The 72,089-nt window shown below is 40.8% G+C and overlaps 1 protein-coding gene across 1 annotated transcript; it reads right to left on the bottom strand.

The window, feature by feature from the left end:
* Positions 1-13,627: 13,627 nt before the first annotated feature.
* On the bottom strand, positions 13,628-44,734 carry LOC124593727 (odorant receptor 43a-like). The gene is made up of 5 exons (XM_047132053.1): positions 44,671-44,734; positions 23,592-23,691; positions 20,495-20,608; positions 15,948-16,103; positions 13,628-13,733 (listed from the first exon to the last, which is right to left on the bottom strand). Exons 1-5 carry the CDS (start codon positions 44,718-44,720, stop codon positions 13,674-13,676), a joined length of 480 nt encoding a protein of 159 aa, XP_046988009.1. The 5' UTR covers positions 44,721-44,734; the 3' UTR covers positions 13,628-13,673.
* Positions 44,735-72,089: the final 27,355 nt, after the last annotated feature.

The following is a 72,089-nucleotide window of genomic DNA, read 5'->3' as shown; positions in this document are numbered from 1 at the left end:
CTCATGAAGGTGTTAAGAGAACCTATATATTTTTTACTTAAAAAAATAGAAGTATTGTGCGTACATTACGTTGAATTCTTATGTTACGATGTTCAGTGTTGCTGCCACGACCTTGTGATCACTAATCTGTGTATCTCTCGCTTGCTTTCTATTATTTATTGTGAACCTTTCACACTTCGATTGGGCTCCTGAACTAATTGTTGAAAAGTAATTTCAGCATTTTCTCACAGTCGAGTGGCATCTTATTGCTCCCTGAGTTACCACCATAACGAGCTGCTTACTTACCTCCATCAGTGGCAGCAGCAGCGCTTATTTTTACTAGTACAGCTGAACCGCTGTATTTCCGTGTGCGGGTATGTGCGAGGCAGTGGGTCGGTTGCCACAGAGCAGCGAGGAAGTCTCTGTGGCGCAGGGTCAGGCTGGGGCCGCTGGCGGCGTGCATTCGCGGTCGGGTTTGTGAGGCACTAGCTGCGAGAGCTGCAAAGTTTGTCGCCCACCGAATCTGGATGCTGGAGTTGAGTAATCAGTTAACCTGTTATCAAACCTCAACTGCTGTGACATCTCTTCGTTCATTGCCAGTTGTTGCTTCCTGGGCCGTCCCCGTAAGCATCAACGTATGGTGTGCTGAAGTCAGCAAAATTTTGCAGCCGTCTTACTGTATGGTGTTTAACTATTGAATTCATTGAAACTTACTACTGAAGTGCACCAACGGTATTTTCTGCCTTGTGGTTGTTAACGTTCTGGTTACCTGCCCTCATTGTTAGCGTAGTTTTCCGGCAGTGCGTTTTCCTCGCCGTGTCGATGCTGTCCGGCACGGCATGTCGTTCGATAGCCTTGGTGTGGTTAATTTTTTTTAGTGGTTATTGTGCCTTGACTGTATTAAGACACCAATTGTCAAGACGTAGTGCTGCTGGTATCTTCATCCTCGCTTATATTATCAGTTGTCGTGCCATTGGTCGGGTGGAAGGGAGTTGATTAGGTTGTTGGTTGGTTCTTCAGCTGTCCCTAGGTCGTGTTCTCGTTCGATTATTTAGTATTATGCTTGGCTGCCTGTCTCACCTAAGCTTATGTTAGTTTACTCCCCAGGCCGACCCTTGGAACACTTCTGAGCACCACCGTTATGTTGTTTTGGATTGCGATTTTCTTTTAGTCTGAAGTCTGTGTGAGGACTAAAAGAAAATCGCAATCCAAAACAACAACAAGTACTGTGTGAGGGCTGCAAAATACTAACACGAATTCTTTACAGACGAATGGAAAAACTGGTAGAAGCCGACCTCGGCGAAGATCAGTTTGGATTCCGCAGAAATGTTGGAACACGTGAGGCAATACTGACTCTACGACTTATCTTAGAAAATAGATTGAGGAAAGGCAAACCTACATTTCTAGCATTTGTAGACTTAGAGAAAGCTTTTGACAATGTTGACTGGAATACTCTCTTTCAAATTCTAAAGGTGGCCGGGATAAAATACAAGGAGCGAAAGGCTATTTTCAATTTGTACAGAAACCAGATGGCAGTTATAAGAGTCGAGGGGTATGAAAGGGAAGCAGTGGTTGGGAAGGGGTTGTAGCCTATCCCCGATGTTATTCAATCTTTAAATTGAGCAAGCAGTGAAGGAAACAAAAGAAAAATTCGGTGTAGGTATTAAAATCCATGGAGAAGTAATAAAAACTTTGAGGTTCGACGATGACATTATAATTCTGTCAGAGACAGCAAAGGACTTCGAAGAGCAGTTGAACGGAATGGAAAGTGTCTTGATAGGAGGATATAAGATGAACATCAACAGAAGCAAAACGAGGATAATGGAATGTAGTGAAATTAAGTCGGGCGATGCTGAGGGAGTTAGATTAGGAAATGAGACACTTAATGTAGTAAAGGAGTTTTGCTATTTGGGGAGCAAAATAACTGATGATGGTCAAAGTAGAGAGGATATAAAATGTAGACTGGCAATGGGAAGGAAAACGTTTCTGAAGAAGAGAAATTTGTTAATATCGGGTATAGATTTAAGTGTCAGGAAGTCGTTTCTGAAAGTATTTGTATGGAGTGTAGCCATGTATGGAAGTGAATCATGGACGATAAATAGTTTGGACAAGAAGAGAATAGAAGCTTTCGAAATGTGGTGCTACAGAAGAATGCTGAAGATTAGATGGGTAGATCACATAACCAATGAGGAGGTATTGAATAGAATTGGGGAGAAGAGGAGTTTGTGGCACAACTTGACAAGAAGAAGGGACTGGTTGGTGGGACATGTTCTGAGGCAACAAGGGATCACAAACTTAGCATTGGAAGGCAGCGTGGAGGGTAAAAATCGTAGAGGGAGACCAAGAGATGAATACACTAAGCAGATTCAGAAGGATGTAGGTTGCAGTAAGTACTGGGAGATGAAGAAGCTTGCACAGGATAGAGTAGCATGGAGAGCAGCATCAAACCAGTCGCAGGACTGAAGACAACAACAACAACTGTGTTGGGCCTTCAGCTATGTATTAATTTAGTTTGTTTTAATGTTCGGATATGCCCTTCAGCCGAACCTTACGTGAAATATTTTAAGATAACGCCTTCAGCCATCTTAAATTACAATTTGAAAAATCATTTGAAACCTGAAAATTTTCCTCTCTGTCTTAATTTGTTATCCAGGCCTTAAGCCTTCAGTTGTTGTATGTTCAGTATATGGCCTTCACCTGAACTTTATGTGAAATATTTTAAGATAAGGCAATCAGGAGCCTTAAATTCAAATTTGAAAGGTCATTTGTTTAAAATCTTTTAACACAATGGGTGGCCTTTGAATTTGGTGTGGTACCGTAACTGGGAAGATTAGCCTGCTGATGAATGGCGTCTCATTATGATTAAAGATGAACTGCAATTCTGCACTACACCAGAAGTCCATCGTGGGCAAGTATGACGTGAGATAGCGTTATCAGCACATGACAAAGTCTGAAAGATGGCTTATTCCAGGTCTACATTTGGGGAGAGGTTCCCATGTTGCAATGCTTTGGAGAAACGAAATGGTGATACTCTTGGCAGTATTGTGTGGGGAGCCATCGGATAAGATTTAAGGCCATGGTTGATAGTGTTTGAGGGATCTCGGATGACACAGCGTTGCATCTGGGACAACTTGCATCCTGATGTGTTACATCTTATTTGAGAAGATAGTGGTTCTATCTTTCAGAAGAAAATGCTCGTCCATAGATGCTACGTGTCTCTATGATACCTGTGCATGATGCTGAGGCACACCTGTGGCCATCAAGATACCCACATTTGTCATCGATTTGAATATGTATGGGAGCAGATCGGACATCACCTCGTCCTGCACTAGTACTCAGTTTACTTCAGGGGAGGATACACCACCCTTACCAGCCGAATCTCTTCATATACATCCAGGCCAAAGGTGGAGAACCTAGTATAGACAAGTGGACTGATATTGCCAACCTCTTTGCTAACTTGACTAGTTTTTCCAATCAGTGACATAATATCGCGTACAGTCTCAGAATGTGAAGTTTCGTTTCGTTTCCCACTCCCCATGTGGGTGCTTCACTTTTCTCCCTGTCAGTGTATGTGTATTCCGACATTACCCTATAATGATTGAATGTCTCTTACAAAAACATTACTTTGGCTTTAATATCTCTAAATACACAATTTATGTCCAATTTTTATTTCTCATACATGTGCTTAAACTCCTAAGACGGACACATATGTATTGATGGATGTATTTAGCAAAGCCACGTTTGTTTGCTCATACCTTTATGAAAGTGTGTGTTTTAACATAAATACTACATATTCAGCTTATTGTAATACACATGAAATACTTATGATTGGAAAAAACACGTATTGTGTGGCAACTGTTCCAATTCGGTTGTTTAATTTCTGTAATTTACATCTAAAAGCACTTCAAACAGTACATCGACGTATCGCAGAGAAAATTTTTTACAAGAAAAAATGAAAAACAATTTAATGTGTTCATAAAAAATAGCATTCCCACGGATAATGAAAGTACAGTGGCGTTGTCTGCTTTTTTATTTATTTATTTTTAATTACTTAATTACTTTTTAATCTAAACTGTTTGAAGAATGTTTCAATAAATGTTAAGCGTTCTAGGAGATTGTATTCAATGCAATAAACGATTTATTTGTTTGAAAAAAGTGGTCCAGTGATTAAATGCAAAACTGTGCCTCAGGTCTGAGGTTCAATCTAAGGTCAGTTCCATTTGTCGTTGTTGTTGCACATACCATTAAAATGCCAAGCTGCGTCATGGTTTTTAGTTCACTTTAGACTCTATGTTCCCATATATCTGAATGGATGTGCACAGAGGTTCAAGGAAGACAAAGATATATTAAGTCAAAAAGGACTGTGCCCACTAAGTCATTGTGGTAGTCAAGCCTACATTTGGCTTGATGGCGGCTCAGCTTATGTAGACAACACAATTGTTTACCACTGCCGTTCTCTGATTCAGTAGTTTACTTAGCTTTGACTAACAATGGCTTTAAAGTCTGTGAAACTTTCATCCACACGAAAAACGCAGATTCCATGGCCAGCGATGTGTACCGTATTTGTATTCGTCATGCTCAGTAAACGCCTGACTACCTGATGCGACGATATGATCGTCTACATTTTGAAAAGTTTATTTTGCTTAGTATCGTGATCATTGTAACAGCAAATCGTTAACATCAAATACTTCATAACATACCTGTATGACTAATTTCGGTGGTAGAAGTGTGACAGCTGATATAGTGGTATTACCAAGTATGTACTAAGCTGACTGAGATCAATACTAAACCCCGTTTACTTGGTCCAAGATTAATGTCATACAGTACAGCCAATTTTTTATCTGGGTTTATTTTCTAAATGAAGATGAAGATTCTTCTCCAGAGATACAATAGGCCTTTAAGGTCTGTATACAGTCATCGTTAACACGCTTTTCCGGTACCGCTTGCGTGATGTGACAACCTTAGCTTGAAGGTGTTATTCATAGCACTACCAATGTTAAATGCCACACCAGTAAGATGTCACAATGGCAGGTGTATTTTTTATTCAATACGGTTTGGAGTATTATGTATTGTAGGCGGGGTGTTGTCGTCACAGTTTAAATTGTTATTGAAACTGACACAGGATGATGTATGCATACTTACAGTTTCTGGAATATATTTCTGTCTTTATTACGACAGTTTACTCAAGTCCATAGAAAAAACATTCTAACTCTTTATTTTTCTTGAGTATCCAAGCTTCTGGGTACAATGCAGCCGGCAACGAGTAGTATGTGGTGTAGAACTGTTAGAGATAGCGATTCACTAAGGACGATCCATTGGTCGTCCGACATAGCTCGTACAATGTATCAGGCTTAACTAGAATATACATTTCTATACTTCCGCCATCAGACATTTTGTTGTTGAAATATCAGAACTTATTTAATACTTTTAACCTCTGATTTCCTAATCTAATTTCCAAGCAATACGTGACAGAACTACACTTGTTTTGCTATTAGTGGCATTCATTCTATAACCTTCCATAGAAAAAAGTCTGTTCTTATCAACAGAGCTTCCATCTCCTTTTCTGTCTGCGAAGGAAGCACAGTGTGATGTCACATCTTACATTTCTTATTTCTTCTACATGAGCTTTCTCCCCTCTTCCAAATTTTTATTTTGGTTCCTTTATTACTTGATTTGTGTACAAGTGGATATGGTGGTGGATTCGTTGCAATCTTTCTAAATCTCTTCCTAAGTATTGCCTCATTTTCATGTCGTACAAGACTTGCAATGACAAACTAATATCTGCACAAGTTTTAGACACGTTTTCGACACCAGTATTATATCCAGGATAACTTCAGTAACTCAATAAAGTGTATGCCAAGGAACCTACTCAAAAACTTTTCCTAAAACTAAAAATACGAGTACTATAAATATGGACTTCCCTTTCTTCAATTTGTCCTCTGTGACTTGTCATAGGATTAATGTCGACTCGTATTTTCGTATATTTACCTGGAATCCAAACTGATTTTCTCTACGTTCTGCTTATTACTGGTATGTCCTTTCGTTCTGAATATGGTCCGTATTTAGCAAGGAGGGGTATTTAAGCTCATGGATGGTGTAGGGATTATAACATTCTTCTTGAACGTAGCTTCCAGTCTCCTATGCGTTTAATACTAGAAAGAAAAGTTTTGATTTGGTTGGCTCTCCTGAAGTTCTTAACAGTTCCAGAGGAAATGTTGTCTACTCCAGTTTCCAGGTGCCTTTCCGACATTAAACCTCCATTTGAAAATAATAATTATTCGTTGTTACCAGTGGCATAAATTTTAATGAACAAACCTTGTGGTGACGACCTGAAGCAGATCGTCACTAATAGATTACCAGTGAATTTTAGCATAGGAATTGTATTCGTTTGATGACAGTAACTAGAACAGGCTAAGACAAACAAGAAACGAGGACACACAGTTCAATTGTTACCCAGCATTTCTAGGATGTGGGATAAGATCTCAGTGGCAGCTTATGTTATTATGAATCTTTACTTGCTTGTTTTGTTACCATCAAACAACGAATACTAACCCATCATTGTGTAACACCACCTTAATTACTTCGTGATATCATTGACAATAATGGATAACAAATACTCCACACATGTAAGTATCAATAGCTGCCAGATGAGTAGCCAATTTAGCCCTTGGACACAAAATGAGTATGGCTTATGTTGATAGAACATGAGGTGATAAAAAAGATTTGTAGACATAATCTGCATATGATATGGACTTTATGAGTGACGATGGAGGTTTCACCGTTGTGCAGTTTCACGGCGTGCATGCAATGACATTACTTGGTCTGAGCTCAACTCTTTTGACTAATAAAATAAATAATGATATTGGGCAGAATTTCGCCTGTCTAGAAACAAATTGTGGTACACTGGCGCATTGTAGTCCGATTACATGCTGTTATAATCCCAACAACCCGCCAGGCATGTAAACCTCCATTACGTTCAATAAGATACTCAGTGCAGCATCAGGGTCCTTAGCAGTAGAGATACGTCTAAGACGGCCGTACTGACTGCTGGCCTCTGACGTTTTATCTCACAAGAAAACCCTCCCCTATATTAATTCGATACAGTGTGATATGCATCGTCCTGATCATGAATGGTGATAAAGTGAGCAACAGTCTCATGTCTTACCTTCTCTGTGTGCTGCTTCCCATCCAACAGCTTGCACAGAATCTCATAATACAGTCTTGTACCACAGAAAACATTTGAAATCACCTAGGCGGCATACACAAAATCCCTTCAAGCAGCTTCTAAGATAGTGCAACAACTGACTATAATTTGTTTCCCTCCCTTTCAACCATCATTGAACTGAAAGTCTGCATGTTTCACAAAATTTGTATTCTGCTGGAAAATGAGAGTGATAGAAATCTTGCTAGTTCTCACGTAAGTGGGAGTGAAATAGACACTACCTATGGATTTAAACTCAAGTTCTCTATTTGTATGTGTCCATCAGCTGTGTTACTTAACAACGCACGATGTACTGTATGTACCTGGTTATCCATTAGAACACAATGGAAGTACCACTAAGGCTGTCCACATCTTTTACATATTCAAAATGTGAGTAGTTCTCGCATGAAATGCGAATCACGGACATTATACTCGGAAATGTTAGACAGTTTAATGCGAAGATTTAATTAATTATTAATTAGTTTCTAACAATGTTGTAACTTCCTTATTTGTCAAACTTACTTAACTGCTCATTAACCTACACAGGTGCATAACAACAGCTACTGCGAGCAGAATAGATGTCAGATAATACAGTGATCTATGGGTGTAAATAAATATCACCCACGCTTGGACTAAAGAAAACCATAACTGGACAAACACTGCCCTTTATGCAGTATATCGATCGTATTTGTCAAAAAGTACGCCTGAGCAGAAGTGAGTTGCAATACAACCAGCAACCGGCATGCAAGAGTGTTAAGCATTTCGAGGCGAAACACGGCTGACAGGCGTTGTGAAGCAGAGCCAGTTGGGCTCGGCATTGCAACAGCTGGCGCTGCAGCATGCTGGTGGAAGGGTGGATGCCTTTCTTCGCTTGCCACCACAGAAGTGTTCCGAGCATGTACATTAAGCCTAAACGAACATAGTCCGGAGCGTATAAGTACTGAGCCATTTGCATACCAAAACATTCTCGTCTTAATAACACAGCCTACACCATGGATCTGTGACACCTGGAGCGACGTCTCAGGATGCATTATAGGATCCGCTATTCGACCACAGTATGGTGCAGCCTGGCCTGAGTCACGAGAGCTGCTGCTGGAGCAGAGAGCCGCCTGCTCCCTGGAGGGAGGTCATGGCAGCCTCTGCAGTATCGTCAGCTGCCCTGCCACGCTGTCACTACGGTCACAGCTGGTGACGTCGCTAACAGCATCATTCGAATGACGCCACAGTTAGCCCCCTCATTGCGCTGTCAGCAATGCCGGATGTCTATTTCTTTGCATGAGAGCCGGCAGTTGTGGCCAGCGGTTCTAGGCGCTTCAGTCCGGAAACGCGCGACCGCTACAGTCGCAGGTTCGAATCCTGCCTCGGGCATGGATGTGTGCGATGTCCTTAGGTTGGTTAGGTTTAAGTAGTTCTAAGTTCTAGGGGACTGATGACCTCAGATGTTAAGTTCCATAGTGCTCAGATCCATTTGAACCAATTTGCATGAGAGGCTACTAGACGCCTTCAGCAAGCTGTTCGTGATGTACCACAGCCAAGGGCCAGAATAAAGAAGTTAATTAAACAAACCTACCGTCGTCCTGACATCTGATTTCACTCTCCACAGGTGACAATCTTTAGGTCATCTGGCCATCATAGCATTGACATTGCTTCATAGAGCAATGTCCGAACCTACAGCCCATGGTACAATGAGTCCAAAATATTTTGATTGTATTTTGGTAATGGAGAAAAGGTTTGACTATCATGCATTTTGTAAAGCAGATTTTATTGTGAGTAAAGAACCAGTGGATATGTCTAGTTTTAGAGAAAATGGAAGTCACGACTGGTTAGTACGTATTATGTATGAATAGTGTAACCTTGAGGGACACTCAGCGTGATGTATGGCACCTGTTCCAGTGAAATCTTATACAAGCAAAGCTGAGGTCATATTGCTAGGCAATATGGGGAGTCGAGCTGGCCCATAATTAGCCGTAAGAATTGAGTTAATATATTTTGTTTCCTTAGCTTGTGAACGTTAGTCCTCAAAATAAGTGTTGGTAAGGATAAAGCTTCGACAGAATCAGAGTCAGAAGCAGTACACATATTGTTAGAAAAGGTAGCACAGTTAACAGTCAATAATACAGAACTGCGTGGGCTAGTAGAATCGAAGTCATTACGGTGGAATAAAGATTTCTCAGTCACGAGTTTAATTGCTCCTTTTTCTGGTAAGGCAAATTAGGATGTGCAGACCTTTGTGGGAGACCTTGGAAATCTGGCTGAGATTGAAGTGTCTGGTCCGATTGGAAAACTCAGGCAAGCAGCGGAAGCTGAAACTTATATAGAGTGTCCAGAAGCTCTTAAGGGAGCTACAACATTCGAAGAATGTAAAGAATTGTTAGTGCAGAGATATACGGAATGAAGTAGTGCCAGAAACTGTTGTACTGGACAAGAAGCCTAGTAATGGAATATGTTTGAGTAAAGAAGCAGAGCAAGGGGTCCTATAAAAAGATGCAAGATTGGGTGCTAGGGTTAAGGAAACCAACTGTTAGCATAAGTCTCAAGAGGCGAAACAGGGCCTGAAGTGTAAGTCCTCAGGAACTGTAGCGTAAGGGATAACCTAGTTAGGTCGACTTGAGGGACCAGGTCTTGATAAAAAGGAGTGCAGTGTGTTGTATCGACCATACTAAGTCAAAAAGTACATCAGAGCAGAAGTGAGATGCAACAGAGCCAGCCACAGAAAGAAAAAGTGTTATGCTTTGTGAAGCAAAACACTACTACGAGTAACTAGCCTTGCGAAGCAGAGCCAGCTTGGTGGAGTAAAGCAACAGCTGACGCTGCAGTGCGCTCAGGAAGGACGGAAGTTTTCCTCAATTGCCACCAAGGAAGTGTTTCGAGCACATGCCTTAAGCTCTAAACAAAAATAGACAGGAGCATGTAAATGCTGAGCCATTTGTGTATTAAAATATTCTCGTCTCAAAATAACAGCCAGAAGCACGAGCCTCTGACACCCAGAGTGAAATCCCGGGATGCAGAACGGGGTCTGCTGTTCGACCACAGGACGGGGCAGCTTGCCCTGAGACAAGAGAGCAGCTGCTGCTGGGGCACGGAGCCCTCCGCTGACTGGAGGCATGTGACGGCCGCCTCCGTGGTATCAGCTGGGCTGCCGCACTGTCGTCATGGTTACAGCTAGAGACTTTGCTGACTATGGCTTTCGGCTGACTCGTACTGTACTGCCACCATTAACAATACACCAATAGCTGCAGACCATTACTCAGTCGGCCTTCTGATATTTTAAAGAACCTTCCTGCACAATATCTGGCAGATACCAATTTACAAGTTTTGTCTCAAGTACAGATAGTGTTGAGGATCAGTGGACAAAGTTCAAAACCATCGTACAATATGCGTTAGATGAGTATGTGCCAAGCAAGGTCGTAATAGGTGGAAAAGAGCCACCGTGGTACGACAATGGAGTTAGAAAGCTGCTGCGGAAGCAAAGGGAACTTCACAGCAAACATAAATATAGCCAAAGCCTTGCAGTCAAACAAAAATTACGCGAAGCGAAATGTAGTGTGAGGAGGGCTATGCGAGAGGCGTTCAATGAATTCGAAAGTAAAGTTCTATGTACTGACTTGGCAGAAAATCCTAAGAAATTTTGGTCTTATGTCAAAGCGGTAGGTGGATCAAAACAAAATGTCCAGACCCTCTGTGACCAAAATGATACTGAAACATAGGATGACAGACTAAAGGCCGAATTACTAAATGTCTTTTTCCAAAGCTGTTTCACAGGGGAAGACTGCACTGTAGTTCCTTCTCTAGATTGTCGCACAGATGACAAAATGGTAGGTATCGAAATAGACGACAGTGGCATAGAGAAACAATTAAAATCGCTCCAAAGAGGAAAGGCCGCTGGACCTGATGGGATACCAGTTCGATTTTGCACAGAGTACGCGAAGGAACTTGCCCCCCTTCTTGCAGCGGTGTACCGTAGGTCTCTAGAAGAGCGTAGCGTTCCAAGTTTTCAAGAAGGGACGTCGAACAGATGTTCAGAACTATAGACCTATATCTCTAACGTCGATCAGTTGTAGAATTTTGGAACACGTATTATGTTCGAGTATAATGACTTTTCTGGAGACTAGAAATCTACTCTGTAGGAATCAGCATGGGTTTCGAAAAAGACGGTCGTGTGAAACCCAGCTCGCGCTATTCGTCCACGAGACTTAGACACGGGTTCACAGGTAGATGCCGTGTTTCTTGACTTCCGCGAGGCGTTCGATACAGTTCCCCACAGTCGTTTAATGAACAAAGTAAGAGCATATGGACTATCAGACAAATTGTGTGATTGGATTGAGGAGTTCCTAGATAACAGAACGCAGCATGTCATTCTCAATGGATAGAAGTCTTCCGAAGTAAGAGTGATTTCAGGTGTGCCGCAGGGGAGTGTCATAGGACCGTTGCTATTCACAATATACGAGGGGCGTTCAGAAAGTAAGCTCCGATCGGTCGCGAAATGGAAACAACTATGAAAATCCGATAAAGCTTTGCACAGATGTGTTGGGTAGTGTCTCTAGTATAACTTCAGTTAGCATCACGTCGCTCTTCTCATTTCTGAGCTCGCAGTGAGTGCGTAAAGATGTCTAGAAAATAGTGTCTGCCGCCAAGTACGAGGGCCTGGTGAGAAATTTCGCCTGAAGCTATGCAGCTAACATTACATAACTGTCGTGCTGTTTCGTCTTCACGACAATTCTCAGCCGCATTCTGCAGGGGCAATGAAGATAATCCTGCATCGTTTTCAAATGGGAATGTTAGATTACCCACAATACAGTCCGCAATTGTCTCCCCCTGAGTTTCATCTCTGGTCACATGAACCGCTGTCTTTGAAGACAACATTTTGACACAGACAACGAGGTGTAGGCCAGCGTAGAGAATTGGCGGAAAGCACTGGCGGCTGCCTTCTGTGATGAGGCTATTGAAAAGTTGGTACAACGCTATGACAAAAGTCTAAGTCAGAACGGCGACTACGTAGAGAAGTAGCTGAAAGGTGTAGCTAATTGTTACAAGTAAAACATTTCTGATGTTCACTGTGGTTTCAATTTGGCAATCAATCGGAGCTTACTTTCTGAACAGGCCTCGTACATAAATGACCTTGTGGATGACATCGGAAGTTCACTGAGGCTTTTTGCAGATGATGCTGTGGTGTATCGAGAGGTTGTAACAATGGAGAATTGTAGTGAAATGCAGGAGGAACTGCAGCGAATTGACGCATGGTGCAGGGAATGGCAATTGAATCTCAATGTAGACAAGTGTAATGTGCTGCGAATACATAGAAAGATAGATCCCTTATCATTTAGCTACAAAATAGCAGGTCAGCAAATGGAAGCAGTTAATTCCATAAATTTTCTGGGAGTACGCATTAGGAGTGATTTGAAATGGAATGATCATATAAAGTTGATCGTCGGTAAAGCAGATGCCAGATTGAGATTCATTGGAAGAATCCTATGGGAATGCAATCCGAAAACAAAGGAAGTAGGTTACAGTACGCTTGTTCGCCCACTGCTTGAATACTGCTCAGCAGTGTGGGATCCGTACCAGATAGGGTTGATAGAAGAGATAGAGAAGATCCAACGGAGAGCAGCGCGCTTCGTTACAGGATCATTTAGTAATCGCGAAAGCGTTACGGAGATGATAGATAAACTCCAGTGGAAGACTCTGCAGGAGAGACGCTCAGTAGCTCGGTACGGGCTTTTGTTAAAGTTTCGAGAACATACCTTCTCCGAAGAGTCAAGCAGTATATTGCTACCTCCTACGTATATCTCGCGAAGAGACCATGAGGATAAAATCAGAGAGATTAGAGCCTACACAGAAGCATACCGACAACCCTTTTTTCCGCGAACAATACGAGACTGGAATAGAAGGGAGAACCGGTAGAGGTAATCAGGGTACCCTCCGCCACACACCGTCAGGTGGCTTGCGGAGTATGGATGTAGATGTAGATAGACAACGAAAGTCTACTATACGGGATTGAATGAATGGACAACTATTGGTGACTTATAAGATATGTAAAAGTTCATACTTTTATAGTTCAGTATTATTTCTCTCAATGAATGATAAAAATTGTTCTGCTACAACAAGTCAATAAGATATTTTCATAATTCACTAGGTGTAATGTACCACTTATATCGGTTCGTATAAGCCCATACAAATTATCTAATATTTTTTCAGTTTCTTGTTTCATTTCTCGGTAATCTATTTTAATGATTTATTCTAAAGGCGAAATATATACAGCGAAATATAAAATAGTAGTCTTCTGAGTTTTGGTGAAGTTTATTCGTGAATCAAAAAGCCTTTTATTATCATGAAGTTACTTTATTATTCTAAAGTGTGTGCTAGATTTGGTTCAACAAATCTATCATGGATTGCGCACGTAGTCATAATGAAACGATTTTCTAATCAGCAAAAATATTATATTAGTAAATAAACTCTGGTCTGTGTTTGCTTTTACATTATGTGTAGTAACAAGTTACTCAGTGCTTTGAAAGTGATAGAGCAAATTCAGCAGTCCATATGATCCATTCAGCACCTGCAGACATAAAAATATTTTAAGCCACTTACAGATATTTACCTTACAATTAGACTCAAAGCTATTATTGTATATTTTGTTTTTATATTAAAACTAGAATTACAAAAAGTACGAATAGTACTCTGATATAAAATACTTTGTTTTTGAAAATAAATAATTGTGAATCTCCACAATGAATACAAATTTGAGAAAATTTTACGGATATATTTTCACAGAAGAGACGAATATCTTCTAGGGTGATTTTTAAAGTGCACAGATAAAATCCATCCCACTTTGTGAGAGAAATCCTTGAACGTTTACTGCAGCTCACTGTCCAACATGTCTACAGACTCAGTGAAATGGTGAATGATAAGATTGATATGAACGCAGATGATTCCGTCCAAGAGACCAAAGCAACTGCTAAGTGTCCCCATATCATGGTCCAAGTTCATTGTATTGAGATGATTGAGATGATGACACATCTTGACACAATGTTCAAAGTGACAGCATTGTAACATGCACGATAAAATATGTTAAGTGCGACAACATCAAAATGGTAGTAATCCCGGTTCAGGGAATGAAATTGATTTCTACATTTGTTGTGAAGCGAAGGAAGCTTGACAAGCAGGTACCCGTTCAGACGAATAAGCAATAAGTTTTGAGGAATAGTGCGTGTGATGATAGGATGCAATGTGAATTTTATTGGAAAAGAAATTTATCACATCAGTAACAATTAGATGTAGACTATTACTAAAGGGTGTAACTGCACCATACACAGACAATATACAGATAGTAACGTACTAAAAGAAATTGCGCTAGTAGAAATAACTGACTCAACGTCAGAGATAATCAAACATTTCTTTGCAGAATAAGTCGTATTGCGTAGTGAAGAAGTCGGCCATAACATTAGTGCTACAGTGTTTCCGATGCATGTACTAGTAGTACACCAAAGAAATTGTTATGTAGGTGTGGGAGCAGGAATTTACAGGGAAGGTAGAAGATGGTGTTTAAGATAACTCGCTCCAGTGAGAACTTTACGGCGCAGTGTGGGTATGAGAAGAAAGAGGATTTTTTGGAGGGTTTTTTAAAAAAAGTAACTGTTCCATAATCATGATATGTAAGTCTGCAAGTTTTGCATTGAAAGTAGTCCTGTAGGTTGTTAGCCACATCATTGTCCTCTTCTATTCCTGCTTAAATTGTCGACATTTCGTCCCCTCGGGTTACTGTGGTATTCCCGAGAAGCTGAACACTGTCAAATATGAATGTGGCAGTCATTTATATTAATAAATGTGGCACATTGTCTTCGACAATTTTCAGCTAACTAGGAACACTAGAAGATCCATATAAGAGCGATCGCTACACTGGTCTTTGACAGTGTACAGTTAATAGGGAACACATGAAGATCCTGAAGATGATGCCAGAAGAGGAGTCGAAACTTCGATTGTGTGAGACGAAACTGAAGTGGAACACGACGCAGTCTAAGAACCTAGAAAATTTTACCTCAACATCGACATAAATGTTAAGAGTAGCTGAAATGTTCTTTTAAATATAACATAGAGTAAACAATGCCTACATTTTTTGCAATTTAAAATATAAATCAGTAATACATTTATTAATACGTCTAGTAGCAAAGGAGGAACACATTATAACTGACTACCAGTTTGGAAACGGAAAAAGTAGGTACCACTGTGCGTACCTTTTCATGCGAAAATTACAGATTTACATCTCAAAAGGGAAATATTTTCTCTGGTAAGAAATAGATCAAAATAGTCTGTGCGAGATTCATGGATCATGACAGTAGTTTCCTTATAAAACCAGAGATGAAATACCAACATGAACTTTCAAGTCATGTCAAGCGTTTGACGCTGTTAGGAAATCATGTTGGTAGTGACGTTAGAAATGGGATTTTTTTATGTTGGTAAACTCTCAGTGTCAGTCAGATTGTGCATATAGTTTTCCATAAACTTCACACTGTATTTAATGGCATTAAGATAACGACAGTAAGACAGCTCCATAGCCGCGGTCTCTGAATTCCGACTATATTACCAGAAGAAAATAATTCTCACTATTGGACAGGGGACGTGTTGAAAATTTATGGTGTATACTTGTTGATCTCCTTGCTGTGTACTCTGTCCTATACTCTGTGTACTCTGTCATTGTATCACACTAAGGGGTAACTCATTGAATGGAGGCTACAACGCTATATTTGGTGAACTGAGAGTCTTGTCAACTGACCTGCACAAACATTTGCTTAGATAACTTGCTCATCTTGCCCACCGTGATTTCCAAAGGCTTGCTAGTGGATATGAGGAAAACCAGGAAATCACGCTTGAATCGCTCATTGCAGTCGACCCATCCACAGCTGATGGCAGAGTCGGACAGTTTTTCACTCTGAAACACAAATCAATAACCGTCTTAAAGGCAAGTCTGGAAATATTCGTAGTGTTAGCTAGCATTTACAGTTTCTTCCCTTTAATATTGCTGTATCGTACCCCAATAAAGTCCAAATCCGAGAGCAGGCTCGTTAATGAAGTACAAGGCACGTTTACTATCAACAGCAACGTACTGCCAGAAAGTAACTCAACTCTTGGAGAGGGATAGTGCTGCTACTTATACGATCATCAGGTATTCTAAAAGATACAAAGATTACAAACACCAAGAATTACGAGTACGAGAACTTACCAGAAATGGTAAATACTAAATAGCAAACCATTGCTGGTGGTGGAGTTTTAACAAGTAACCGGCAGCACGCTATCCACTGACGCAACCCGTTTCTCCATACTGCATGCAGTACACATCGCCGTAATATTTTATTAGTTCATAATTACTTCTGCACTACAATTGTACGCCTCTTTGTTTGAACCACCGAGTGCTTATAATTAGTGCAGCTCCTCATGGAGGTCCAATGTAGGCTGTATTTATTGTAGAGCAGGGAAACTTGGTATTTATCCTAATGCGCTACAGCGGGACTGATTTACACTGAAAAGAAATTACTTCCAATTTTGGCCACTAGATGTGGAATTGGTTCTGTAAATGCAAGAACGAGGTACAGAAATGTTTTTGCATAACGAAGTACGAAAGGGGCGTGGGCACAATAGGTCAAAGAAGTGAGGAAATCATAATGATTTTGTTATTAAACATCTCGCATGGAAACAGTGGTGGCCACACAGCTGCGCTCCTCCGAAGCAGGTATCACATGCTGTACAAGGAGTGGTCATTAACGTGCTGACCTCACTGTATACCTGACAGGCCATTGGCTGTATTCTCTTCAAAGACTTCGCGACCGAGAATAAAGGTGCTTCTGAATCCACAGCACACAACCACAAACGGCGAGTGCAATTACTCTCCGCATACAACACAGTGCTCGACAGTACCCCGAATTCGGCAGTTCTTTGTATTTGCTGCACACCATTCTGTAAAATGTGCCTTGTCAATCCACAGAATAATGCACGGGCATGAGGTTTCAGCTGCTGTACCGCCGAGACCTTGTACGGGTACGGGTGTAAAATAGATACCAAAATTTTCCGTACTGTTGGCTTTGGGATGGACAATTCTCGTGACACTGCATGAGCACCAGTACTACCCTGGGGCACGTGGTGCATGGTCAGTTGCTGCAACAGCACCTCGTCAACAACTTTCACGGGGATAGGACGCCTTCCTCTAGCAGTAACCATACCCAGCTGACTCGTGTTTCAGAGTTTCCTTATTGTCTTCTTTAAACCATTCAAAGACATCAGACCTCTCCTCAGACATTACAGTCGGCGATACTCTCTCGAAGCAGCTCTGAATTTCCTGGGGTTCAAATAAAACGGTTTTACTAACAGCACGGTCTCTTGTCTCGATAGTCATGCTGCTCATTCGCGTCACGGTTGTCAAATGACAGGTTGGATGTCGTAACGTCATACAAACAGAGTATTCAAAGGGGTCAAATGGCTCTGAGCACTATGTGACTCAACATGAGAGGTCATCAGTCGCCTAGAACTTAGAACTACTTAAACCTAACTAACCTAAGGACATCACACACATCCATGCCCGAAGCAGGATTCGAACCTGCGACCGTAGCAGTGGCATGGTTCCGGAGTGAAGAGCCTAGCACCGCTCGACTAAAACGGATGGCCAAACAGAGTACATCAGCAGATTTCCACCCGGTAATTTTTGCACCTGGTAATTTTTTCCAGCGCAAATCGGTTTCGCATTTAGCATATCTAACAAGTATCGCTGCCATACGATAATTCCAGCCCGAACTGGACCTCCGTAAGAAGCTGCACTTTAATTAGAAGCAATGAGCTCTTCTTTACTTGTGGGCTATCTGTACAGAAAATATCTTTGTTCGAAAAATTTCTAGAAGGTTACGAAGCCTTTAATCAACTATTCACAGAACTACCAGATAACTAGTCGTCATTTATAGAAAAATTCATCTGCATCTATGTTTGTATTTACAGCTGCGCAACAGTAGTAAAAAGAGGACGATCAAGAGTAGTGTAGGCAGTCTCTTTAGTAGAACTGTTTCATTTTCTGAGTGTTATGCCAGTAAAATGCAGCCTTTGGTTTGCCTTCCCCAATTTTTCCATGAGTTGATTAATATAAGAAAGTAGATGGAAACCCACATAGATGGATGTGGAATTTTTGAAATGTGAGATTGGTGAAAACTGCATCGTGATCCGAACTTGGGATCACGAGATATGTTTCTGGATTGTGCATAATGATTAGAAATGATGGTACCTGGCATCAGCCATGAGATTCCGTTGTCGCGCAGTAGGGAGAAAGAGTGGAAAAAACGCGAGCCATCGTGGCGAGAGTTCCCGACTGGAGAGTTCGCGCAAGAATACCAGCAGGGGCATAATAATTGATATTACGTAGTGTGTAGGGGAGGATACCCTCCCAGTTACGACCATGTGGAACAGTCCAAGGCAGTGCAGCACAGAAACGAAGAATAATCCATCATAACATTACGTATTGCCCTAGTTAGTAGGTAGGGGAAATTATTTCACGTGGAGTTCTGGGAGTGACTCCTCTGGTGTAATTGAGTTAGGGCATTATATTATGAGAAGGACTGATATTCATAAAGTGTAATGTATGGCGACACTGCAACCAGGAAAGTTAATAGTAGCGATGACGAGCCACTGTTCAAAAAAATCGTGCCGGCTGCTGTACCAGGTCGTACGTGCATCGAATCGCAGCACCACTTCAGTGGCATAGTAAGTTTCGTTTCTTCCTTTGTCGAGCTACCAACACCTAATCAAGTAGAGTCACCAAGGCAGTTGGTTTCGATAAAATATATTTTGACTGTGACATTCTTCACAGACTTACGCAATGATCGACAATGAGCAAAGCTTACGTGGTGTACTATATCATCACTCCACCACACGCCAGTAAGTGGGGCGATATGGATTATATAGTTGTTTACTATCTCAGTATTGTGACCTTGTTGTCACTGATGACCCTCTTGTTCACGACAGAGGGTTTAAATCAGTTCGTGTCATGGAGAATATCATATTACTTGTTGCCAATAGATTCAAAAGTGGCCTTTCGTTGCGGTTTTAAGTCTCACGTGGCACAAAACATATTTCGCATACCTCACAGTATAGCAGTGTTGTGGAAGTTTGCAACTGTACATTCACACGCGGGCAATTGTTTCGTTTGTGGTGTCATGGTGATTGTGGCTTATTGAACAGAGCTAGTTTCGCTCCTGTGAGCTATGTGAATACCTGTTACCGCACTAGAACTTTGGGTAAGTGCTATAATGAATTTACACCTACCAACTTGGAGGTCACTGGGTCACAACAATATACCACGATTTTATCATATTTGTTTGCTCTTCGTCTGCTGTTTTATCAACCTTGCTTAGAGTGTTGCTGTGTTCTGACAAATCGGCATCGGTTATCACTTCTTGTGGAGCAGCTTATTCACAAATGCAATACAGATAAATGCAGGTAAGGTTAACAGGTCGAGTATGTGCTGATGGACTTCGAGGATGCAGTACCAGAAGGTAGATCTGTGTTACACCTCTGTCACCCACTGCTGCTAAGCGTCTACTTCCTAGTGATGACAGTTTGTTCCGTAGTAATTTGTCACTTAGAGTTTTCTAATTATTTTGTCTCTGATCAAATCAATGCATTTCGTTCCAATTAGCACCAAAAGGGAAAATTAATTCTAATACATGAGCATTTAACATGTTTCCAAGTTCCTAATTTTTTTCTTTTGGAATCACGCATTTCATGAACGATGATGGAGGAAAACAAACTTCCAGCAACAGCTCATACGTATTTTATGAACCGCTATGATGGTCTTCTCTGTCATATCACAAAGAACTCTTAATACTATAGTAAAACTAAGTATAACTGTAACATAACTATTCCTAAGAACTTGATCAACTGTGGCAGTATCTATTTCACGGCCGAAAGCTCTCATTAATGTATCTAACACAAATCATATTTGCTGTTGACATAAGTGCAACAAAATGTGTAGCAGGTGTTTGAAAATTGTTCCTCTTTTATAAGATCCAAGCACCACATTGTGCTGCGTAGTTATCATTAGTAAGACTGACACCTTTCAATCATTTGCAGACTGATCAGTAGCACTTTTGTTGAGTAATAATTACTTCTTTTCTAAGTAAGTTTCATGTTTCTTAAGTCATCACATATTCTCGTTTTGTTGTTTCTGCTATGAAGCAAAAACATCTGATCCACGAATGTGTTTGAGCCAATATAGCTATGTATGTTAAAGCAAACTATCATGGACCTTGCTTCGATTTAATACATGATAATTAAATGTAAACTTACCTGATCAGTAAGGATTTGACCGAAGATACAGTAGATGCCTGTTTCGAACAAGAGAGGAGGTATCACCGACAGTGTCTTCAGCGCCTTTGTCACGTTCCCGTCTCTCTGCAACAGCTACACAGTTCATGATATTCGTGTATCTCCCCAGGAACGTCTTCATATCATAAAAATACAGAAAAGAAAAGCGATAGTATATTGTGCAAATGATTAATTGTTCCTATTCAAGTGAATCAGTCCTGAATTCCACAAAAATAGGATGCTGGTAAAAAATTTCTTATGAGACCTCAGATAACAAACACTGTTGTCACATAGGTGAGACTGAAAAATTTCGAGGGGAAGGGCACGGAGAAAAGATAAATTTATCAAGAAAGTCTGAGCGTCCGTAAATTGAAAAGAAATTTGTTCGCTCCAGTTGATAGTTAAAAGGAAATTATTATGTTAAGCGTAATGAGGCGTGATGAAAATTGTTTCATTAAATTTCTGAGACTGGTTTCAAAAGTGAAAACTTCGAGCCTATACTGTACACCTACAAGCCCCAGGGAATTAACAGGAATTTCGTTAACAGGTAGCTGCATTGTTACATTGTATTACATTACCCGTATAGCAATAACGGCAAGAAAAAACATATCTAAAGAATACCCAGTAGAAATTTTATTTGAGTGTTAGATAGTCTTTCCTGATGGTACTTTTCTGTAGTGTGCCTTGTACGTAAGTGAAATTTGAACGATTAGCAGTTCAGAAAAAACGGAACAGAGGCTTGTGAAATGTGGTGTACATAAGAATGCTGACAATGAGACGGGTTGATGCCGTCACTGATGAGGAATCGGTAAATAGAACTGCGGAGGAAAGAAATTTGTGGTAAACTTGTCTAAAGGAAGGGATGGGTTGGTCGGACACATTCTGAGACACCAAGAAATCAAGAAACACTATTGGATTTAAATGTGTGTGTGTGGGGGGGGGGGGGGGGGAGAACTGTAGTGTGAGTCCAAGAGAGAAATAGAGTAAGAAGGTATGAATGGGTGTCGGACCCAGCAGATACGTGGAGATTTATAGGTTTTCATTGGATAGAGTGGTATGGAGCACTGTGCAGAACCAGTCTTCAGACGAAGATCACAACAACACAACAGAGTCATTCACTGTAGGAAACTGTTCAAGATTTATATTTTGTTTCACTGGAATGCAGTGAAACGACAAGACTACATTGTTCTACAGTGCTAATGTTGATACTAAAATAATGTAAAGCACTTTTTGCAGTTAAAGTGAAAAAACTTTAGGCAGTGAATTACGCCTTAGACCATGGTCTTACACAGATAAAACGAATGTCAAAGAAATATCTCTCGTAATACTATGGGAACAACAAGATGACATGTTTTACTTGTTTCTGATTCTGATAAGGTGAAAATCATTTCCTTCCTATTCTATACTAATGTAACTTTTGTATGGATGAATCATCGTTCACACAATCAAATGCCTTAGTAAGTTACAAAATATAGCCAATGGCAGTAATCTCTGTTGTAGGACCTAATGATAACATAATCAGCTATCAGAAACATAGAGTTTAGGTTGACATTTTGGAAATATGAGATTAGTTTTCTGCACTAAATGTTTACAAGGTGTGATGTACATAAACCTGTCGAAATTTTTAGAAAGTTTCTGATAATGATGCTATGAATCAGTAAATTATTAGTAATATTATAATTACTTTTTAAGTGAATCGACAGTAATACATTTAATTATGTTACGCAAAGAACCACTGTGAGCAAATTCATCACGTGAGTAACTGAATAGAGTATAAAATTAAGTTTCGTTATTTTACTATGAACTGCGTCATATGAATAAGAATAATAACGATAAACGTTATTGATATGGTGCTTACATTGACGTATAACAGCATGATCAGTGCGAAGTTCGACGAAAGAGTAACTTGATCGCTGGAATGAGCTTTTAAATAACCTCAGCTACTAACCAAAGATACTTGCAGTTACAGTCCTGTCCAAAACCAATTCATTTCAGCGAAAGTAAGATTCAGTGACAACCACATATGTAGAAAACAACTGAAAAATAGTTTTGAGCTTGCTACAGGAATTTCACAAGCGAATATTTTCCTTTAACTTTCAACAACCCGTCCAGCTCTCATGAGTTTAGAATGAAGGAGGTTAAACAAAATCCATTACGATCACTACACAATGATTAGTTCAGGCTACCATGAGCCAGTACAAACCTTAATACAGAACGATGATGGATGTTTCCATTCATGATGCGTTGTCTTTCACTGCACGGTCAACTACACAAGAGTTGCCTATGCTGGCTCCTGTCAGATATCTGGAATGCGAATTATATTGCTAGGATTCAGTGTAAGCTATCACGCATTTGCGCATGAACTCCATTACTCAACGTTACGCTTAAGCAAATCCCCTAGTTGTCGTCGTTCCTTAATTAACACCAAACGGTGAGTAACACTTTCTGAAATCAACCTCTATCGAATGTGGCTACTTTAACAGGATGTCTTAACATTACACTACTGTGATTTGCATCATAGGAAACATTCGATTAACTGTTCTTGGAAAGTACGCCAACAGAATTTCAAAAATAGACCACAACGTAATGCACATTGCCTCCCATGTAGTGTCTGCCAGTGGTGTTGGGTAAGCATTTCGTGACGTTTCCGCGCTAAGTAAACGAACCTGTAACAGGGAGTGGTGGTTTTTGGGATATTCTGTATTTATTCTACCAAAGCTCTGTGGTAGCGGTCCTACATTGACGAGCGATACTCAAATATCGGTCGAACGAAGGTTTTATAAGCTTCCTCACTGCTAAGTTCTTACCAAACTGCTTAAGATCGAATGAAAAATCGACTAGCCATTTTATATAATCCGCTTGCACATTACTTGATGTTGTAGTCGACGAATTATAACTTTTAACTTAAGTAGATTTCTTGGAAGAGGTTAATTCATCTCGTTATTTGGTGTCCTTTCGTTGCACAATAGCGAGCAGTCAACGCGTGACGGAGATGCAGCGGAAAAGTATCGCTTAACTATATTAACAGCCACTGATGACCGAGAAATACCTAGTAACAAAAATTATGAAAGTTACTCACCACAGCACTCACAAATATGCAGGCACACAGATCAACCATATTGACGAAAAGGAGGATTGAAATTGACTCGCTCATTATGTTCTGCAAGAGGAGTACAGACCTGTAACAATATTTGAAATAGCTTCATTCTGTATTAATACAAACACAGGAGTTACATTTCTGCTACCGTCAGATGCAATGAATTTTACACACAATGAAACAAAAATGAGAGCTTGGTATGTTAGTTTCTATACATATGTGATGTGACAGTGTGCTATAAACAATGAACGTCCTACTACTAAAGGCTACAACAGTGATGGCTGCAATAGCATGTGTGCAATTTATTGACTGTCGTTTCTTCCAAACACCTCACCATCGCTCACAAGCTAAGTTAATTAAGATGTCGACATATTTCAGGCCAAACTGAAAGCTACAGTCGGAGATGAAAAAGTGCAGGATCTATAATTTCACCCACACTTATACCGAACGAATATTTCTTACGTGATATTTATTGAAACATTTAGCATTTAGCAGTGCAGGAAGGGTAAACGGAAATCGGTTTTTACATTTTGCACTTAAGAGGACGGGGTGACCACTACACTTTAGACGAAAGTTCTTACGCGTGCCGAATACTAGTCATTTGCCAGTCAAGTTAACTGCGAATATGAACCCTGACTACATTCCCTGCATGCAGTTTGTAAATGGTACAATTAAACTGCACATAAGTGTAGATTAACGTTCACAAGTTTGCATGACTTATCTTCGTACTCATAACTGTAGCTGATAACTGATTAAACAGATATTACGGAGAATATGGATGACCATAGACTATTCAAGCACCATACTCATGTTATACCGATTAAAACTACCTGATTTTGGGTAATGTGCTGTGATCCACATACCAACTTACTGAACACGCAATGGATTCATGTTTGCTAATTATCATCAGCAGCATTGCAGTGTACTATCTGGTCCACTTCTGGCTTCATATATGCATACGGTGCACGTATATTTTGGTGTACCCATGATATCACAAGTCATGCCCCATTCCGTGATGTCATCATGTCAATTCTCTCTCCAAATCCACGCCACACATAAGTCAGAGGGACCACACACACACACACACACACACACACACACACACACACACACACACACACACACACACACATTTATATCTCCCAGTCACAGCCCAGTATTTTATCAGCCTTTAAAGCAAAACAGCCAGTCAGTATTTACCCTCTGAGCTGCCATCTCAGCAACGTTCAAAAGCATCCAATCAACCTGAATTTTGTAAATTAACCCCATGCACGAAAGTATAAGAAAGGAGTGTAAGACTTTTACAAACAAATTAAAATATTGACAGTACTGGTGTAACTTACGGTTTTTTCACATGTAAAATGTCTGTATTACTTTTCAATTTGCAGTATTTTTGGCTTTAAAACGTCTGTATTATTTATCAAGTTTCATCAGCATAATGTTTAAATCAATGTTATTTCACTGTCTAACGAAAAATATGTAAGTATATTGCCAACACTTGTGTAACTAACATTATTTCGAAATTCAATATGTATGGTGAAATATAATTGTGTGATACCTCTGAAGTAACTTACAAGTTAAAGTGAACTGCAAAATGAACAAATTTTGACCTTTTTACCACACCCAGTCCACACCCAGTGCGAGGCACAATACAGCGCCAAATTAAATTTTTTCCGCTTCTGAATTATTTGTGTTATTATTCTACGACTCTAGACAACATATGTTAAATAAAATAACTGGAAAAGTGCTATTACTGTACTACTTCCAGGCTAAGCTAGACCTGGCACCTTAAACATGACAGTGGCGCCTCAAATTCTGTGCCACAATGCCTTTTTCAAGTGGAAATGTCTGTATTATTCTTTTGTAACAGTAAAGAATACACATGGCAAAAATTACATGCTAAACATGCAATGCAGTATTATTTGACAGTCACTGGTGGTACAAAAACGAACTTACCAAGAACCACTGTAGGGGACAGACAAAAATACATAAAAAACAAAATGAATATGGTTTATTGGCTTTTCTTATTAGTTTTGATCTTGAACCGACCTGTTGTCATGTTCCACTGGTGTACAAAAACATTAACTTTCAAGGAAGGCTGCAACAGCTTATCGAAACTATAGTGCCAAGCCAGTCTAAATGAGTTTACACACGTCCATAATCAACTACTGAATAATACTGCATTTACACACTGAAGTCACATTTTATGACAATTTACCGGAACAAACCGTACTAAAATTTGTGTATTATGATGATACCGTCAGTTTGTTGTATCGCTAAACTGCATATTTTTGTAGTATACAGGTTTCACTTTGAAATACATCCCATATGACACAAAAATCCTGCTTACATCAATGATAAAAAGGCAATGATGGACAATATTCCACACAGATATCTGACCACAAACGAAAATTCGATCTTTGCACCAAATTAGAGTTGTCTGTATTATTTATCAAGAATACGTAAACATTTCTTGTAAAATAGTACAAAGCGCTAGCGACACTACTGCTGTGCCTTAACCCTCCAACAGCAGGCGCGTTTTCCAGCGTCCCTGTATAAAGTCACTGACAATTTTTCTCGATACTTCTTTATAAATTACATGAAATAAATGCAAAAAAAAAAAACGGAATTCATAAGTGATTTTTAGTTGTCATTCGACATACATAATCTGAGAAATCCGATAATTTCCTTCAATGTTATAAACACAGGAGACATGTAGTGATAATTTTTTGTTGAAGTAAGATTATCGCACAAGCTCCTGAAAAACGGTTGCAACATTGTTTGGAAGTGAAGAGATATGTGTAAGAGTGTGGGCGAGACTTAAAAACATGTGAAATGTGATTCAAGATGTTCCAAAGCAACAGAAAAGATTACACAGAAAAATGGCGACTTCCCGTGTTCCAGAGCAACAGAGAAAGATTCGACGGAAAATTAGCTACTTTCACTGTACAAACAGAAAACGAACTATATCTGACATGAATACAGCAGGCACCATGGGAAACAGCGAAAAGAACTGAATGCAAATATGAACATCACCTGCAGTTGAAGGGTGATTTCTTTTATAGTTGGAAGAAAATACATAACGCTTTTATCTCCTGATCTTATTTACAGTGAAGCTGCACTTTGCACCGAGAGAATTTTGATCATAGTACTACACTTCATAGAACCCAGAAGTTGTATTATTTACAAAATACTCATGACGATGCTAATTTTATACGATAAGTGCTCTTGTCAAAGAAAATTGTTCGATCTTTGTACCATGCTTTATAAAAACCAAACATTTACTAAAATACATAATACTTTGTTCTATAAAAGTACAAACACAAGAGCAACTAGTGATCCAACTTATAGATTATGGTACACTGTCACTGTCACTGTCACACAACAGAAATTAAATGTCCTATGATGAAGTAACATAATGAACATGAATTTAATACACAATCAAACTGATGAAAAACGATTGTTGTCATTATTTCACCTAAACACTTTCTTTCAGTCTTTCAAAATGATCCAAACATTATAACAAATCCAGGCTATGGCAAATATTTTATGTTGCAGTACAGAACTTTTTCACCTTCTGCTAATGACGATAATGTGAACTGTTACAGATAAGCCTGAAACGCATTGTTATAAATGGTCGCATACAACTCCAGTTACTGATAAGGATCAAGCGAAATTATAACACATTGTTCCATACATTTCAAGTTTCAGATAAGCATCAAATGAAATTGTATCAAATTGTGTTGTGCATCTCAAATTACAGATAAGCAGCATATTCAAAAGCAATTTTTCTTAAGTTGATTGCATGATGATCTTTGATAGCATAAATGTGAATATTACTGGGACTAATAAGGGTCAGTTGACAAGGTGATTTCTATTACCTGGTCATGGTTATCACCATCCTACAAACAGATGGTGGCTACTATCAAAATCATGACATCGTGATTGCCATTACCCTAAGCCCTAGTGCATGCTATTGTTGAAATAGGTTCCAAATGATTTGATGACTGGCATTATCCCTGTCATTGTGACAATCATTAGCCAGAATGCTTAGTGGGTGCTTTTGGGGGTTTAGGGTCAGCTGACATTGTGATTTCCTCTATCCCAATAACACAATTATTAATGTAAGAACATCACAGATTCTATTGAGGGTAGTTGGGGTTAGTTGACATGGTGACTGCCATTACACTGATGATTATGATTACTATTACCCTGCATGCACCGAACGAGGTAGCGCAGTGGTTAGCAAACTAGACTCATATTTGGGAGGATGAGAATTCAAACTTGCGTCTGGCCATCGTCGTTTAGGTTTTCCGTGATTTCCTTAATTGTTTCAGCCAAATGCCAGGATGGTTTCTTTGAAAAGGCATGGCCAATTTCCTTCCCCATCCTTCCCTAATCTGCTGGGAGCAATGACCTCACTGTTTGGTCCCTGCCTCCAAACTAACCAACTCTGGACACATGGTATTATTCAACAACTGAAAAATAATGTGCTTAAACTCCTTTATAAAATACTGTCCAGTTTGATACAGTTTAGTTAGTTGCCTATGCGCAATGGAATATACAAGTTCATTGTTTGGGGCAATGTGTTACAATTTCGACTGATGTTTATCTGTAATTGGAGACATAAGGGGTAATTTCTTGCAATTTTATCTGTAACTGGTGACATATGAGGCAATTTGCTACACGTTCAGTTGATGATGATCTGTAGCTGCGGACACATGGGGCAGTTTGTTGCAGTTTAGTGGAGGTAGTTGCGACAGTGCAAAAAATGCCCCGTGTTACCGAATATGTATTGAATTTAAATGTTAAAAACTACTGTGCATGGAGCTATTTCATTGGTCAGGTAGTCTCCACTGTGTGACAGTAGAAGTTGTCACTGTCAGAAAGATAGCAAATTTTTTTCTGCAAAATAAAATTTGTACCCACTTATGCTTGGCTGATAGTAGGCAACTGAGGGTAAATGAAAGCATAGCAATTACACAAACTCTTGGAATCACTATAATGAAAAGCATTTAAAAGTGGGTAGTTGAAACTATGGCTATCCTTATTTCGTGTCTATGAAATGTGTATAAAGTTCATAATTTAAAACTGATATTAAGTAAGTTATTTCATCAATGTGGCCTGTATGACCCACTGCAAGGGGACCATGGAATTGTTCCTTTCAAAAATTGTAACTACATAAGTTAAGAAATGTAGATAACTGAGAAATTGTACTGGAAAAAGTAATGAGAATGAACTAGCTAATCTTAAGAGCATTTCACCTGTAAAGAAGCCTGTTTTTAAATAAAAACAGGCTTCTTTACAGGTTTCAGAGGTATGAGCACTGATTTTTCAACAGAATTCTGAATAAGACTGAAATAGATTTTACAGTAGAATAGACTGCCTTGTTGGAAAAAGGACTTAAACACAATGTAGTTCCTAACCTGTCAGATAAAATGTAGTAGAAAATATTATTGTAAATCTTAAAATACGCCTTGACAGCGTCAAAGTAGAGTCTTCTCGACAAACGAGAGAAGCTCATGATCTATGTAGTGCTTTTGCGAAACTTGCAGCTAATAATTCCTGCCAATGTGTTTGTGATAAGAAATTGATTAAAAAATATTAAAGTCAACCTAAAAGAAAACAATGCCTTATAACACAGTCTGATTAAGGGAATGGTGGAATCATTGCTCAAAACGAATACGTGTCTAAAACACTACAATTTTTTGAGGAGAATAATGTTTCGGAACTAGAAGAGGATCCAAAAGTCATGACACAAAAAGAAATTAGGCTAGCCGATAACTGCGCTACGCATGTGCTCAAATCATTAAAAAAAAAAAAGCAGCTTTAATATAATCCACAGACCCCTAAATTGCGTTCCTGGTTTAAAGTACATAAAAGTCATCATCCGATACGTCGAACTGTAAACAGTATGAACAGGGCATATCATAAGTTAACAAGGTTTCTTCAGGATGAAATAAAAAAATCCTTTGTTTTTCGAAATTATTGTTCTGTCATCGACAATCAAAATTTAGTCAGCAAAATCACAGATCTGTAGTGCGACCAGGATACTAAATTGTTTTCATTAGACTTCAGAAACCTATATATTAACGTACCTGTTCAAACAACCATTGACATAGTCAAAAAAACTCACCTACGTTTAAAAAAGATATTTCCGATGACCAAATAACTGACCTAATTTGTTTGCTATCAGTAGTAGTAAAATACAACTATTTTGTTGTCAGTAATTATGCCATTAGCATGACTGCCAGGCAGTGGATAACCCACTGGCTGGCATCTCGGCCGATATTTTCATTAATTCGATGGAAGAGCAATTCTTGAATAATTTTTCAGCTGCTGGTCGTGGTATTACTATTGGCAACGACAGACTTCCTTTCAGTGTTTTTCGAAACGCGACTAATACCAATCAAATTGTGACCGCTAGTTCAGAGCATCCTCATTCCCACGACAAAGCATTTTTTCTTTCAGACATTCATGGTGCAGTCTCTATACCTTTGTCACCTGACAGGCTTAATGAAGATACGAGCATAATAAAAAATATTGCAGTTAATAATGGCTATGATCCCACGTTAGAAGATCTGCAAAGTTAAAGCTGACGCTAAAGTGATCACTTTAGGCAGCAGTGCTTTTCTGTAAGCCTAACACAGGGCTCTATTGTACTTAATCTGCGTGACTACCGTGTAATTTCAGATAGACATTAAGCTTTCGTCGTATTTATTTTTTTTTAAGTTGATTATTGTTTCTTTCAATTATTTTTGTTATAATGTTTCAAATGGGCATGTGCTACTGTCCGCGGCTGATAGGCGTACGGTATTCGTGGCAGCAATGTAAGCCACTGGGCCGATAAAACTGATGTGGTTCCCAGCTGGGTGTACGTGACAAAGGCTACAACGTTTTGTTTTACTTTGGAGTTATGACTATTGCTTTTTAGCAATGTAATTTTACATAGGTAACCTTTGTGCGTCCATAAAATTGTCGTCTTCGTTAATGTGGTTTTGTCTTACCCAATTTTCTACGTATTATTTTATAGGGTTTAGCAACTGTTCATTCTGTTGAAGACACCTCTAGTAGGTGGCGAAACCTAGGTCAATGTACCTAACGTTTATGTGCAACTGGTTGGCTGTTTAATCTTATACTGAAACGAGCATACGGTTGATGAAAACAGCCATGTTCGAAATTGTATGGCGAAGTTACTATCAAATGTGTCCAGACAGAAACAAAGCGCTGTTATTCTTTCATTGGCTGACTAAGGAGCAAAATTCATGCCGCTCACAATTCGACACAAAGTACCGATCGATCTTGGAAGCTAGCCTCAACTTGAAGAGCCAAGTGGCAGACACTCGAGCACCCACCATATACACGATGTTTATTTTAACGGAAGACTTTGAAATATCTCAAATACGTTTGTCTCGGAGGGCGAAACCCAATGACACCACACTCGACCCACAATCCTACCCTGCATGTGGGTGGCGAGGGGCAACTTTGAAATCTTCAGCTGGACTCCCCGATTTTTATTGTACTTTGCGATTCGACGGCAAAATCTGCATATGTTTTGTCTGAAGCACATTTTCTTCGTCTCGCCAGAGATGACGCTGTAATAGGCGTAGAAATGTGTACACGATCGTAATTTAAAACAAGCTTTCCAATGGCCCTTGAATATCCAGTGGCACGTGTTTGACCCTACTTCCATGCTGTGAGGGTGGGACAAGCCAGTACTTCTAATTGGAAACCCCATTGGCAACGTTGTATTCTTCCAACATATCGAATAGGAGACTACACTCGATGCGCCACAGTGGTCGTGACTCGAGTCGAAGGCTACTCTACTTTTACAATCAGAGTAAATGTTCAAATGCAGCACTTCCAACCCCTTTACACTTAGATACCCGCTTTTCAAATGACCATTCACAGGACAGAAGCATATCTGCGGGAATGTCAGCACCGACGTTTATGATACGGTCGACTACGTCTTCACGGCCTGTTAGCAATTGCTGGTACACCATATCTCTTAAATATCCCCACAGGATGTAATCCAGTGATGTCAAATCCGATGACCTAGCGGCCCAATTAACAGGGCCACCTCTGCCAATCCACCGACAGTGTAAACAGGGTATAGTATCTTCCGTGCTTCAACTGCGTAATGCGCTGGGCAGCCCTCATCCTGCAGTAGTACCCGTAGTTCCTATTCCAAAAACGTTCGATATTTGAGTCCATTCAACGTACCGGCGATAACATACAACCAATGAGTTTGTTTCTCATGTGAATCGACCAAGGACGTTGATGGTCCTTGGGGATTATCTGCACTCCAATAACGAATGCTATGCCGATTACCGCTACCACGGTTTGTGAACGTAGATTAATCGGAAAACAGTTTCTCGACAAAGAACGTGCTGGTCGTCTGCATTTATTAACGTGCCCACTCAGAACACTACCTAGGTATGAAAATCGCCACCATGAAGTTCTTGATGCAGTGACACATTGTATGAATCATACTTACGACGATGCAGTATTGTGAAAATACTATCTACGGGCATACCGGAATTGTGATGTAATTCCCGGTCGCTTATCCGTGGGTTATTTCCACTGCCACTAGTACAGCTATTTCATTAGCTTATTGTGTAACACGCCTGGTTCGTTTCCTTTTGCCGGTCTGTGTGCTGCCATCAGGCATAAAGGCGTTCACAACCTTGTAGAAGAACGAAAGGGAGCGAAATTTCGCTGGAAAACGCTTGGCATACAAGGCAGTAGCAACCTTAGTATTTCTCCTACAATCTCCGTAAGTGAAGATCATTGAAAGTATTTCATCTGTTGTTGCCACATTCATCGCCCACTTGCACCTGTGTTCTCCTATTGATAGGTAGGTATGCAAGCAATAAACACTGTAACGTTTAGAGCCGCTATCTGTTCTGTCTCTCCACGATACGTGAGACCCACTTGCAGTGTACTGCCTGTTACGATACGTCGTAGTTTTCTACATGGCCTTGGTGGCACATCGAGTAGTCCCCGTGTTCGATATATCGGAGGAATACAACGATGCGGACGGGGTTTACAACTGGAAATTATGAAATACTGACATTGTTCTACCTTCGCAGCAAGGAGGTGGGGTCCCATGTGCCATTGGATGCTCAAGAGCCATTGAGTACCGTGTCGTAAAACTTGATTGTGCACCAATTTCTGTTCCTCCGGTTACAGTGCCATCTGTGACGAAACGAAGAAAATGCTTCAGACGAGATGCATATAGTTTCTGCCGTAGTATCGTAATCTGCTACAATAAAAACCGAGCGTTCCCATAATAGAATTCAAAGTTCCCCTCCACCCCACCCCACCCATCCCACGCACAGGGTAGGGTGGCGAGTCAATGTGTAACCCCCTCCGGCACAAAGAAACTGAAATTATAACTTTTTTTTAGATGTGTAGTTTTCAAGATTATCAGTGTCTTCATTTAAAGTAAACACCCTGTAGTACTGATAGCACCCCATACGAATATCACATCTTCTATGAAACTTCCTGGCAGATTAAAACTGTGTGCCCGACCGAGACTCGAACTCGGGACCTTTGCCTTTCGCGGGCAAGTGCTCCACCATCTGAGCTACCGAAGCACGACTCACGCCCGGTACTCACAGCTTTACTTCTGCCAGTACCTCGTATCCTACCTTCCAAACTTTACAGAAGCTCTCCTGCGAACCTTGCAGAACTAGCGCTCCTGAAAGAAAGGATATTGCGGAGACATGGCTTAGCCACAGCCTGGGGGATGTTTCCAGAATGAGATTTTCGCTCTGCAGCGGAGTGCGCGCTGATATGAAACTTCCGGGCAGATAAAAACTTTCTTTCAGGAGTGCTAGTTCTGCAAGGTTCGCAGGAGAGCTTCTGTAAAGTTTGGAAGGTAGGAGACGAGGTACTGGCAGAAGTAAAGCTGTGAGTACCGGGCGTGAGTCGTGCTTCGGTAGCTCAGATGGCAGAGCACTTGCCCACGAAAGGCAAAGGTCCCGAGTTCGAGTCTCGGTCGGGCACACAGTTTTAATCTGCCAGGAAGTTTCATATCAGCGCACACTCCGCTGCAGAGTGAAAATCTCATTCTGGATCACATCTTCTGTTCTTTAATAAAGGGGTTGAAGTGTTGACGATTTCTGTCGGACTACGAAATGCTACAGGCAGTTACATATTTCTTCACGCAGCTAAAACACTGTGTTTTGCCAAGCCGGTATCTTAGAGTGGTGTTTCGGTTGGATTATTGTCTCAATACTCAGGACGACTTTGTCCGGTTGGCATACCGAATAAGGAATGAATAGCCTTCAAATGCAATTTTTTTTATCAATCCTGATACGTAACAGATACTGAACATGATGTAAGAGGAAGGCAAGACAAAGAATAAAACAATGAAGCATTTAAATAAAGGAAATCAGGATTGACAGATGTGCGGGATACGCGAATGGTTCTATCTGAAGCAGATTGGAATGTAGATTTACCAACTAACGATGCAACAACGTCTAGCAAGAATAGCGAAACTCACTCCTGTATGAAAAGCAAATACAGAATTCTTCACGTATGCACCAGATGTTGCAAGAATAAGAATACTCGGTTTTACGAATATGTGCTGGCAGAATGGTTATATGCCTGAAGAATTGGATATCCCCAGATATGTTCAATTTATGAGAATGGAAACAGACATGATTATTAAACCTACAGAACTATTAGCCTTCTATACTCATGTTATAAACTAGACACTACAAATATAACAAACCGGCTGTCACCAAGCGTTAATACTACACTGACTTAGCAAATGTCATTGGATAGGCACCTAATATTGCGAGCGGCCTCTTCTGGCGATGTGATCTGCCGTGAGACGCCGTGGAAGTGAGTCTACAAGTCCCTGGTCCTCCTCTGGAAGCAGCTGACACCAAATTGCTTGCAGAACGGCAGCCGGTTCTGGTCTGTTCGTGGGCGCAGGATCCATGGCACGACTCTAGATTCCATGATATCCCATGTATGGTGGCTGGGGTTCAAATATGGGCTCCAGGGTGGCCATCTCAGTTTTTGAACCTCCCTTGCATGTTCCTGGAGCTATCCCCGGGAGACGTGGGAGCGATGGGGCGGCGCATTATTATCTGTTACACCGCTGAAATGTCAGCGTGTTGGACGGCTAAAAATGGGTGGAGATGGTTCCCGAGCAGCTCAACATACCGTGGACCATTCATAGTGGCTTCCGTAACAACTAGGGGACCCAGTCCATACCAGTAAAATGTACTTCAGACCATAACAGAGACACCACCGCCTTGGACCATAGACTGTGGCAGGTGGGATCCATCGATACATGTGGTCTGCGCCACTCACGGTGCATCTCATCGATGTGGTGCAGTTGAAATCGTTATTCGTCCGATCGTATCACTTTGTGCCATTGTTTCAGCGTCCATTCTGCTCATTGGTGACAAATCCAAGCCCGATGACCTCGCCGTGTGCGGCGCTGGCTTTCATACCACATGGAACCTACGTGTATAGCACGTCCTGTGTTAGATCGAGCCGTGATTTGTTGCATTCCCGGCCTTCTGTAACTACTGACGATCTATTTCGGATGGTGACATCGGATCACTGAAGATAGCTCGACGGCCTAGTTCGTCTGTTTTTGACTGTGACACCCTCAATCAGCCATTCACTATACACCCTGGACTTGGTTGAACATGTGAGGTCGAAATCAAAATTCCCATCCGTCGGGAACTGACGGCCTTAACCCGTTCGAACGGCATGAGTTCACGACGACGTTGCATTTTACGCAGGTCACTTGCACAACTACTTCTCCGAAGGTCTCCTACACAACTGCAGCTGGCACAGGGGGCGTGTGGTGCGCCATCTGTAGCTCTCCATTCCCTCACACTTGTGCTACACATCAGTGTACCACACTGCCAGGTAAGTAGATGGATTTCACAAAGGAAGGTCGTGTTTCGACTATATCTGCATTATGACGCTAGTAACAGAAACATTTGTGAATTCAATTTGCCATCTTTCTTGCTTTCATTGACTGCGAAAAGACATTTGATAACGCAGATCGTAACAAACTTTGAAGAATTTTAAGAAACAGAGGAAACGTATCTTCTACGAACTGAAGAGGGTTTGCTTATGAATAACAAAATACAAATATAAATACAAACAGAATTACGAAGACAAAACCAGTGGTAATTTTAGGACAACAGCTCTTGCAAGTTAAGATCTAAACTGAAAAGTAGACCATAAAACAAGTTAATACATTTAAATATATAGCGTGAGATATTATGTACTGCGCAAATTTGGAAATACAAAATAGGTTAGATCTATTTTACATCTATGTGGAAGTATCCACAGAATGTTGTGAATGAGAATCCACAGAGATACGATACTCACGTTCTACGCTGTTATCGTCAAACCTGCTCTGCTCCATGAATGTGGAAACTGGACTCTGAAGAAGAGAGATGGAAAGAGAATAGAAACATCTCAAATGAACTTCCTTAGATACGTAACTAGATACACTGTAATGGATAAAAAGATTAAAAAGAGAAAAGGTGGAAAGTGAGCTGAATATAATATTCGAAACATAACTGGCATGTTAAAACAAAATCAGTTGCACGGAAAGAACACAGTAACCGTAAGCCAGATGCAAGAATTATTAAAACAGACAATATCAACCACGAGACAAAAGACGTTTAGGAAGATAAATGAAGAAGGAGCTTGACACACTTTGAAGGAGTCTATCCCTGATGCGGCATTCCAAGCCGTGTTTTATACCGTAATGAATGAGACATGCTGTGGTAGCTTTGTGGGGCGGTAGTACCCCACTCTACAAGTGACAGGTCGTCAATCCATACGGACTGGGAGTATGGGCAAGAGATGAGAAAAGACTACTTATCCTTGACCTACAACAGAGAAGATTTGTTTCCAAAACGCATAAATTTTAGTATTAATAAGTAATGTTTTAATGATTAAGAAGCAAATCTGATACAAATAGAGATTATACGCACACTAATGTCTCTATAATTACAACCTGACTTATTAAAATTGACCTGCAAGGGTTGACTAAAGATTTAATTTATTGTTACGAATGACTGGCAGACTTAATTAGCAACCACGAAAGTAAGACACTATCTAGGGGATCTCATACTAGTCTTCTTGCAAACAACATATGTGCTCTATGAGTGGTTATTTCATTTAAGTAAAGATGACTTGTAGCTCAACTTTGTTTCATGAAACGTTTATATCCAGCCTACTACTGCCATTCCGCCAGAGAACACGTATAGGTCAATCACCTTAAGTTTAATTTTGAATTGGTCGATTACTTGAACTGAAAAAACATGGTAACAATTAACAGTGCATTGTTTTTGCGAGTGTTATGGTGCTCGAAAGACTACAGTCAGATTTGATGAACGATACTTCAATTAATGAGTACATATTGTATCTCATAAAAGGTTGATTGCAACGAAGCATTTTGATTTGGATTAATAAAGGAGGTACCACGACTTTACTGTGGAATTGTAGTAGCAAAACACACTCTTTAAATCGCATGTTTGGAGCTATGGCCTATGTAGAAGAAATAAGAACAGCTTTCGAAGAGAGGAGTTAAGCAAGCGTCCACCCGATTATGTAGGGAATAAACTAATGCATTTTCCTAGATTCTGTGTTTGTAGTTTATTTGTTGTAGTTCTCTACATTCAGGTTTGTATGCAAAGGTATAATTTTCGTTCATGATCGGAAATCTGTGAGGAATATTGTCCATAATCATTTTGAAGTAATCGTTGTTTATACATCGTATTTGCGAAATTCGAAGTTTAGCTGCATATTACGAAAGTATGGTATGTAAGTGGTACAACACATTAAAAATATCACCCAAACACTCCCTTTTTAGTACGTTTTACTGTGTTAAAGTGTCAGAAAATTTGACGTTAGTCGATGAACATGGCGTTATGTACTAGTTGGCTATGGACTTTATAAAGTTCTTTTAGAGAAACTTGGCACCGTAGCTCCAACTAGTACATGTCGCGGCCTAATCGAAAGTGTCAGCTATTACAGCAGCACCTACTTAGGGTGTTATTTGTAGCCACATGTCTTACTAGTGTTACGCCCGCAGCTCGTGGTCCCGCGGTAGCGTTCCCGCTTCCTGAGCACGGAGTCCCGGTTTCGATTCCCGGCGGGGTCAGGGATATTCACCTGGCTCAAGATGACTGGGTGTTGTTGTGTCGTCTTCATCATCATCATTCATCACCATCTCGGTCGGAGGAAGGCAATGGCAAACCACCTCCACCAGGACGTTGTGTAGTACGGCGGTGCGGGTCTCCCGCATCGTCCCCTACGCTCTGTTACGGAGTATGGGACTTCATCACCTTCATTTCTACTATTATAGAACAATAATAGAAACAATTTTGGCACTTAATTTGAGCGTCTACATCATATTTTGGGCGTCAAGTGTATCTTAACTCATAAGAAGCACAGTAATTTCACTCTTCCCGTAGCTGACACATTACTTTAGCTAACATGTATTTTGAGCAGCTATTGAACATCAACACAAAATGCTGGATGCTCCACTGAGTCTTGTACTATGTGTGGTAGAAACATCGAAGACTGGTCGTTGTCCACTGCAGCTTTTACTGTAACTTACATCAGTGGTGTAGCATGTTTTTTAAAAGACATTTTGGATGTGGAAACATTGTGAGTGTTGCCATTATCTTCACATATCTGTCTTTCAACGTGGAAATAACTACGACATAAACATTGTGAACTTCTGATAAGGCTTAGGTATTTTTGATAATTAATAAAAACATTTTTGACGTGTAAATACTGTTTGTTACACTAGTATTGTCAATAACGTTGTATGTGTTTTTGATAGACATCTAATTCGTAGACATGAAATTGACATAAACGTCTTGTGCCTGCTTACGTATTTTTGGTAAATAACACAGATATTTTAGGTGTGTAAATGCTGTAATTTACACCGTACAGAAATTCTTTATATTGATATTTCATTGGCTAACATTTGTTTAAAAAGATATTGTATAGCCCACACAACTGTGATTATAGTTTTATGTGAAGACATTTTCTATTGTAAAATAGGGGTATAATCTTTTTTTGCTAGTAATCTCAGTACCATATCTGTCTCCACACGAAATTAAGTCATCTTCTTCCTAGTTCAGATATCTGAATTGATTATTTTAGTCCCAAAAAGTATATGTTTCGAATGAAGATATGTTTATCAAGAAGTTAAGACTTCGATGTAAACGGCAGGGTATCAGTCGCAGTTGTTACGCGAGTAACAAGACTAAGTCATCCAAGAGCCCAAAGCCACTATTTCTAGCGGAGTATCTATAATATATGCATTAATGAGCAGTGTACTTTTCAATTTCCAGGCCGTACTGTAGATTTATAAGCGAACTACAAGGAAGAGAATGTGCTTTGTCAATACTTTCTGCACCTAAAGAGTAATTGGATATAAATTATTGTTGTGATACGTCAGACTCTATGGTGATGAGTCAGTATCTATATCTGTTGGTGTTTAAAGTAATAAAACTGGCGAAACGGATTACAGCCAACTGATTAAAACTTCCGTCATAGGACAGGACAGAAGATTGCAAAAAAAAGTTTAAAAAGTCGACAAGTGCAGCACTTTATATATCAGTGAAATCAATTACATTGCCGGGCCGTCTCTGAAGTCTATGAATTCCCTACATATCTTCTGAATGACCGTTCTCCTCACAGTTTATTTATCAGTCTGAAAAACTGGCATCGTTAACGATTATGTTAAATTTTAAAACACTTGAGATATGCGTATTGCTGCAGTTGGTAGCTCTTGTTATTGTTTTACAAACCTTGCTTATATGAAGGCATCCCACTTAAAGATTAACAAAATTTAAGGTAAAAAGTTTCCTAATATGTCTATAATTCAGTGAGGACACCTAGAACTGTCTTTAGTTCTAAGCATCTACTTTTATTGTTCATGTTCCTTATTCAAGAGTCTTGGAAATTCTGATATAGGACGTCATTGTTGCATCCACCGTGTTACAACCTATATGCATGCTTAATGCTGTTGAACTCGTCTCTAAACTGTTACTTCGCCGGAGGTGTCTATGAAACTAGCCTTCCCACTGCTACACTGAGGTATGAGGTTCCTTCAGAACGAAGTAGTATACAGGTTGTTAAGTCTCATGCTCCGTAGGAGTCAAGACTGTCTTTGGCCTTGACATTTACACTGCACAGGTGTTTAACAAGATAAGTCGTAGGCAGCCACAACCTGTGTCGATTTGAGTAAAATAATTTTGGGTCTTAAACTATGTCAATATAAAACAGTTCATGGCAAGTAACTTCTACATTTTGAGGATCGTCTGCTCCTTATACTTATTTCGGTTTTAAGGTCAAAATTTCGCGATGCCATTGAAGATTTCGATGTAAGGGTTCCTATCAAGGGATGAGAACCAATAACATTGACATGACGTACCCTCCGCCATGACTGTGCAACGGTTAGCGAAGAATATGTACTATCTCAACAAAAGTACGAAGACATCTGTTAGTAGACATTAATATGAGGTGTGTTTACCAGTCTTCTTTATTGCGACTTAGACTCTGCCGAGGACACTTATAATGAGGTGTCTAAACACGTGTCGAAGAACAGCAGCTCATTCTTCCTTAAGAGCCAAAGCACAGAAAATAGTAATTCTGAACGACGGGAATGAAGTCGACGTACTAACTCTCCCCAAGCTGTTCCGTCGGTTTTACGTCGGGACTCCGAGCAGGTTTGACTATTTTAGGAATAATATTGTCCACAAACCACTGATTCATAAATGCTACTTTATCAAACTGATAGAGTCATCATCTCCGCATTGTTTCCATAATATAGGGAGTACAAACTGCTGCAAACACTGTTAATGTCCTACCGCATTCATCTTTCCCTTCTACGCAATAAGGAAGACACATTCCAACCATGAAAAGCACGCCACCTCTACTGTTGACATTATACATGGTGGGAGGTAGCATTATTCAAGCCTCCACCAAATCCAGATTGCCACAGGGTGTAGCGCGGTTAATCGCTCCACATCACTTGTTTTCAGTCATCGACTTCCCAGCGCCATCGTTCTTTGCACCACCTCACGCGCAGCTTGGAAATGAATACTGAAATGTGTAGCGTATGACGAGCAGACATGCAGTCTGCCTGATCTTGGTTTAGCTGCAAATGTTCTTTCACGTTTCCATTTTACAGTCACATCAGCGACAGTCGGGCTTTAGAGGGTTGTAATGTCCCAGATGGATTTGTTACTCAAGTGACATTCAATAACTCGTCCGTGTAACATGTCATGGGCGCTCTTCACAGATACATTCTGCGGTTACTGATTCTCTTCTGACATCGCAATACACGACGGTTCATGAAAACTGACAGGTCCGCCTCTAACGGCGCGGTAGATTCCACGGATCCTAAAATTCTGAGGGTTCTCACCCAGACTCAAGTTCATTTCAGCTGATGACAGCTTTTGTTTGCACACCTTTTGTGTCGCTCACTTTACAGCAGTCAACAATTCGTTGCACTTAGCTGGCTGAGCAGATTCTGTTTTTATGCGCCTCGTGCAGATATCAGTTAGTGATCCTGTCGTAATGATGATGTGGCGTCCTGGATTGTTGAAACAGAGCTTGTTGCGAAATGGTGGTCATACCACCGTATTGGCGCCTGACGGGTGAGTTGATACTGAAGTAGGTGCAGGCAGCACTCTGCACAGATTGCCCCGTAATCAGGCGGAGACCTGAACTTTTTCTATGGAAGATACTCATCTAGGCTTCCATGGATCCTGAGGTAGTGACTGATGGCAATATCACTGCTGGTAACTACGTGGACGATATGGACTACCTGCACCCATGCGTTACATCTTCCACCAGTATAACCATACGAGTCATAAGACCAGAGTGGTGTTACAATGGTTTTAAGGAGCAAGACAGTGACATAACACTGATGTCTTAGCCACAAACTTCACCTGCTTTGAACACGCTGTAACACAATTGGCATGCTGTTGGGTGCCATCGGCACGTCCACAAACGGGAGACCATAATTTACCAGCCGGCCGAGTGGTTCTAGGCGCTACAGTCAGGAACCGCGCGACCGCTACGGTCGCAGGTTCGAATCCTGCCTCGGGCATGGGTGTGTGTGATGTCCTTAAGTTACTTAGGTTTAAGTAGTTCTAAGTTCTAGGGGACTGATCACCTCAGAAGTTAAGTCCCATAGTGCTCAGAGCCATTTGAACCATTCACCAGAATTTCGTGACGTATGTATAAACATATAGGGCGACATAACTCCTGAAACCTATCAGCCAGGCAGAATCGCTGTGGATTGCGTCCCATTGACGCATCGACATGCTATTAAGCACGTGGGCATTTTGTTTTGGTTCATTTGGTGTTGCATTTTTCGCGTAGATGGAATATTTCTGAGCTCAAACGTTCAGTTAGAGGATGAGAGACTTCAGGTTTATGATACCATGTGAAAAGCTCCATATATCTCGGAACGTTATTGTACTATGTCCTGATGCATAGTGAAGTGACGTACAGTCTGAAAGATTTCGGGTACCTTCGCCATGTTCTTAAGAGACACAGTGTGCAAATCAATTTAAACAGACCAGTCGATGGACGGGCGGTGACAGTATCCCATTGTTTTCCTTTCAGAATGATTTAGCAAGATCCTAGATTTGTTGCACATAATTGTAATTATGAGTTTAGCGATTTACGTTAAGCATTGGAGGTGTATGTGCGATTACACAAGATGTTACAAACCACAACTGAATTCCAGAACACTGAAATTTGTCAGGTAGTGAAGCAATCGACTATCGTCCATAAATTAAATGGTAGGAGACTGCAATGGCCTGGGCATATGGCTAGAACGGAAAGCAACAGAATTCCTAAGAATACATTTGAGGGCACTCTCCAAGCAACAAGTCCAGTGGATGCCTGTCTTGGTGCTGTACTGGTAGAGTCTGTTGGCAGAGGCAAGTCAGAGACGGTGTTGGCAGCTTGCTCCTTTCTCCACTTCATCTGTTGACAGGAGACGTTTCGTATGACACTTCAGCGACTGTTGTTTCCAGGATCGCGTGTCCACCGCCGGCGAGGGGCTGGGGTCATAACTTACGGTCGTGTGACCTATGTCTGGAATTGATGCCCCTGGTATGAAGACAGTTGTGGTGGTGGAGAGCGCCGCGTCCTTCAAGGGTGTCTTTTGTTGTCGACGGCTGAGCTCGTGTTTGCGTGAGGCTGCAGCATGGGTGCGGCGTCTATGTGCATTGGCCACTTACTTAAGCAGTAACGCGGTCATCGACTCTGTCTGCACCGGTTCCACGCGTGGCACCCGGGCAAGGTGGCACTGTAGGCAGTCAGCTCCGACTGGCCTTCCTGTCCATAGCCGGAACATGTCCTCGGTTGTCCTTCATAAATAGTGATGGTTCAGCAACTGCAGATGGACGAGTGCCACGGCTTGCGTTTGCGTAGTTCGATACGCACATGTCAGACGCCACTAAAGAACGTGAGCGCACAGTGTTCACACACATACTAGCGTGGTCCTAGGTTGCCGTGCTGACGCTACCGTCAGCAAGGCGAAAGCACTAGCCCTTGGTGAAACGTCCATTAGACTGACACAAGCCTCTTCATTCTTCATCTTGAAGCAGACTGTACTGGAAATTATAGACAGGTGGATACCTATCAGTTCTTGGAGATGGACATGCATGTCGTCCATCAACACCCGATTTCATAAGCCTTCGGACGCGCTTAAGATTTTTCGAACATGAGTTTCATAATCGCCTGGCGGTAAGAGAACGCCATGTGTAGTCAGAGTTCTAAGTCAGAATAACGATCGCAATACCACACAGAAGCGAATAAGCAAACACTTGTGCGGAGCGCTACTCGGCTCGCCGTGCGTCGGAGGCGTGTAGCGTCTGAAGGGCGACTGAGGGCACGGGCCAGACTCACACTTCCACATGTTGTCAATGTGTCAACCACCTGCAATCGTTCACCCGTGATATATATTCACGTAGAGCAGAAACATTTTGCTTGAATGTCTCTTGGCGGTGTCGGCGGATAAATACGGTACGGCAGTGACTTTGTGTTCCGAATTACGATGCAACGTTCCTTCGGGAGTGCGAGCATGTCCGAAGGAACATAGCATCGTTGCTCGCAGTAACAGAGTCACTGCCGTGTCGTATTTATTCGCCGACACCGGGCAAACGACTTTCAAGTAAAATGTCTTCGCTGTACAGAAATATACATAATGGATGTACGAGTAGAGATTGCAAACACATGGTGGAGTACGTACAGAAGTTTAGGTCTGGCCGTCAGTCGTGCACGGGTAGCCAAATGGTAAGGCGACCGCTAGCGACAAGCAAGAAATCCGGTTTCGAGTCCCTATCCGGCACACGTTTTGATTGTCTTCGTTCAGTTATATAGCTGATGGTTGTCCATATTCACAACTGCGAATAATTTCATAACGGCTGTGGTCGGAGCAGAGCGTGTTTCTTCGCACATGCATGCATGTCCGAATGAACATTGCGTCGTAGTTCGGAACGACACAGCCACTGAAATATGGTATCTAACTACAATGGCCAGTTCGGGAATTTGTACGAAATGTAGTATATTATACCACAATTCTGTGCTTCCGCAACAGAAATGTGAAAACGAGTTCACAAACGTAGATGGCGGTATGCGTCGCACGAAAAATAGCGATTAGACTGACACTTTGGGTTATGGCATTGAGAGAAACATTGGGATGGAGGAAATCAGACCTTAACAAAGTTGTTTAACTTTCCGTCCTTCTGAAGTCCTTTATGTGTGTTTACAATTTACAGATTTAGTGATGAATATACTGAAGTTTCAGTCAACGACCGATAACGATACGACTCATGACGACAACTGAAATTTGCCCTGCAGATCAATAGAGCACCCTTATCCTGACGGATGATTTATAAAAGCTGTATCAGATATAGTTTTCTAACAGCATAATTCCGAGATTAAGTGCAAAAGTGGAATCTGAACGTGTGAATGAATGAAAAAAAAATGTATTTGAAGTATCCACAAATCCATTAGTGCTTACCTGATTATTACCTGATGATGCTGAATGTTCTTCACCAACAGTAGACACATCTCTTCATCTGACACGTCCTCTGACGTAGTGATGTTAGTCGAATCTCCTTTTCTTTGAAAGGTCAGTTCTGCATTTTCTTTAATGTTAATTCTCCACTCCTGATCTTCGTGTTGTTCATCCTTCACTTTTACTTTCTGCAGAAGTGCGATGTTCTCATTCAGAACTTGCAGCTCAGCAGCAACCATAAGCATCGCATGGACGAAGAAACTGTCTATGCAAAACGAAGACTGAGCGGCTACTAACACGCTGAAAGATTGAACACCATACAATATTTCGTATGTGGGTGACAGATAAAAGTTTCCTGGAAACCAGATGGGCATAGGGAACAGGCGGTGTGATTCGGGCGAACCATCGTCGGAACTGATGAAAGCATTAGCAAGTAGTGGCGAGGAGACCAGAAAAACGATTGCTAACCAAAACGCTACCTGCAAAAACCCATTTGGTGTATGTATTTGTCTGAGAAAGGTACAATGTGACATATGATAGGAAGAAATATTATATATCAGCTCTGGTCTGAAACAGATGGAGATAAGACTTGAGACATACCTGATATCGATATTATTTAACCTATATTGTAAAATTTTGAAACGTGCGCCAGCTCCTACCGACATCTGATTAAAGCAGTCAGAGACCGTGTTGCTGCATCGCTCCGCAGTGGTGTTCGCCACGAGCCGATAGCAGGCACATGAAAATAAAGGGGAGGGTGTTTACTCCACAAGGCGGAGGCAGAGAGAGGGAATCTTGCTCACCTGGTCTTGTCCCTTACACTGCCTGGTGTGCAAGAGTGCTGGGGGGCCATGCATTACAGTGAACTGGTTCTACCGCCTACATGTCGAGTTGTCGTGCACCTTGAGGACCAGTGTTATTGAGTACTTTCGTCCGGCAGCGTGTAGCGTCGATTGCACTGAATATTTCTGACAGACAAGATTTAAACGTGGCTGCAGGTTTCTGAGGCATATTCACTGGTGATTTACGGCCATCTCGTCTGTGCAGCATGAGCGGTGTTGGATATGTCCAGCCTTCGTGTGTTGATATGAGTCAGTACATGTTGTTGTGTCGGAGACACGTTTTCATTGTACATTCGCTTTGGGAATATTGGAAGTATTTCTGTTGAACATCGTTTCACGTCGATCTTCTTATGGTGAAACCAGTTTGTATTCTCGTTAATTTCAAGAAGCTTGTTAACGTAAAGTACGAGCCAAATAGGCATTGATGTTACATAAACTGGTAGTATTTGCTCATTCGAATTATTACGGCAAGTGTACGGCCAAGACAAGCTTAATTAGTAACTATTCTTGGCACATATTTCATGTTTTAATGTACTTTAGTGGCTATATTTATTATGTACTCAAGCGTGTGACACGCATGTAACTTGCATTTCTGCATGTTGTATTCAAGTGACTCATTGGCGCTAGTGCCCTTCGTAACTTGTAAGGCACAAGCACCACCTGTACGGAGCTGGGATTACTTGGTGTGTTGATTGCTACAGAGTAGCTGACAATGTATTGTTATTTCTTTTGAAACCTGTCTAGCAATCTTGGTAGCAGCCAAGTGTTTAAGGTTATAATTAAAGTGAGTTACTTTCATTAATTTTAACACTAATTTGTTAATTGTAATTTTTTAGTTCAAGCTGTATACTTAATAATCAAGATCCCTAAATTATTTATTTATTTAATTTCAGTTGCTTGTTGGTTCAGATTGCTGTGATTAGACTGTATTAAATTAACTTGAATTTCTCTTTTAAAGGATTGTGCCAAATCTCCTTTGCGCTTTGCGGAGACCTCTTGAGAATAAAAGCAATTATTGTATTTATGTCAGCTGGTACTATTCAGTTCCATGCAGTTTCCACCGTGGTAGATATTCTTCACCTTAACAAATTTCGTTGACTGAAAAGCTCCACTTGTTTCACACCATATAAAACAAGAGCATTTTTCTTAGATTTTACTGGTGCATTTGCTTCGCATTTGTGAGTCATACCTGCATGTATTGATACAATCGGTGTGACTGCTTTTCGTAAGAGCTCCGGACGACCTCGTTAATTTTGTCGTTACGGTAGAGCCTCCTGGTGTCTGACAGCAGCTCGAGCAGTTGTTTCATTGTGTCGCCTTTGTAAATGAAGAACGCTGCCTGTAAACAGATAAAACTTTTCTTCGAAAAGTTGCCCTTGTAAGTCAAGTGCGTCTTACACTCGAAATTAATGTAAAAGTGTCCAGTGTTTGATTTAAAATCCCTGCCAGGATTAAAAATGGTCACATATGCGATGCCGCGGGAAACCTATCTCTGTCTGCCAACATTCGATTCAGCTGGCAGCAGCAGCGCACCGATGCGATGAACATGAGTTGCGGGGTTTCATAAGCTTGCTAACACCCCACCCCCATCATCACAAACCCAGAATACTGTCTATCCTACGATGTGTCGTTGCAGCCTAGGATGGCAGTGAACTGCCGACCGATGTGGCCGAGCAGTTCTAGGCGCTTCAGTTTGGAACCGCGCGACCGCTACTGTCGCAGGTTCGAATCCTGCCGTGGGCATGGATGTGTGTGATGTCCTTAGGTTAGTTAGGTTTAAGTAGTTCTAAGTTCTAGGGGACTGATGACCTCAGATGTTAAGTCCCATAGTGCTCAGAGCCATTTGAGCCATGGCAGTAAACTCGAACTAAACGTGATTTGTGTTATCGGTAACAGTACAACATTTTTGTTAGTAGCTAGCTTCGTAATCGAAAAAACTGTAAGTTGAAAGTAATTTCATATTCAGAAGAACATGGAAACAGAGCATTTCGGCCCACCACCAACAGACTAAACCATTCATAATTGACAGCCTAATAAAGAAGAGCTGAAAAAATTGAGGAAGACTAAATAGAGTACTGATTGCAAATGGCCAAAACTTGAAGATGACGTACTGAAATAGAATCAAGGACACCGTCAAAACAGCAGTGGAATTACTACAGAAAATGATTCAAATACAAGCTCGTAAGCCAGCACAAAAGAGAAACTTAGCAGACTTTAAGGGTGGAGTTGGTTGGTGCTATAGGTTTCGCGATGTGAAGCGTCATGGACTTAGCATACGAACCAAATCAAAAATATCTTAGAGAATGCCGTAACAGAATGAAGAGAAAATATTATCTTTCAACTGCTGTATTATTCAACAACATTTGAAGTGCCGAGTAGCAGAACTGTTGCCATGAAAGGTGCTAAAACTGGAACTAAAAGGTAAGTGGACATGAAAAAAGGCACTACACTGTTGTCCTTTCATGTTGTACTTAACTTAATCCAATGTCCATGTTCAACGGCAAAACAATGCCAAAACCTTCTTTAATATTGCCAGGTGGTGTTGTTCACCTTCATGACAAGGGCTGAGTGGACGAGGCTGGTATGAAATTACGTATTATCAGAATTTCGGAGAGAAGGGAGCTTTAAAACGACTTACATTCAACAAGTGTGTCGGTGGATAAAGAAGTCGTGGTCTACAGTGAAATAAGACATTATTGTTACATCTTTCAAGAAGCGCGTCATAAGCCACGCTCTCGATGGTAGCGAAGACTATCTTATGTATCAAGAGGACAACGATGAAGACGAAGAGGAAGAAGAAGAAGAAGAAGAAGAAGAAGAAATTTTGGATGACGATTTTCAGGGACTTCAGATGTCGGCTCGGTTTTATAGACTAAGAATTTCTTTTAGTCAACTTTGCAGTCTAATAATAAAAAAGGTAAAAATAATATTTATTTAAAAAGTTACATAAAATGAAGGTGCTTCTTATAGTCAGCAGCACCTTACAATTTGTAAAATACTGTAATGGTTACCGCATAGCACCTCAGAAGAAAATGGTTATCAGCCTGATGAATGACGAGGCGAATAGCTCGCAAACTGTGGATTGTATGGTGCTCAGATCCAAAATCTATCCACACCACATAGACGCAGGTGCCACCCATAGGCATTCTATGGGTGCGTAGCGGATGGGTTCACAGTCTATGATAACTGAGGACTACAAGGAGTGTCTACGTGGTGGTGATGCATTTCTGCATATGGTGCGAGAAGGAATCTATTGGTCGCTGTGCCATGAGGTATATACTGTATTGTGGCTGAAAGTCAGCCTTTCGCTCCATGATGACACGCTCCATATGTGCGAATGAGATCGGTGTGTGTGTATGCACGTCAGCGGCTGCACACTATGTTTGGCTGCAAAATATACCAAATAATACAGTGCACACTATGTTGCTTATACATATATATTTCAGCTATATATATATATATATATATATATATATATATATATATATACATATATATATATATATATATATATAAACTGGGGACGTAGAAACGACGAAGAGGCTTCGTCCACACCGTAGCCCTCAGTGGCATACAACTCTACAACAGGCTGCAGTGTGTCTCTCTCGCAGCTGCCCTTGAATTAACCGATTTGTAACCGTTGTGTCACTGTTATGCCAACTGTTGCTGAAAACTGCTGCTGCAGATGCAGTACGATGCACCAGAGCCCTATACTAAACACGATGGTCATCCCTCTCAGTAGTGCTACGTGGCCGTCCGGAGCCCGGTCTTCTTGCGATCGTGCATTTTCGTGATAACCACTGTCACCAGTACTGTGCAGTGGCTACATTCCTGCCAATTCGTTCTGCATTATAGTAGAAAGACCATCCAGTTTCTCGTAGCCGTATTACACGACGACGTTCAAACTCAGTGAGGTTCTGACAATAACCTCATTACCTCCTTAAAGATGTTCTTGACTACCATTATCTCACCACGTCCAAACTCAAAAGTAACTAACGCTTACGGCCATTACAGCAAGTATTTAGAAGAAATATGATTTGCATCTCCATAGTGACGCTACCAGCGTCGCTTTTATGGGAGTGGCACGAAATTTGAGCGCGATCGTGTGTGTGTGCGCGCGTGTTCAAGTGTGTGTAAAATCTTATGGGACTTAACTGCTAAGGTCATCAGTCCCTAAGCTTACACACTACTTAACCTAATTTATCCTAAGGACAAATACATGCACCCATGCCCGAGGGAGGACTCGAACCTCCGCCGGGACCAGCCGCACAGTCCATGACTGCAGCGCCTAGCCCGCTCGGCTAATCCCCCGCGGCCTGTGCGCGCGCGCGCGTGTGTGTGTGTGTGTGTGTGTGTGTGTGTGTGTGTGTGTGTGTGTGTGTGTGTTTGTGTGTCTGGTTCTTTCCTCTTCACTCGCAGGTGCTAGTCCCCCTGCAAGGTAAACGTTGCATATAAAACATTCCATGTTGTGAGAAATAACATTGTTGTAAATAAGAAAACATTGAAAAACAGAAGATGTATTGTTAACGCTGATTAACTATAAATTAATTAGTTTTCTCAGTGTTATTATTTATTAAAGATCCTGATCCTATCATTATGATAGTTACTGTTGCTGGGATAGGGTGGAAACGAATGTTAGTTTTGCAGAAGATTTTTTATTTACACAAATGTGCACAATCATTCAGTTTTGCAGCAGTGTCACAATTATTGTTTTCTATGCGCGTCGAATGCAGCATGAATCGTAATAAGGTCAATAATGCGTAGGTCTTTCCGTAAATTCCACTACCGCAAATTTTACGTTTATAGCGTTTTCATATGCATATTTTGGTGGTGAATGAATTCAAGCATTCATGCACTACTGCAATCGGTTAATGTTCAAACTGTTCACATGCGTTCTCTGCCTCGTGATGACTGGGTGTTGTGTGCTGTCCTTAGGTTAGTTAGGTTTAAGTATTCTAAGTTCTAGGGGACTGATGACCATAGATGTTAAGTCCCATAGTGCTCAGAGCCATTTTTTCTTGTTCACATCCGCAGGGAACTATGAGAAAAAAGTTACCCCAATTTTACCATCCTTGTAAGCTCATTAAAACGTTTGTTTCTTAGCAGCTTTTTGCTCCAAGACTGTGAAACTCGTAAGGAAATCAGGGCTCATTTGAGTCAGATGAACTTAAGTAGTGCTGAAGCAGGTGATATATAAAGAATTAAAAAAGTGGACTACCCACCCCAGTTTCTGATTTAAGTGGGGGAGATTGGTGCTCTCATGTCAATATATTCTGCTTATGCTAACGGCGTCGAGTTCTTTGGCACGCCGCGAGAGCCTGCTGTTTCTGAATTGTTGGTCTGCAGATGTTTCGCAAGTGCAAGGCTTGGGCGGTACATTTAGAGCAATCTGCTAGCCGCCGCGATTGCCCATGACTAGAGCGAGAGTTACTTAGTAAGAGAGATACGTTTCCTGTTTGGAGGTGGCAATGTGATGGGTAGCCATATATTAACTCGTGCAGTCATCAGTGGTCTTTACCTGCTGGTTTGGAGCTTCTCCATGGGGATGCTTGCTTCTAATTCAGCTACGAGTTTAATTGCGAAAGCTTCGACGGCTAGAGTCAGTTGACTTAAAAGTTTTCTAGGTATGGTACCGCGTCATTATGTATAAAACTACTACTGCTGGAGAAAGCCAACGTTTCGGCCACGGTTGCAGCGGCCTTCTTTTGGGTGTACATCCAAGTGTCGGTACTTATGACGGAGGCGGGCTTGATCATTAAATTACCTAAAGTGAATCTAGCCCATAGTGAAATCTTTTTTGGATTTTTAGTGCCAGCAAGAGAAATTAATATACATGACGCCTGAACCTAAGGTGTTTACGGATTCTCGTCACCTAGTGACAAGAAGGGCATTGCATGATTCATAGGCATGGTGCAATTTGCACCACTTAGACAACTGCGTCACAGGAGTGGGGAAATTCCCTACAGACAGCCTGCGATGGTCCAAAACATACGCTGAGAAATGCTGTAGTACTGGATATTCTAGATTTTAATTCGCTGTTTACTGTGCATGCAGACGCATCCAGTTTTCAAAATAATTTTAGATAATTGATCTGAGCAACTTTGGGGCACATTTGAATCTACACCTACGTGATTACTCTGCTATTCACAATTAAGTGTGTGGCAGAGGTTTCAATGAACCATCTTCAAGCTGTCTCTACCGAGCACTTAAATTTCTCTGTGCGAGCGCTGATTTATTTTATCATGATTATCATTTCTCCCTATGAAGTTAGATGCCAACTGAATGTTTTCGCAATCGGAAGAGAAAACTGGTGATTGAAATTTGATGAGAAGATCCCGTCGCAACGAAAAACGCCTTTGTGTTAATGATTACCACTCCAATTCACTTAACATGTCTATGGCAGTATCTCTCTTATTTCGCGATAATACAAAGCGAGCCGCCCACATTTGATCTTTTTCGATGTCATCCGTCAGTCCCACCGGATGCGGATCCCACAACGCACAGCAGTGCTCCAGAATAGGGCGGACAAGTGTGGTGTAAGCAGTCTCTTTAGTAGATCGGTTGCACCTTCTAAGTGTTCTGCCAATGAATCGCAGCCTTTGATTTGCTGTACCCACAACATTATCTACGTGATCGTTACAATTTAGGTTACTTTTAACTGTAATCCCTAAGTATTTAGTTGAATTTACAGCCTTGGGATTTGTGTGACTTATGGCGTAATCGAAATATAGCGGATTTATTATAGTACTCAAGTGAATAACTTCACACTTGTCTTTATTCAGGGTGAATTGCCACTTTTCGGACTAACTGCCACTTTTCGCACTAATTCCTTCATATTGTTCTGCGTCTTCGTAATATTTTCACTTGGTATTTTAGCATGCACCAATTGTATTGTTTTAATAAAGATACTCAGATGGCAGGTGAATGCTTCATGTATGTTTATGATATTGACATAAAATTGTTTAATTTTTCTGCTGAGTCTGGGCTCAGTTATTTATCACTCCCTGATCCCCATATCCTTAACCATTTCAGGGAGAGTGACTGCTGCTGCTACTGGTGTTGTGTGGTGGCTCAGGCAGGAACGTTAACATGTCCCCATCTATAACAGTAATAAGAAAGCTCTAAGTATAATGATGTACACACATGTAATAATAATTATTATTATCAGAAAGAGAAAATATTTATCGACAGTCATTTTCTCCCCAGCTGACTGCTGCTGCTGGTGACGTTTCACAATAGTCATCTTACTATAAACAGCAGATAGCAAGTGAAGGTGCTCAAAGAATGCCATTATAAAAATTGAAATCGCTGGAGGGATGGAACCTGTGCTTGCATGCCACTGGCTGAAACGTCAGTGGCTGGGGTCCTACGGCGTTCGTCCAAAGGTGTGATGACGTCGATACACAAAAACGGCTCTAATGCCTCTGAGCACTATGGGACTTATCTTCTGAGGTCATCAGTCCCCTAGAACTTAGAACTACTTAAACCTAACTAACCTAAGGACATCACACACATCCATGCCCGAGGCAGGATTCGAACTTGCGACTGTACCGCATAGAACCGCTCGACCACTTCGGCCGGCCGTCGACACACATACGTAATGACATTTGCCACGGTGAGGGGAGAAGTGGGAAAGGGAAGGGAATTCTGGAAAATGCAGGAGGAGGAGGGAATTCCGGAAATTCCGTTGCTTAAGTCAGCGATTCGAGAAACGCTGATGTCAGCGATCTGAGCTAACATGCCCACTGCCCTCCTATTCATAGCTGCATCAATGCACCATTGGCACACGATTGTTACGAATTTCGTTTCATAAACCAGATACAGTATGTTATTAGTAATTTGCTATTATTCACGATACAACTCGATTGACACGAAACACATGCATTTAGATAACAGAACGATAAAAGTGACAGGATACGAATTCAAATAGTACATACCTTGGACAGATCTCCAGTACAGCCAAAAATAAGCAAATAGCACATTACGAGCTCCTCGAGCTCAGGTGGGGGGTCGATGATGAGCTTGAGGCACGAGAAAGCCACCAGAATCGCCATCGAGACCAAAGTCACGGCGGCGCACACAGCCGCCCGCATGCGTCCTCGCTGCCCATGCGGCCACCACAGGCCCATGAGACGGCGAATGAACGCTCCAGGCCCCAGCAGCGTCTGCATATCGCTCTCTGTCAGCACCATTACAACGGCCACAGTCCCACAGCCTGCAACTGCCCGATGAAGAGACCCTACAACATTATCCACGCTTCCTCTAATTTCTGGAATCTCCCAGTTCTGCAAAGTTGAGTGCTGCAGATCAAGGACGTATAATTTACTACCGTAGTCCACATATCAGAGTATATCAATATTTTGGCCGTATACGAGATGTGATACTGAGACATAGAATCAGGAAAATAACATAAACTGAAAAACTCCAAAATAAGGAACCTCATTCACGCCTCCTGCTAGTTAAAACCACTATGTGGAATTTCTATTTGCGATGCCAATATGAGGGGGTCAGAAACAAATCGATATAAGTGACATTTTTGAAGAAAATGAGATAATTGCACATATATGTTCTAGAACACTTATTATGTTGTGAGGAATAGTAATATACGTGACCCTCCGTTCAGAGTTGCTCTCTGGTGTCCGAATACATGTACTACTTCGGCTCTGAAGTTTTGCAAAAGTAATACAAGTGCATTGTTTGCGTTCGTTGATTGCTCCTAGTTCCTGTTCGTGTATTTATTTGCCATATTTAACGAAGATGAGTTATTGTTGATTTAATTATACGAAGTTAGCGTCTTAGAGAGTGAAGTTATTTGCTAGATGGATTGTGAATATTTAGGAAAGTCGGTACAGTGATGCAAGTTTGTTTGGTGTGGTAATGTGTGAGTTCATGATTCGATTTTGGACAATGTTTCGTCATGTACTGTGTACATATGCGCATCCAATGCAGGAAACGCGTACTTCTCCTAAAATAGTGTGCGTTTCAAAAATGGCTCTGAGCACTGTGGGACTTAACAGCTGAGGTCATCAGTCCCCTAGAACTTAGAACTACTTAAATCTAACTAACCTAAGGACATGACACACATCCATGCCCGAGACAGGATTCGAACCTGCTACCGTAGCAACAGCGCGGTTCCGTCCTGAAGCAAAATAGTGTGCGGTTATATGGAAAAAGCGTACTTTTCCTAGCAAGTAGTGATAGTTTCATCAGCTTGTGATGTACACTAAATTGTCATATTACATGAGTTATTGTGTAATTAAGTACCAGATGAAAATGACGCAATGGCTTTTGTTTTATTGTATGTGAGTCCAGTTCCGATTCTTCGCATCTATCTGCCGATGATAGTGACTTCAGGCCATCTGATTGTGATCGTAGTCATAGTGATGATGAATCATTAGTAAAATCAGCATCATCTGAATCTTCAGATATTCTGCTTTCTAGAAGTATTTTGACAACAGAATCTTCTGTGTCAGAAGAAACCTCATCTTCTGCTAATGGTACTTTTACCAACTGATGAGAATTCTAATAGAAGGGGAAGAAAACGCTTACGAAATCCAGCTAACCATAGGCATGATGTCACAAAACTGCTGCGAAATGCTGGGTAATCCTATGTTGGACACAGAGGATTAGAACATCAAGCGAAATGTGTAAGACCATTCAATCACAAGTGTCGATATCACCAATTTTTCTGAGAGAATGCGTGAAGAGCTATTTACTGCATATTGGGCACTTGGATCATGGAATTTACAAACTGCTTATCTTGGAGGCTATCTTGAACTGAAAGAACCAAAGCGAAGAAGCGGAAATGTCACAAAAAGGAAACTTACTACTGTTGTCAAACTTAATGGTGTATTGGTTTGTAAACAGTTTCTTCTAAAGACATTTGATGTATCAAATGTTCGCTGCAGTAGAGTCATGTCCAATAGATCCATCAGCGGAGAATCACCAAAGGATCAGAGGGGCAGAATGCACCAGCAAGCAAAATACCTGCTACTAAAGTACAGGTTGTTGAGAAACATATTCAGTCATTTCCCACTTACATCTCACATTACAGCAGGATTCAGAACTCTAACAAAAAATACCTCCCTGAAAGCCTCAATATTATTGTTATATACCAACTTTACGGATATTTGTATGTGGAGAGAAATCAAGACCTTGTGAAGGAATGTACATACCGGCATGTTTTCAACACCCGTTTCAGTTTGGGTTTTCATCGTCCTAGTACTGATACACGCAATAAATGTGACAAGTATAACAATTTGTTACGCAACTGTGACCATAATAACGATGAAGCAAAAGAAGTGCAGCGAGAACAGATGCTCCATCACCGCAAGGCCGAACGTGCACGACAAGAAAAGAAATCTGACAAAGAAAGAGCATCAAACCAGAATAAAGTTGTGGTGACGTGTTTTGATTTACAGGAAACTTTGCCATGTCGACGTCTTTCTACTAACAAAGTTTACTGTTTTCGTCAGTTGTGGACTTATAATATTGACATTCACAACATAGTGTCTGGCAAGGCCAGATGTATAAGTGGGATCAAAGCACAGCTCCAGACCGTCACTGGATGTCGGTTGTTGTTCGTTGGCTCTTACAATCTTTGGATTGTAATGCTAAGCACATCATAGCTTAATCAGACTGTTGCTCTGAACAAAATTTCAATGTAAATACTGTCAAATACTGGATGAATATCGTTCCTCACACACATGTTGAAACAGTCCATCACAAATTCTTAGAACCTGGGCACGCGTTCAACGGGTGTGATCAAGATTTTGGCCTTATTGAGAAACGCAAGAGGAATGAAACTCATGTGTATCTGCCTCAGGATTGGGTATACGTCGTTAAAAGGTCCAGCAAACAGTTCACAGTTACCAAATGAATCAGGCAGATTTTGTAGCTATCACTAACGTGAAACTTTTGACCAAGTCATCCATTCCAGGAGATACCGAGGGGAATGCGTTTGCTGGCGGTCTATTAGATGGTTTCAAGTAAAAAAATGAATTTATTATTATTCTCGATTCAGAAACATACAAATTTACAGTAGCCATACACACACACACACACACACACACACACACACACACACACACATATATATATATATATATATATATATATATATATATATAATTTCCACTTATATTACTTTGCTTACATATGTCTCCTAGAGTTCGCACCCCCTGCGAGAACCTGTCTCGCATCCGAAACTCACTTCTGGCCATTTTGTAACTAAACGTTGCCAACTACATTTTTATGGGGCAGATCGGCTGACAGTGGGTAGTGAAAGAGCTAATCGCTCCGGGCTTATCAGATGCCAACAACAACTGTCATCAATGTAGAGGCAGAAACGACACTATCCAGACGAGACATGTTATGACAAAGGATTGTAAGATAAAATTGTGTTTAGTTAACTTGTTGGCTGCATGTGTACAATATTGTTTTGTTTTCTCATTTCATTGTACAGAATATATCTATGTTGGTATAAAATTGACAATAACATTTATAAATTTAGGTTTATATATTGTTTGTATTCGCGTAAACTTCTCTTATGATCATATGTAATCTAAGATGCAAAGCTGTATTAAATGTAACGTGAGAGCCCTGTCAGACACATTAATAACACCCGCGGCATTTTGCTAGGACAGAAAACTACTTCGTTAAAACAGGAGACTGGATAGCCGTACTGACGTGTGAACGCGGAAGTGAGACGGTGTACGCTGATTTCGGGAACTGTTAACTGGTTGTGTGGGAACGTGTGAACGCGGAAGTGAGACGGTGTACGCTGATTTCGGGAACTGTTAACTGGTTGTGTGGGAATTTGAAGTCAAGGTATAATACGAGACATAAACCAACTTAAGAGACTTGGACGAGAATAGTTGGGAAGTGTTTTGATGAAAGAGTCGATTTGGAGACAGGGGAAAGGTGTTTCAGTGCCATACATCATAAAGCAAATGGCGGAATATTCCGTTTCAAAATAGAGCAATGGTGATTTAGATTGTGGATATTGACTATGTGAGAGGAAGAAACCGTCAGTAGAAGGGCCAGCTGAAATGTGTGAGCTGTGATACAGTATCATTCAATGGTGTTCGTCTATATGCTATGATTTTGAAAACTGTGGTATAGGAGAATGGAAGACGCATTAATTATTTCGAGCACAGTTGCAGTATTGCTACATTGTAAATAAACTTTTAAGGCAATACACTAATTTTACATGTTACTAGCGGAAGTTTTAACAAAAGTAGACGGGCCGGTATAATAAACTTGAAGTTGGTGTGTACATCGTACTCAGATAGGTATTGTTTCAAGTAACATTTTAATCTAAAAACCTCTTATGACACCTGTAACTACAGATACCATCGACATGTTGGCATGAGGTTCACTGTTACCTTTATAGCACTAGTTTTCAGTGAATTATTGTATTACAATACAACGAAAAAACAGCCAGAGTCGCTAATTTCACTTTTATTTACTTGACCACTAGTTTCTAGTCGGGATCCATTTTCATATCATCAGATATTCAAAATGGCATTTCCCAAAATATAAGAACCATGTGTAGATAATAAACATGAAGTTACAGAGAATACAGATAACTGTTAATGCGTGCTCTGCCACTGTTCGTTTGCATTTTGTTATACGTGTATGTTTATTATCTAGACGAGGTTCTTATATTGTGGAAAATGTCGTTTGACTATCTGAATGATTTGAAAGTGGGTCGTCAAGTAAATTTAAACGAAATTAACAACTTTGGCAGTTTTTCCGTTGTTTCTGTTAATAAAAGTTGCTGCACTGCGATTACTCCAGCGTGCTTGAAGTTCTTAAATTTTCTTACAAGTAATTGAATTTAATAAAGCAAGAGGGAGAACACAACTGTGATCGACCGACATCTTCTTCGCTCCAGTACAAGGCACAGATGACGCAGCAACAGCACGCAGACGCCCACCACAAGTGGAGTATGAAGGTATGGTTTGTGTAGTTCCGCCTCAACTCTGGACACAGCGGTGTCAACAGAAATATAAGATCTCAGAGATTAGCGAGTTTTACAAAGTTATCCGATATGAAACGGAGTGTTTAACAGCTAATGCAGATTTTTTAAACCCATAATTAATTAAAATACCATTATTCAGTCAGAAGGCTAAAATTTTGTGCATTGTAAGAATTTCTTTAAAACTGAACACAGCACTGCGTTAGGTCCTGCAGCAGTAAAAGGCCCACATTGCCTTCCTGCTTGAACACTTGTTGATAATTTCGAATAAGACATCCCATGTAGTAACTAAATTAACTGGTATCTCGAAGACCTACACTCACATCAGATACATTATAGACAAAGGATGCTGCAATAGATTTTGAAATTTCGTAAGACAATAATACTAATTTGAAACACATCGTTGTGCCATTTACATGAGTAACAGATAATTTAATTGCTCGATCAGAAAACAGTACATGCTGAAAGTGTTTAAAATGTTTTTCTGCTCTAATATACTACTACGATGGACCTTCAAAAACTAAGTTGCACATAATTATAGCAGGCCAAATATCTTATTCAATACTGCACTAGACATTAAAGTGACGCGATGCATGGCACTCTTTTTCACCATAATCACTAATTTTCTGTAACCAATCGTCGGAACATACTATCAATCGTTCAATTCCTCAACGAGAGAACTCCACTGTTTGGTCATGGAGCCACTCGAGAACTCCTACGTGAACGTCCTCATCTTTGAAAAGTTTCTTTCCTCTGACGTGTTTTCGTCCGCAGTTCGTGGTCGTGCGGTAGCGTTCTCGCTTCCCGTGCCCGTGTTCCCGTGTTTGATTCCCGGCGGGGTCAGGGATTTTTTCTGCCTCGTGATGGCTGGGTGTTGTGTGATGTCCTTAGGTTAGTTAGGTTTAAGTAGTTCTAAGTTTTAGGGGACTGATGACCATAGATGTTAAGTCCCATAGTGCTCAGAGCCATTTGAACCATTTTTGAACCTGACGTGTTTTCAGATTCTGTGATAAAATATTGCCTGGATACTGTCGCCTGTGGTCTACGTCGATGGCCTCAATTCCCGATCAGTATGACCCACGTCTGTGCGGCCTCTTAGTAAAATTTTTGGTACCTTTTCACTACGGCTGGAGGCGACATTACACTTGATCCGCGTACTTTCAAATCTTCGAAGTGAATCTGCGTGCAATTTAGACGTTTTTGCTCGCAGGTGTCGCTTTCTCCCGCATAATTCAGCTTGGACTACGTTTCCAGTTGTCGCGTCACTTCAGTCGCTCACCGTCTGCAACTGTTATTTGCACCGAAGCATTACTATATCTGCAGGAAACCCGGAGCATCTACTATTTTTCGTTTCTGTGCCACTCGTTTCGCACAGTGGTGTTAACGTGTGACGTTCTGTGTAACTTCCTGAAACTTTTACGTATATTGTCGCTTCATTTTCATATTTTGTCGACCGAGTGACAGCATAAATGTGTGTGTGTGTGTGTGTGTGTGTATATGTGTGTGTGTCTGTGTGTGAGTGTCTGCCACGTTTCCTTTGTGTGACAGAGTTAGTATCTAAAGAATAATTAGACGAAAGATCATGAATTTATTGTATTTTATACGTTCGGTTTCCAGAATAAAATGAGAGGGAATTACTGCTCAAGATCACACGCACGTTAATACTGGAGCTATCACGTTTTAATGATCTCGTAGCTAAATACGTCTTCTAGGTTTTCCATGTCGTAGTGAAGAAAACCACAATTAAAACAGGGATGCTTATGAGGAAGCATTTCTTCCACAGTAAAGACAAGTGCGTCACCTCAGTAACCGAAGATTCATATTATTACTAAGAATCTTTTATCTAAATAACATTGTTACCAAAAACCGACTGATCAACATTTGAATATCTGTTACATATGCTGTATTCAGAGTATTTCGAGAGGATATCTCCTGGCGGAAGCCACCTCTAGACTGCTTAGTACCAGAAGAAAATGCATCGTAGCTGATGACCTCAACGCAAAGCACATACGATGAAAAGCCAAAGCGATTACAATACGCGGCCATCCCCTCCTGCCTTAGTAAAGTATGTGCCCCAATTAGTGTACGAGGGGAGCAACTCTCTACCTCCTTAGTGGTGCACCCGACGTGATAGGCATCGTTATAAACAAACACACCTTTCCAATTCTCTCAGCAGATGTTATCCATCTACTCTCTTCTAACCACCTGCCTTGAACACACACTCATCCCATCCATGTCTCCTGCAATAGGACAGACTAATTGAAGCACGTAATAGTTAGCAACAGTCGAATAACTTAGCTGCCAGCCAACGACAGTAAAATAATTCACGAAGCAGTCAATCACTTCACTGCTGTAAATAAAGATGATGTAAAAATTACGACCCTAAGGATACAATACCAAAGAAGAAACAGATGAGGAGAACCACTGTACACGGAAACTCTCAAAAGAGATATAAGATTTAGCAAGGGGTGGAGCCGAACAAGGTTGTTGGAAACTAACGCTAGAGTAAAGAAGTAAGGCGGGACACAAAAGTTTCCCTTATCTAATAACGACACAAAAGTGAACTTAAGAAATCTTGAGACGTAGCGCACAACTTTACTAAGAAGAAATAAAGACTGTCAAAACACACAGCTCTTGGTAGCGACTTATATCTGTCGGAGGACAAAGATAATTCTCTGCCAGATATTTCTGAATGCAATTACGATTCATCCTAGAGTCTGTCGGCTTACTATCAACTGTGAGTCAGTTATATGAAAGATTTCTTTTATAGAAACTCAACTAACGATTGATTCAAAAAACCAACTTTACAGATGAATAGTTTCGGTTCCATGTGTGATACTGAAAGCTGCAGAACCAATTTAGAGTTGTTGTGGAAGCTGTGTTGTTCTTCAAGAGCAAAAAGCACTTTGACTTGGTCCTATTAGATGTAACTCTAGCCTGTGACAGCTTCGGATCAGAGACTCTGTAGTCAGGAGTCATGAAATGCGAAGCTCAACTTTGAAGTTGCTGAAGAACGTCCTCGCTGGGCGCACACGTGAAGTATGGTTGTCGATACTGAATCCTCTCACAGGGAGAATCATACAGGAGTCAGACAGGTAATTCTGGTATGCACTCCCTTGTACAGTGCCTACATTTCCGACTTCTCACCGTTTACACGGGCCTCCAAATGGGCACACTGCCACAATTAAAAAGAGCCGATCATCAGCTGTGATTCAAAGCCGACTATACGGTCCTTGCCGATATCTGCAGAAGTGGAATAAGAAATGGAGAGTGGGAGTATATGATGCTTGATAGCAGGCACGACGGCCCAGCAAGGCTAACTTCAGGAATTGGAGAGATAAGAGTAACTGTCACTTCAGTAGAATGGACAATGACAGCGAAGTACTAGGGAGTAATATGATGGGGCAGAAGAGCTCACAATTTCTATACTGATTCTGTCCACTAATTAGCGAAAATGTTCACTACCCACTGAAGCCGATCTGCTAATTTACAGGTCTTACATACAGAGAGCGACGAACCACACTGGCCTTGCCCGCGGCACGGCAGCAAAAATTTCGGGAAAATACCACGGCTTTAAAACAAGGCACTATTCCCAATATCAAATCCAATGTACACAGAGTTCCAGGAGCACGGCTAGAAACTTTAAAGGAACAATTAGTTTTACTTAAGTCACTTATTACGCAGACCCGGACATAGGAATGAAGAAACACATTGCAACGCATCAGTCTGTGGAACTACAGGTTAATGTCTTAATATCTAAATACCTAAAAGGTACTAAACTGAAACCACAGACTATGTAGAAGAATTCTTTGAGAGAAAATAGATCCAGTGTTGACTTATTTTGATATTAAACGTCCACAGTGTTTACAGACTGAGCCTGAGTTGATTACAATTTGGTACAAAGCAGGATGTATCACGAATTCAGTGGGTCGTCAAAATGCCTTCTGTCTGAAAAAAAGTGTCTTTCATGGATATTAAGATAGCAGAATTGTTTCACTATGTCTCTATTGCCTTTGCTTTGAATGTCAGCATGAAGATGTGAATAAATAAAAGACAAGTGAAACAATGGCCAGAGCGAGAGCGAAACAAGCTTAATTGAAGACTATAGAATATGTTGCTTCTGATATTGCTCGGAACAGACATTTATGTGGTCTTTAGCTATTTAATTAAAGCTAAAATCCATTGTGGGAACACTGTGCAGTCCGCTTCATTTCCATATTCGTCTGATCTCTGCAGCTCCAGCTCTGCATGAACAAACTAATTCCTCTCCTTCCCCTTTCGTTTTCTCTTCTCCAAATGAACCCTACCAGCCAAGCGTTTCATCCCTCATTACTGATCCTCGAACACTGCTGCGACTGAAATGGCTCATCCGCATAATCACACATCCATACACTCTGCAAACGCCATCCCAACGAAACGGCAAACACCTCTCCCTACCTGACCACACAATACTTACAGGAATCTACCAAAGCACCAAAATTTCTAGAATTTGCATTTTCCGCTCAATGTCTGAGATCTACTTCCAAGAAACTGTTCGAGTGTTCTCACCCTCATCTTTGCTTTACCATATCATTTTCAAATCACATTCCTAGAGAAACCGTCGCCACCTAAAGCTTACCTCCACATCAGAAGGAAATCTAGTTTTTTTCTTTTAAAAATACCCCAATAAAAGATTGGTATTCAAACTCATGTGAGTTACATAGTAAAATATCTATTAATATTTTTAAATCACGTTTATATATTGATAAATTTCTCTGAATGAAGTTTGATGTTACCTCTGAGAGGCAACCACACCCCATGTGAGGCAAGTAGGTGCTCATGCTGTGACGGCCTACTCTGTCATAAGTTTTGGAACCTGTCTCCGCCCCATGTGTTTACCTCCATTACCAACTATCTCTTCTCATGCCACACGGAAACACGCAAATAAAGAATGACCCCGAGCTCCACATACAGACTTAGAAGATTGTTCACGGATATTTTCTTAGTATTTCGGTATAGTGGTCTCCGATGGTCAATACTTAGTACATGCTTTTCGTTTGATTTCTCTCCCCAGTTTATCTTTGTATCTGTATTACATTGAAAATATGTCCACAACGAGTGCAAAAGCTGACGTTTGCACTGTGTCTTGTTTCGAAATTATCTACTTCCACTCAGTCATGGTACTTCGTGTTGACAGCAGGAATGTCCATTCTTCAAGCATGAATACTTCTCGGTCATGTTTGAGGTTGTTATTCTGGCAGTGTCTTTTCTACGTCACGGTGATACACAGCTGTATCGGAAGGTTTCCTGACGGGGAGCTGGTTGATGTTCACGTCGTCTGCGGGTTCAGTGAGTGTAAATGAAGAATGGTACAACGACACCAAGCTGAGCTAGTCTCATAGATACGGCATCCGCATCACAGAAGACTTGCATTACCCTAGGTTTTGTTTGGTACGATTTAGTGAGTGCATATTGACGGTTTTTCACGGTTGTAAAGGAATTTTTACAGAAACAGAAACCTCTGAGGCAACAAGCCGAATAAATCGTAACTACCTTGTTACTCTATAACGAGCAACCGGAAAGCATGGTTACCTTGTACAAAAATTCAAAATATCCTTGAGCAAGAAGGACAAAAATTCTAAATATCCTTGAGCAAGAAGTTGACCCTGTAGAATTAAATGATCGGATACAAATCTGTATACAACAGGTATGCAGCTATTTACAAAAGTGTTCTTTTCCCATGAAATACCTGCACGTTTTGTTCAGTTAACGCGTTTCATTTCAGGTATTTTATTGTGAACGTAATTTATGGATCACCTAACTAACTAAATATCCTATCCTAAACTAACTAAAACCAGAACGTAGATGATAATATTATAAGCTCGACAAAAGTTAATTTGAACTACTAGAAATGATCACTCATACACCCATTATGAAACATCGTTCACTCAATTGGAAAAGTCACTGTCCTTCTTAATTCTCTACTATATTGTTTCTCAATAATACTTGCTCATTGCTGAAACATATATGAACGTAATAATTAATGCCTCCAGCATCCAAGAAATTTGTCTATACTCTTCAGTGTCTAAATAAGTGATCGAAGAAGTTTCTTACGATACCAACTCTCCGAAATAAGCCTTTAGCTCCGTAATTATGTTGTAAAGTAACAGTGACGTCAGGCAAGACAGTTACAAAACAGTAATACTAATAAATATCGACAGTGAACAACAAACAGTACTGAAATATCCAACGACGCACGATATGGAGACAAATTTGAGCATTACCCATATACTTGTTCATTACATGACAGCTTTCTTGTGCTCCGTCGATAAAATGTGAAAGATCTTCGAAAATAGCTTCTCTGCTGCAGCAACATCCCATGTTTACTGTAAATCAGAAGTCCATCGCAAGAGGAGGCACAATGCCTTAGACCATTCTTTCCAAGTTGTTTTCAACCGGTCAGAAACGCGGCCCCCTTCCTCTGTAGTGCCTAATAATATCTGTTGACAATACTAGTACAACTGCCCACGTTATTTTTGTATATTGCGCTATATATCGCGTCTTCTTCATGGTAATTTGCAGCAGATTCTACCCCTTTCTTTAAAAATTATAAATACGGAAATAGCTGGAAATAATATGGTTCAAATGGCTCTGAGCACTGTGGGACTTAACATCTGTGGTCATCAGTCCCCTAGAATTTAGAACTACTTAAACCTAACTAACCTAAGGACATCACACACATCCATGCCCGAGGCAGGATTCGAACCTGCGACCGTAGCGGTCACGCGGTTCCAGACTGAAGCGCCTAGAACCGCACGGCCACACCGGCCGGCTGGAAATAATAAGTTTGCTATTATGTAAATTATTATTGAATAAGAGGAGTGCAGTTCAGTACCCAGTCAATACCAAAATTCTTATTTCTTACGTGTCCGTTTACAATCTCCCGTAGTTTTCTATCTTGCCTTTCACTTTTAACAAACTAAACTATTAATGTAAGTCGCTCATCAACCTACCTGTTCGTACTCGACAGTGGCTTGATACCCTTCGGTCTAACACTGCAAAGCTGACTTTTTATTTGAATTCTTATTAGAGTTTCTTTGCTACAGTGAAAGATTCTGAACTTAAATACTGTGTCAAAATGCTGCATCGGAAACTGAGACTGCTCTGCAGTTCACACTTAAGTGTCAGGCAGAGTGTCTCCATCACACTATTATTCCACCGTTCCACTCTCTAAGTGCTCATTGGAAAGATGAACATTTCAATCTTTCTGTACGAGCTCTGATTTCCCTTATTTTATTTCGATGATCACTTTTCCGTATGTACGTTGGCGACAACAAAATATTTTCATACTTAGAGGAGAAAGTTGGTGGTTGAAATTTCAAGAAAGGATCAGGCCTCAACGAAAAACACCTTTGTTTTAATTTTTGCCATCCCAACTCGCTTATCATACCCAAGACAATCTCTCCCTTATTTCGTGATGATACAGAAAACGAATTGCTCTTCTTTGAACTTTTTCGACATCCTCCATCAGTCCTATCTGTTAAAGATACCATAATCGACAGCAATAATCTAACAGGAGTGGAACAAACAAATGATTAGGATTTCAGGGCAGCCTAACATTCTGCTTAAAAGGAAAAGTTACGCAGTGGAAACCGCATCTGAATGTTTGTCGTTTGGGAGAAAATAGTTTTATGTCTCGCGTAGAAGGAGAAACAGAAGTCGACAGGAAAATGCAGTAAATGAATCTAATGTAAAATGACTGAAGATAAAGTGAGGCTGAAGGGATGGAGAGAGAGGCAACAAAACGACTACTCTCGCTAGTGTGTGGTGCATGAAACTGGCGACGAACCACCAGACTTCCGAAAACATATCGTCCACACAGTGTCGAAGATAGGAAGGCCAGAGAAATGTTAGAAATATTGTAGTGTTAATTTACAATTCACGCATCGAAATTGTTGACAAGAATAATACACAGAAGAATGGAAAAGAAAACTGGGGATGTGTTATGTGACGAGTAGTTTGCCTTAGAAATGGTAAAGGCAGCAGAGAGCCAATTCTGACGTTGTGGTGGATAATGCAAGCTAGACTGATGAAAAATCAAGACACGTTGTTAGAAATTCTAAACCTACAAAAAGGGTTTGACAGTACAGAATGGTTCAAGACATCCGAAATTCTGAATAAAATAGGGATTAGCTATAGGAAATGACGGGTAATATACAGTATGTTCAAGAACCGGGAGGGAATAATAGGAATGGAAGACAAAAACGAAGTTCTGCAATTAAAAAGAGTGTAAGACGGGAATGTGGTCTTCCACCGCTACTGTTCAATTTATACATCGAAGAAGCACTGACTGAATAAAAGAAAGATTCAAGAGTGGGATTAAAAATCAATGTGAAAGGGTATGAATGATAAGATTCACTGATGACATTGCTATCCTCAGTGAAAGTGACGAATAATTATAGGATATGTTGAATGGAATGAACAGTCTATTGTGTACAGAATATAGACTGAGGGTAAATTGAAGTAAGATTAAAATAACGAGACGTAGCAGAAATGAGAACAACAATAACTTTAACATCGGGAGTGTGATCACGAAGTAGATGACGTTAGGGAGTTCTGCTTTCAGGCATCAAAATATTCCAAGACGGCTGAAGCAAGAAGGACATAAAAAACCAACTATCCCTGGTAAAAGGGGCATTCCCGGGCAAGAAAAGTCTATTACTATCAAACACACGTCTTAATTTGAGCCGGCCGAAGTGGCCGTGCGGTTAAAGGCGCTGCAGTCTGGAACCGCAAGACCGCTACGGTCGCAGGTTCGAATCCTGCCTCGGGCATGGATGTTTGTGATGTCCTTAGGTTAGTTAGGTTTAACTAGTTCTAAGTTCTAGGGGACTAATGACCTCAGCAGTTGAGTCCCATAGTGCTCAGAGCCATCTTAATTTGAGGAGAAATGTCTGAGAATGTACGTTTGCACCACTGCATTGTGTGGTAGTGAATCTGGGACTGTGAGAAAGCGGAGCAGAAGAGGACTGAAGCATTTAAGACGAGGTAGTAGAGAAGAATGTTGAAACTTAGGTGGACTGCTCGGGTAAGGAATGACGAGGTTCTATGGAGCACCGGTGTGGTCAGAAATATATGAAATACACATCTTTTAAGACGTCAAGGAATAACTGCGTGGTACTAGAGGGAGCTGTAGAGGGCAAAAAGTCTAGAGGAAGACAGAGACTGGAAAACATGTAGCAAATAATTGAGAACATACGTTGCTAGTACTACTATGAGATGAAACAGTTGACTCGGGAGAGGAATTCATTGCAGGCCGCGTCAAGCCAGTGAAAAGACTGTTGACTTAAAAAAAGAAGAAGAAACGTCTGTCATTTGAAGGAATCCGACGACAGACAGCTGGTAGCTTATCGCGACTGCTGTTTACCGTTCTGCGACACAGCCACTCTCGTTGGTCGGGACTTCATGGCTGTCGCTTGGATATGGAATCGATGGGTTTCGAAAGGATCTCAACTTCCCACGAGTCTAGCGCCCGAGACAAGAGTCGTAGTGACTGCACGCTCTGCTATGAGGTTTCATACCGCTAAATCACGTACCTTGCGTCAGGAAATGGATTTTTTCGAAGCAAGACAAGTATCCACAGAGGTACCGCGAAGACGTGTATAACACCACGGACTGTCACTATGGTGACCGTTGATGCCGCAGACGCGTATGGACATTGGGGCACCCAACGACAGCAGTGACCGCAAGGGTGGATCCACGTCATCATTTCAGACGAATTCCGACTCTGCGCATAGCATCAAGGTGGGTGTGTCCGTGTGTGGGGACTTCAAGAGGAATGAATGTTGACAAATAAAATCCGCGATCGTCTTGTGAGCCCAGTACATGTGACGATACGAGTTGTTTTGGATACAGAACAGATCACATCTGATTCTTGTAGATGATAGTTTCGATAGCAAGCGTCACGTTTCTGACGAGCTAAGGCCGGAGGCTGTACTCTGCCTCAGAGGTCTCCTGGACGTTACAACACGAGGCTGCATGTCGTCTGTGCTGTTCTTGCCTACATGACAGAGTCGGTATTGAGAGTTGCCCTGGTCAGCCCTGTTATCCACACTCGCTGTAAGCATCTGGTAATGCGTTGCCGAGAGATTGATAGGTCTACATTCGGCAGCCCTTAAGTTTGATGTATCTAACACAGAGTTGAAGCTTTGTGGTATACGTCCCCAAGTGTATAGTCCAAGCACAGTTCGACTTGATGCCCAGCAGAGTTACAGCCCATTTTGCTGCTTGATGTGGAAGCTCTGTATATCAAATTTCAACCCTGAGTACATCTGTGAACTTAATCATATATTCTTTTATACAAAATGAGAGAAATTTCGTTTGCTGCTATTCATCCTGGTGTTGGAAACTTCAAAGCCGGCAGTATACCTACATTTCTGTTTCTAACTAAAACAGACTACTGATGTATTTCTTGGTGTGGCTGTTGAACAAAACTGATTACTTCAAGTCTCCAGTTATGCCATAGACTCTCTGTAAGGACAATTACAGGCATTTGCTAATTTCCGTGGCATCACTGGGCAGGAATGTCGATGCGTACAATTCTTCCCATTTGTAGACCAACTGTTGACATGTAAAGCATTTCTCTTCTTCCGTCGCCCACAGACGTCTTCTATCAGCCACAGTTTCACGTAACAGTGTAACGTAAGCCCAACGTTGTGAATTAGAGAATACCGGTAGAGAAAATTTGATAACAAGGTGCCGAATATATGCAGACAATGTAAGGGAAATGAGGAAACAGTCTCTAAGCGCATGTGTGACGTAACTATCCATCGCTAATGATCAGATTATTATGCAACTTTATAAATAAAGGAGAATAAGGGAGTAAAGAAAAAAACATATGATAACTATTCACATAGAACCTATTATGGTGGACGTGAATAGTTGAAATTTATAGGATTCATTGTTATTCATTGTCTGAAAAGACAGATAACAGAAAAGATTTAAAATTTTAGTAGTCAGTGCAGTATGCATTATTCAGAACAAGGTGATGTCTCACTGCTTCAGTACAACTGTGTTGTAGCACAATCCTCACAATATGACGATGATATAGGCAATGAAATAAAATAAAATCCGATGTTACCTGGTCAAGAAGTGGATGTACTGTCTCTTATGTCTTTTGAGGCAGCTTCATCAGTGAGTAAGAAGGAAGACGGTATTTTGGAATAAATGAAATGAACAGAATATTGTAGAAATTGTTAAAGCGAAATTAAGTTAAAGAGGTTGAAAGAAGTTGAGCATATTCAAACCTCAGGTTATTGCGTGATGCTGTTCCACCAGCAGCAGTCTACGGTCCTATCGTGGCGATGGAGCAGACTGTGGCCTCGCCTGCTTCGGTTAAAGTATTAGTCTCGGATCGCGTGTTCCGTAAGACCTTGAAGATGGGAGGAAAATGCCTCCTCTTTGTTGGTGTATCGTCCCTGGCTACTTAGAGTACCCCGTGTTTACCGGAAATTCTTTGCTTCACTTCAGATGACGCTACCGAAACGCAGCTATTCAACACACTAGCACATCAGTAAATAATGGGTTTCACTTTCTTAGGAATGTCCGATATTTCACACAGTATTGAATAATGAGTGTCATATTTCGGCATCTAAAAATGTTTCCGGTGCAAACATATATTAGTTCCACAAGATGGGCTGTTATTGTTGCGTAATAGGCACTTGAGAGGAAACAGCGTTGGGATTCCGGCTTGTTGACCGACTGTACTAGTGTCTACAAAGACGGAAGATGCTTGCGTAACGCTTGTTCGTTAAATGTACAAGCCAATTCCTAACAGGTCTGTGCGTTTCTTTTTCTGAAATGCTCTGACAGCAACGTCATCAGCGAGTGAACGTAGATATTACATAATAGTTGCACTGAAAAACTGTAGCACAAAAGAAGGAACGCTTAACATAGCTGGCACAGCGGTAACACTCTGGACATTTGAGGGAAGATGATGGCCCTGCCAGCATGCATTCGTAAAGTGACTTTCCATGTTTTCATTAAATCGCTTAAAGCAAATTTCGGAATGATTTCATTGAAAAAGACACGGCCGATTTTCTTTTCTATCATGCCATAATCTGAGCTTATGCTCCGTCTCCAACGACCTACTTGTCGATCGGTCGATAAACTTTTATGTTCCTTCTTTCCTTCAATTTTATTTGTTACGCGTACTGCAATCTCGGTATCCAGTATTTATCCTGTGCGACTTAATATATTTACATGGACTTTTCCATAATCTCGTAAACATCTCGTGTATCCTGTCGCTATTTCTGGTCGGTATTCTCGATATTGTAAATTCCTTCCAGATACCGTGGAAAACTCTCATTTTCATATTATCTTATGTAATTTTGAGCATCCGTCTGTAAGAGAGCTTGTGCAACGTTTAGATTTTCACTCTTTTTGCTAATGGTGTCGCCTGTGAGTTTTTCCGAACTACATATTTGGTTTCAAATATTTCTAATTACATCATTTTGTGGATAAATTTTACTTTATTGTGAAACAGTGTATGGATAGATGGACAGAACTGCTCGTCAGCCCCATAATGAATCTCTGTAATCTGTAAGACGCCCTGACGACTCAGCACTACCACGTCGGGAAAACTTCTTCTATCTAATTCTCTACTTACTCCAACAAAATAGATTCCATTGTATTCATCCCAGTCTGACTTTCTACACTACAGAGAAGAATTAGCATGGCATCGTTGAAATAGCGTCATGAGCATCACAATTAGAGAATACTGGTGTATTGATTGGTGAGAGAGTAGCCCTGACATCACAGAGAACGGAATAGTTTCAACTGTCAGTCGACTGGGATATCATTGGACAGCATACTAGCCATAGCAATAACAGTAGAGTACGTCTTGGGCTAGAGACTCTATATCAAAGCGTTTGCTAGCGGCTACATCTTCATGTATACTCCGCGTGTGATCTTACGTGGTGGAACGACCATTTGTGTAGCGAGTTGAAAGGAATCGGTGAACAAACTAATAATAAAATGGACGAAACTAGTAGGTAACGTGATGAGCAACTTCATCAGTTGACCATATCATGTGAAATTCTAAAAGGGAAATTAAAAATGACTTAGGCATGTCGAACTGTGAGTTGACTATGTTTTGTAGAAGGGTAAATACTGAAAATGACCAAATGTATCAAGTGGTTGAAAATATTGAAATGAAGACGTTAGGAAAACTTATTTGTAATGACAGTAAATTATATGAACATGATGATAAAATGCGGGAGAGTGAGGATCATATTTACGAACTAAACTGAAGTCCAGAGGTCGTAAACGAAAGCAGGAGCATATCGGTGAATAAAGGAGCAACAGAGGTAGTGTAGAAAAAAATGGCCCTAAAAGATAAGCAGAATAATGTTAGTGCTCGAGTGTTTGAGGGTAAATTGAAATATTGTCTACGAGTAGACTGAAGTGGTAACAGAACAATGGAAAGTACAGATAACATAGAGAAGGATTACCTAAATGAACAGATATGTGAGAATATTGTAGCAAATTTTATGTAAAACCAGTTCATGTAATGCAATGCTATGCTACTGTTGTGTGACACTGGCCATGTACGTTTTATA

The sequence above is a fragment of the Schistocerca americana genome, chromosome 1 (genome assembly GCF_021461395.2).
Source record: "Schistocerca americana isolate TAMUIC-IGC-003095 chromosome 1, iqSchAmer2.1, whole genome shotgun sequence".
Classification (NCBI taxonomy): domain Eukaryota; kingdom Metazoa; phylum Arthropoda; class Insecta; order Orthoptera; family Acrididae; genus Schistocerca; species Schistocerca americana.
This window is presented reverse-complemented; position numbering and strand designations above follow the sequence as displayed.

Coding starts and splice junctions, on each gene's coding strand:
- LOC124593727 (XM_047132053.1), bottom strand. CDS start 44,720: ATGTGTCTACTGTTGGTGAAGAACATTCAGCATCATCAGGTAATAATC. Junction 23,692..44,670: donor CATCATCAGGTAATAATCAG/GTAAGCACTAAT, acceptor ATATTGTTACAG/GTCTGTACTCCTCTTGCAGA. Junction 20,609..23,591: donor GCATATTTGTGAGTGCTGTG/GTGAGTAACTTT, acceptor TGAACTGTGTAG/CTGTTGCAGAGAGACGGGAA.